We start from the raw sequence: 72,089 nt of genomic DNA, 5'->3' as shown, positions 1-72,089 counted from the left end.
TTTTGTGCCGCTGCCTGGCCGGCATCCTGCAACTGCTGCCGTTAACATCCGGCTTCCGTGTGACCTGTAGCCCGCCAGCGTCGTGCCCCAATCCGTAGTCCTATTTTGGCTCGCCCCAGTCAGACCCCAAAGGGAATTGCCGAAAACACCTAGACAACACTAATGCAATGTCTTGTCTAAAGTTACAGCGTTCCATCTGCTATCTGAAAGCAATTATTTTTCTCCTTTGTAATTGTGAGGGCGCTCTCTCTCTCTCTCTCTCTCTCTCTCTCTCTCTGTCTCTCTCTCTCTCTTTAATTCTCTCTTTATCTCTCGGTCTCTCCCGTTACGACCCGTCACATTATACCCACGTAAACAGTATCATAATTTCATGCTGACAATAAAAAACAAACTGTAAGTTCGCTAGGGTAAAGTACGTGTCCATGCACTACCGGAGATACTCTGACCCTCCGGAATATCATGTATCCAAGTGATCGATTCCACTACACCATGGATGAGTTTACCTAAAGTACAAGTCTTATCGCAAGCAAGTGACGCATGTGCACTAATTTTTTTAAAGTGAAATTTGCGACTTAAGAGCTTTCCACATATCAGCGAAATAGTATCAATGCCACGTCATATACTTGGAATAAATGGCTAAATCATGGAAATGTCTGACCAGACTTTAAACTACGGTCCTCAAGTTCGCGGAAGAGAGTGCTTTTTGTAGTTTCACGCGGAGTGGAGCTAAAATAAATTTCGGAATATAATTTATGAAGAGTTCATTCAAGTTTCGGCCAGCGGACGCCGTCGGTTCCGTCGGTTCCGTCGGTTCCGTCGTGCGATTTGATTTTGGCAGACAGCTTTGTCTGTGCCGTCGCGAATTCTTTTTGGCCATGCGCTTTTGGCCAGCAAGTTTTTTGCGTATCGTCTGTAATCCGATTGCTGTGCGGCAAAAAGTAATTTTTTGCGGCAACGATGAGTCGCAAACGGAATGGCCAGCAGCGAACCAATCGCATTTGAATCAACCGAGTCTCGAGCCGCTGATTGTCCGTTTTGATTGAAAGCGCGGCATCTGTTGCGGCGACAAATTAAAATATAGTTTCGAAATCAATAAGCAAGTTGAATAACAACATATTGGCCAGTGCACTGGCCACCCAAAAAACCAGCCAAGCTACGCTAAATGCCAAAAGTCCGCAAATCTGTTAAGGCCCCCTGCTGGCTCCTGGCTGCTGGCTGCTGTCTGCTGGCTCCTGGCTGCTGGCTCCCCTGTGACCTAACCCAATGACCTGGCATAAGACCTTTGCTTCAAAAATGTTGTTACCGTGCCTGTTATCCTCGGCCGTGTTGTCCTGCGCCTATTAATAACGTCGCGTTTTGTGGCCGCCTGAATGCCCTCCTGGATGCTGTCAGGAGGCAGCAGGATATCCGGCATTTATTTCGTTAAAGCAGCCGGCTTTTTATGTGTGTGTTGCGTCCGGGTGATAAGATGCGTCCAGCCGGCGCTACAGCCAGACCAAGGGAGAGCGAGAGCGAGACGCAGAGAGAGAGGGAGAGCGAAAAACAAACACACACCGAAAGACTAGCTACATACGCCAGCAAATTCAAATGGGAAATGAAATAGATTTTTATCGCTTTAAGGCGAGCGAAACAGCCGGAACATAATGCTTATTTGGCCTGTTGGAGCACTCGGAAATCCATTTTATCATCTTATTATATTATCATCTTCTCTCTCTCACTCTCTCTGATTTTTTGTTTGCCTTCCGAAATATTATTTGTCTGGCATAAATGCGATATAACGTAAATTGTCGGCGCGTTACGCTGAGCACCTTACAATGTTTCAACAACATGCAAGGAATTTAAAAAGATCACTTCCTGATTTATTTCCCTGTATCTAAGTCTCATTCTTATTCTCGGTATCATGCTGAATCTGCTTCTCTTTCTCACTCTCGTTCCCATTCCCATTAATTTTTATTCTTATTTTTATCTCACTGTCTTTCTCAGCTTCATTCTCTCTTTTCTACTTCCATCTTTCTCTTTTTTGCAGATATTCAAAATTAAGTATATCTAAAAGAAAACGGTGGAAATCAGTCTACATTCTGATATAGAAATATATAGAAAACCAGCTCTGATAAATAAATGATTCATAAAGCTATTGTAAACGCATTTTTAATATATTTTCTAAGCAACGTAATCATCCTCGGCAAGCCCCTGCCAATTAATCAGTATAGAAATTGTTTGTTTGCTGAATGATTTTCTTCAAATGTGATACGAGAGGAGTTCTCGGATAACTTAACGTGCGTTAACCTTGCATATGTGACTCAATCGACCGTGATTGAGTAAGTAGTAGAGCTGAAAAGGCAACAATATTTCTCCATCACTCACTCGATGGGCTGTTCTCGGTGGACACTTGAGAGTGCCTACCTCTAGACGACACTTAGCAGTCTTCCAGCTGCCTCCCACGACACACTTCCGCATGGATGGGCTCCCACATAACTTAATTTCCACTCGAGTGGATGCCAGGACGAGGCTGTGAGTAACGGTACTCGCCCCGCTCGCCTGCCCGGCCGTCTGTCCGTCTGTTTGTCGGTCTTTCTGTCTTGCTGTCTGTTTGCAATCGCTTTAGAGGAAAGTCAATTAATAAGCAGATTGAGTAAATTAAGTAGTATTTCCCATGCCTACCTTCACCCTGCATCTCTCTTTTATTTATATTCCTCTCTCGCCCCACACATACACACACTCTCCCCAGCTTGTGCCATTAATTAAGTTGTGTGTGAAAGTTTGATTTTTGCATCTGGCATTCAAATAAATACGCGCTCTCGACAACAAATAAGAGGCGCGCCAATAATGAACCAGCGGAACTTAATTTTGATTGAACAGAGACTCACTTGTGCACAAAACAAACCTATGAAAGAGTTAAATATTCTTGAGCAATCTATGAAGTTCTCAACAGAGTGAAGACGAATGAGAATCATTTATTCATTGAAAAAAACCTATTTCAATTCTTTGCAGTTTTTATGGATCAAGAACTTGTGGAATTTATTTCCTTTATACAAACAACAGCCATTCTTCTGATAAAAATGTAAAGAAATGTAACCATACTCGTAATCTCCACCCTTCTTAAAAGATAGAAACCAGCCCATATCAGTAGTCCATATGAAAGTGACTTCTGCCAATACCGCTTCAGACATGTTGATCTGCTAATCTGGCTGCCAATGAAAACAGACGTCGTTTTATCGTTGAAACTCTATGTAATGAGCATAAAATAAGTAAGTAAGAATGATCAGCACTAATAAGTCAATGACTATATATTCAACTCTTGCTAGTTAGAACTACAGATTTTTAAATTTTAATCTCAATTAAGTTTCCTTGTAATTACTAGTTTTTTAGTGATATTGGTGAATTTTAATCACCAGCTAATAGCCCTCTTCATGGCAAAAGGAACTATTCTCAGTATATATGTACGTTCCAGTAGCAATTCAGAATTTGTATTCCACCAAATAATCAACTGTAGATTTTCTAAATACGTACACACGAGGTAATAGAAATATGCTATTTATATACATTGCCACAAAATCGATTTGTGTTGAGGTAATAAACAGGTATTTATGACAATTTTAACTACATCACAATTCACACTTACCGCTGTCGTTCGATCCCATTAAAAATAATTTGTGTATTATGCTATTTACACAATTGTTTATTAGGCGAATTTCTATATTTAAATTTTGCATTCTATGCGGATTTTATACAAACATAATAAAAAGTCAATTATTTTGAATATATTATGTTTCATACTTCAATTACAAATCTGGCAGGTGTGAAATTACATGGAGAAAAAGTAATTTCGCATTCCAATATTTATTTACACACATTTACGCATCTAGTCAAAATATCCAAGTAACAATGTCTGAAGCAAACTAATACATATGTACACATGATCTTGAGTAGAAATCAGATTTTTGTATGTTCGGTTATCTTAGATTAGATAATTCACAAGATCCTAAATATATTGATGGCAACCAGAAATTTAATCGATTATTAAATTATATGATTTATTGAAGCTACGCGATCATCAATCCCAATTGATCTTGGATATGTAATCGGTTAACCAATAATCAAATGTTTTTCTTAGTATTTGTATGACGTAATACATAATACATGACATAGCAATAAATTTGAAATAGTTTGGTATAATCGATTATTATTTAAATTAATCATAACCAATTAAATTGCCAATGGAAGCAAAATAGTCGATTATTTTTTGATTAATCGTGCTATTACTACCTAAATACATTGTTATTGAAACTACCGTATATAGCTGCAATATATGTACATATTTCATACTACGAATCTATTTCAGACTTACGAATGTGCAAGTGTGACTATATTTTTATTGGAAAGCTTCCTCAATGATACATACGAAAATAATACAATATAATAAAAATAATAATATTTAAGGAACAAATTCAATCAACCAATACAAAAATAAAACAAATAAAATAAAAATAAAATAAGCTAAAATGAACATAAAAAAATATATATGCATAAAATTTCTTTAAAAATAATTCAAGCGCCAATTGGGATATGTAAAAAAATCAAAATAAACAAGTAAGCAAGCTCTAGTTGAGACTGCTCGACTACGAGAGCCCCTGAACCCATCGAGCAAATGATATTTCAACACACACACATACAGAGGCGACTGCGCTTGGGCTGCGCTGCAGTGTTGGCAATATTTTGATAATTTGTTTGTTGAATAATTTAATTTCTAGACGTACAATCTTAATGAAACGTTATCACAATGTTCATATGTATGTACATTCCGAATGGGTGGGTATAAGGGTGGGGGCTAAATTTTAACAAAAATCGAAATTGTATAAAATGCGTCTTAACATATATTTAAAATTTGATATATTAAACTTTTAGCTGTAAAGATGTGGGAGATATAATTTTATAACTGATTTTCGATAAGGTTTTTTATCGACAACAAAATAACGGGATGAGTTCGAATATTAGTGATAAACTCGACATTTTCGACATTTTGTACAGACATTTTGAAGGCTCCAGCTCATACATACGGACTGACGGACAGGACCAAATCGACTCAGCTCGTCGCCCTGATCAAGAATATATATACTTTGTGGGGTCTGCCACGCATCCTTCTGCCTGTTACATATATTTTAACAGATCCATTATACCCTGATTTTCCATATTCTATGGGTTCAGGGTATAAAAACAATTGAGACAGTGGGCTTATTGCTGTCAATCAGATAATAAAATGTGTACATAAATGAATTCAATTGTTCAGATACAAATACATATGCATATATGTACACAATTTCAGCTCCTGTACAAAGTGCGCTGTCCGCTCCATGGGCGGGCAACATATTTTAAAAATATAATATATGTGCATGCCTGGTAGAGTAATATTTATGGGCTTTATTTAACAATTAAAGCGTTTTCCCTGCTGACAAATTCCCCATCAACGATGCGCTGCGAGCATTATTTATGGACTTAAATGCACTCGCCCACCAAACGAGCGCTAAATGAGCCACTGTTAATGCGGAGTCCACGCGCGAGAGCCGCACGCCGGATTATTTGGCTCGCCTCCAGGGTCAGCCGGCCGTGCGCTATTTGCAACAAATATTTGATTTGACAATCAAGTGCAAATACAACAATTTGACACCTGACTGCAACGGCGACTGCGACTGCAACGGCGACTGTGACTGCGACTGCGACTGCGACTGCGACTGCCTGGCACCTGCGCCAGTCTGATGCGTGTCAGATGCACGCGGACGGATAATGACTGCCGCCGAATTGGCGGGCAAGTGTGAAATTCAAACACGGCCGCAGCCGAATCGCGTTACAAAATAATAATTTGCAGAGAGCAGCGACAGCCGGCGAAACGCGCTGCGCCGACTGCGGTGCAGGTGGTGCAACCACAAGGCGCAGCTTTGCGTTCAGCAACGCGACGTCGCTGCAGCTGCTAACCTGATTGAGCAACCAGGCGATACCCTCCGGACGGCGCGCTCGGCATACGGCGTATGGCTAATACTTCCAGCATGCGAATCGAAAAACCCATCATCAGACTACTTAATAGAGATTCAGTTCCGCGCTGCGACTTGTTAGTGCACTCGAAAGTGGGTTAACTTCATTATAAAGAAGGGGCCGAGTACTGTTATCGAGTCACTCTCGGAATGATCTGATCGCAGAGTATGTATGACGGCTTTGCATGACAGTCTTGTTCGAGAGATTCTATGAAACTTCTTCTGACATTACTATATACTAAGATATCGATCTTTATCCTTTTTGGGTATACTATTTCATGGTAATTAGGTATTCCACTGTCTAATATACATAGTATGATGTGGCATGAGAGATCTGCATGTCAAGCTCAATACTTAGCTACATTTTTGATAGTAGTCTTGCGCCATTGCAGGGCATCCTCTAGTCGGTCAGCTGCGCTTAGAGTGCGCTCGCTTGTTTGTTGTGGTACAGTTTACGACAACGGCGAGCATATCAACCTGTGCTGCTGTCCACTTCCAGCTCCAACAGCATCAACATTTGCAATCAGTCGTTCGCCAATGTGCAACAACAGCAACAATAGCGGCAACAACAACAGCAACAACACGAGAAATTGCAATGACAACAACGTTGACGAGGACGACCATCAACCACTAACACCGACAGAGTAGCAACCAAATGACCAATGAACCAGCCACAACTCACACACACACACACACACACACACGCACACACATACACCCACACACACACACATCGTGACTCATTCTGCATGCTGTCTGTGGGGAGCTTGTCGCATGTTGTCCTTTTTGCTGCCGTCGCTGGTCAATGTTGATGCTGATAAGTAGCAAAACATGAGGTCGCCAGTAATTATGCGAGTGTTGCAAGTTAATTGCAATTGTGTGCAACTGACGGTAGCAAGATTAATTAAATTCATACATGCACGCGCACAACTGCAACCAGCCACCAGCCACCAGCCACCAGCAACCAGCCACCAGCCAGAGAGGAACCGGCAACCAGCAACCGGCAACGTGCAACGTGCAACGTGCAACCTGCAACCTGCAAGCGGCAGGCAACAGCGTTTGAAGGACTCGTATGCAGTACATATAGATGCCATCACTCAATGCCAGGCGAGTCAATCTGTTTATTTGTTTATGCAGCACACACCCACAGACACACACTCCCACACACACACACACACATACACACACACTCACACTTACATAGGCGCATACACCAAGCGCATTGTTCAAGTTTACTAATTTCATGCGTGGCAATGTTTTTACATTCAAATCCATAAACTTGACCCACTCGCAGCCCCTCGGCCCCCAGCGCGCATTTGTATTAGTTAAGTGATTTATTGTCGCAAAATTGTCATTAAAAATTAATGATGCTGCTGCTGCTGCTGTTGGTGTTGCTGTTGCTGTTGCTGTTGCTGTTGCTGCTGTGCTTTGCATTTTATTGTAATATGATTTACATGCTGACCACGACATCGTTCGCATTGGGCGTGTCAGGCCCATAAACCGACGGCCAACGGCAGTTTGACATTTAAGCCATACAATTTATGAACTACACAAAATGTGCTCTACTTAAATCAATTGATAGCTTTTAATTAGTGTTTGCATTGTGTACACGAGCCGAAAGAGACTACAACAAAAAATAGAAATACAAATACAAGGAGAGAGGCAGAAAGGGGTCCAGAGCGAGAATCCGAAATGGAGTGTAGGTAAGCTGCAGCTGCTTGACACAAAAATCATTCTTGGCAGCTGGCCGTCAGCAAGCTCTGTCTGTGGATATACTTCATAGGGACAGGTTAACAGCTCGAGCAAGTGTGCTCTCATTTAATAAGCCCAATTATGCTTGCCTGACCTGTGTACAGCTAGTTGCCCGAAAAGCTACTCAATTATCACTTAAGTAACTCCGACTTTGCCAAGCTGTCACATAATTTAAGTGGAATACAGGGAATGCATTTACTATACCCTGTAGCCATTGACGACAATGCAGGGTATAATGGTTGGGTGGAAATTGAGTGTGGTAAGTGGAAGGAAATGCGGTAGACTCGATATACATGTATTCATGTGATCAAGGCGACCAGCTGAGTCTATACAACTAAAGCTATGTTTGGCTGTACGTCAGAGTATCTGTCCATCTGTCCATATATTTTACTGATTTATTAATATATTTTAAATATATATTTATCTACAGAAATATACTTTAATCCATATCAGCATCCGACTCTTGATGAAAATTTAAATCTTAATACTAGAGAAGACTGAATACCAGAATAGCAGGACGTTTCAAATATATAAATATAATATATTAAAATATAAATGTACTGTTTCTGGTATGAATTAATATTTTTTGGGATTTTTTTCCTCGCTCTTATAATCTGATAAATTCTCATACCTCACAACAAAACAAATTGTATCTAGAAATTCCGTCTAGAAAAGAAGTTATTCGACAATTAAGTTCCCATTATAAAGCCCAACAGCGCAGCCCAAGCGCAGTCGCTGCGCAGTCAGCAGAGCTCCTGCTTATGTATGCGTGTGAGTGTGCATGTGTGTGTGTGCAATACACATGTCCAGTTCCTACGAGTGCTCACAACCCTTCAAACTTGAGTAATTCGAGGAACTTTGGCTTTGTCAATTTGTTATTCCGTTTTCCGCTTTATTTATTCTCATGCATTTCCCAGAATGCGAGGAGACACAACTCGCACTCGTATGATACACACTCACTCCATCCCATTCATGAAGATCTCCCGAGTGACAAAGGAGAACATGAAAGCGAATGTTTGGAATAGTAGCACTGAATATGTTAACTATATTATTTTACTTAATATATATTGTCAATAATGAAAGCTTATCTAAATGAATTTGGGCTGCTATACACTATATATTTGTTATGGATCGACAACTCCCGCTCCTTTAAAAATTCAACATGAAATCGAAAATTCATGTATTTATCTAAATTTTTCAATGAATTTTTAAAATATTCGCTTATAGACCAGAGCACACGCACACACACACACAGATTGAGGGCATAATGGCCTAAATGTATTTATATGTTAATGCATATTGGGCGCAGAAATAAGTTTTAAATATGTATTAATTTAAGTCATAATTGGCAAATCCCTAGCTGCACTGGAAATTTGCTATGTTCACTAAAAAGCTTTGGCGAACCGTAACAAATATGGGAAATATGAAACAGTGACAAAACCAAAAGAAAAAAAGATGCTGTAGCAGACGGCGCAATACTCTGTAATTTGCGATAGATACGGGGCAAAGAAGCCAATCTCTATATATGTATGTAGAAAATTCTGGCCTGGTTGTATGTATATTGTATGTATCTAGCTTAAAAGTGAGTGCGATTCACAACTAAGCGAATATTGCATCTTTTCACTCGTCTCTTGCTTTAATTTGATTGTTTATTCGTTTTCATACGGGCAGCCGAACGGACACTGCACAAAGCCAATATGCTCTCGTTTCGCTTTGTGAACCTGTGTGCACATTGTAGCTTGTGAAATTAATGCAAATATTTATACAAATTATTATGTGATATGGTGGCACACACACACACACACATATATACACTCACACACTTCTACTCCTTTAACGACAACAAAAAAAAAACTTGTTTTGGTTTCGGGGCTATTTTTCATATCATATCCCAGGCGACGCTTATATACAATAATTTCCCTTTTGGCCATAAAAGTTTATTATTCATGGCAGAGTAGAACGATATGCTCGTGCTCGTGACACGCACAAGCACGACTCAACGCGTGATAGAAACATCGCTAATAGTTATAGATACTTCTATTCGACTACATTGAATATTCTAATCCATTTGGTAAACACTGTAATCAAAGGACTAGGGGTTTTTTCTATGTGGTCGAACTTCATGCTCAGATCTTTGTCTTCTCTCTTCTACTGCTCAAGCCTTTAAAATATATATTCTATCTCTTCTAATATCAGTCAAATGCAATGAAATTAATGGGGAAAAGTTTTAAAATACATTTCCAATCGATATGTTCTTAACATGCCTCGATCGAAACCGAGGATAAGAATGTATAGCTGGTTCTATAAAAAGCTACCTCAAACACTCCATTGCCAAAAATTTGTGTCCAATCTTTACACTATTCCAGTGCCCAGCGTGTAGTCAAATAGACTACTAAATATTTGCAGCAAATTATGTTTTATCGTCGTGCCGTGTCTTGGCGCAGTGGCACGACGCGGTCATCTCTATTTCGAGTATGCTATTTAAACGTGATTTAAAATAACCACAACAGATTTTGTGGTTTCATGTTGCATTTTATGTTCGATAAGCGGGGCGTCAGGATGCAAAAGAACAGACGGCAGCAGCGCAGACACGCTGGGTATCAGTTCAATGATAAGCCAGAGGATGAGTTAAAGCTGCTGCTGCTGCTGCTGCGGTCAGAATATTTTAAATCCAGACTGCACGCATCTGCGGCATTTGCTAGCAACTGTTGGCAATTCGATTGTATTGCATTAAATGTGCTTAAGCCGGCCGAGAATGCCGTGCATGGAGCTACCCTGTGGGCAGCACTCTGCATGTTTTTTTTGTTTCCCTAGAATTGCCTATGATGATTGAATTTTACAATTTTGTTAAATGAAACAGAGTGATTGTCTGCCTGCAGAGAGATGCTTTCTCTTAACTAACTTACCTCGAATTTTTGTTTTATACGCAACAGACTTCATATCAACGGCTGCAGTAGGAACTCTATCAGCATTAATCAGAGAAAATCTGCTGTCCGAGTCAAACCAATCTCTCAGGGTACGGATTTCATATAGCATGAGAACGATATTGATGCCCACCTCTGCTTCACTGTCAGACTGCATTGATCAATTTACGATCACCTCCAACGTCAAACCGATCGACTATAGGCTCATACGAAAAATAGTTTTTAGCAGCAATCAATTCCGCATTGATGTCTATAGCTCACTCATCGCAATGTAGCACAGATCACTCTGCTCAGTCATCCACAGGTCGTCACTGATGTGAATACTCTCAGTTAGCTTAAGTTTCTCTTCTCTTAAAATTCCCAATCCAATTTTGAGAGTATATATTCAATGCGACAAATATTCTTTTTGTTCTGTTCTTTATGTATTTGTTCAGTCAGTAAAAACATTCACTCCGTTCTCTATAGATGCTAATATTGAATTATATTATATTATATTATAGTGGATCTACTATATTATATCTTATTATCAAAAAGGCATAAAGGTAAAGCTTGGCTGCCCTGCACTTTCAACCAATTCTTTTTCTAGTTTACTTGAAGCTGAGTCAAAGTGCGCGGTATATTCTAGTCGAACCCTGCATGCGTGTTTAGTTAATTCCATTCTCTGCTGCATTTCGTGCACTGATTAAAGTGCTGTGCAATATACGAAATAGACATTTGATTTTGCAACAAATAATAAGCATATTTGATTTATTTTGAACTTGGTAAGATTTTTATATTGACAGATATATGTTTGTTATATAACTATGTTGAACAGATATTGAAAGGAACATGTCATTTTTTGCTATCCATTAAAATAATTGGGCGGGCGGCAGAAGAGAAAAGGATTCGAAAAAAATATATATATTTATTAAGCGTGTACAGTTTATTGAGGGGTTGGGAAGGGGGACGAGGAAACCCGTTACCATTATACGCACAGCTCGATTGGCTCTTCAGTATGTGTGGGAGGCGGGGCCGGGGGTAATCAATATTTGATCCATACAATCTATACAAATTGTTATAAGTACGTATATATATGTGTGTGTGTTTATATATATATTATATATCTACGATTTTGTATATAGTATTTATAAATACAGTATATAGCACGGGTGGGTCTTGCATAATGCGTCTACTACATTAGTAACATTCACTAGCTGACATCTGTTCGGTTGTCGTTAATTATTATTCTTCGATACTTTCTGATTATAAGTAGCTATAGATATTCAATTATGACTAAAGTTTCATTTTTACTATTCGTTTGATATTATTGTTGTTGCGACACTCTCAGGGCGTCTCTTAACTCATTATACAATATATTTATTATTACATATATGTATATATATTTATATTTATGATTAATGTCCATTTATGACTTTATCTTACTTATAAGTTACACAAAAAAAATTACAAAAAAACATTTAACAGGCGTCTTTATAGGGCTCATTAAAAAAAAATTCACCTTAAATGCTTATTTATGCTTATTTATGTATAATATATTTAAGAGGGTTCTCTTCATATGTATATGTCTCTATATGTACTATATTCGTGTATATATGTGAGTGTGTGTGTGTTTGTATGTATTTAATTGCCATTTCGTTATGCGCCGTCAATACTTCATTTCTTTTCGCACTCTCTGCCCACTCTACCTCTCGCTCTCTGTCTATCGCTCTTTTATTATTTAACTTTAAACATATATATACATACATATATGTATATTTATATATATATGTTTAGTGGAAGCTCCTTTTGCAAGCCACGCGTTTCCAACGTCTCACGCTTAGAACTGAACGCTATGGCATTGACTTTTAGTTTTGTTTCCAACTGGTAGCTGCATGTACAGAGGAGGAAAGAAGAGCAAAAAGAAGAACAAGAAAAGGAAAAAATGAGAAGATACACAAATAGGTCAATCGAAAGGTCTTATTTGGAATTTGTGTACGCTTAAAATAATCTCTGCTTAATATTTGAAGAACTAGCCCAAGCCGGGCATAGCCGACTGCATAATACTCGTTCACGGCGCACAAACAGCGACATTTCTTACAATATCAATACATATTATATCTAAGACTAACAAATATTATAAATGTGCCATCGATAATTTATATATCAATTTTAAGGATATTTGCTTCTCTCCTTGGTTGACGCCTATAAGATCTTCCGATTGGTCTCTCTTCTAAAGGTCATAAATATATGAGTTTAATTAAATCATTAGCAGTGGACAACGGAAGCCTAGTGGTTACCAACTTTTTGAAAAGTGAGGTGTGGCACATCCCAAGTATTTTCAAACTCGGAAATCTGTATAAAATGAATCGACAAGTCAAAATCAGCCGTCAGTGCATGCGGGAATCAGAATATAAATTAACCCAATAACGAATGTATGTTAATTTATTTGTAACCCTCATGCCTTCGCCAAATACACTCGGTAAACCGACAATCCAATAGAAATCAGCCCTCCCTATCGATGGTTTCGCTACGCCCCTGACTATACGCATATATATTATTTATAGTGTCGAAATGTTTGATACAAAGAGACAGGCGATAGTTGTAAAAAACCAATATGATTTTTTGACATTGTGAACGAGTATTATTTGTTTGCAAAAGTCTTATGTATTCCAAGAAATCTTGATTATTATAAAAACAATAAAAGAATTAAGGCTAAACAAACAAATTTGCATTATATTTACCAGCCTCAAATCGACTCAATAATATAATGAGCTAAATACTATAAAAATTGGTATATACGAGTGTAATATAATTATTATATATTCATATTTGAGGTCTGCGTGAGCTTACCTTTGTAATAGACCTCGCGGTACATGGTGGGGCAGGCGGCCTTTGTCTTCGCCGTCTTGAAGTCAATGTTGGTGCGAATGGGTCGGTGCAGCAGCGGCTGCGGCGGACGATAGTTGTTGCCCAGCGGAGCCTTGGGATGGTCGGGACTGCCCTGCATCAGGCGCCGCAGTGCGTGCAACTGGAAGCAAAAAGACAACAGATACAAAATGAATGAGACTCGAGTGAAAACATTTTGCAGAATGCCAGAGTCAGCCTTTCTTAGCCACGCTGGCATAAGACAATATTCTATTTTACGACGTGCTGTCCTTAAAGTGCGGATCAAAGAACTGCAATCGAGTCGTTTCGTTACTTTGTGCCACGAGCTGAGCAAAAACTTGGCCCGAGAGTACAACATTTTCACATAACTTTAAATTGTTGGATGACAGCAAAAAGGCAGACAGCGAGGGAGAGAGAGCGAGTGGGAGAGAGAGAGCAAAATGTTGTCGCACATGGACAATAATCTGCCTCGCACTGGGTAGCCGTTGGGGACCTGATAACAGTTGATGGCTGATAGTGTAGCCAATGCCAATCTGAATTACTGCTCAAGCCAAATGAAATGCTTTTGGATCGTGAACTTCTCAAATATGGAGCATACATAAATGGAATACTTATGAGACTATTCCTGCAATTAAATCTGTATATGCCAAATAGTACGTCAAGTAAGATTCTTAGATACATATAATAAAGGTAAAGGGCTGTTCTTCTTCTAGGCTTAACTACTCATAGCAGAGCATTCAATAGTCGACTATTGGTAGTTTAGCAATCTGTCAGATTCAGAGAATGATTATAACCCCTCTCTCTCTCTCTTTCTTTCTCTCGCACTCTCTCTAGTCCTACCCGTTTTTATCTCAACTTGCTTTGTCGGCATCTGTCTGCTCTCTCTCCTCTCTGCACACTCTCCAGTGGCACTCTAATTTGGTAAATTATATTTTGTTAGCAAGGTGCAGCCCCGTGCATAGAGCGGGCTTTATTGGCATACATCACTAAATTACATCGTCGCTGCACTTGCCGGTGGACCGTGCAGTGTGGACCGTGGACCGTGGCCCGTAGCACGAATCGACCTCGTGCTGCTATTGCAGGGTGTTGTTGTTGCTGTCGTCTGAGTGCTTCGGGGCTGCCACAAGTTGTAGCCATGGTCTCTCGGGTGCCATTTCGCTTGTTGAAGTTTTTATGAGTCTGACTCGGCGGCGGCAGCGGCGGCGGCAGCCTAGTCCGTCTACGACTTCGGCTCTAGCCCGGGCCGCTTCTGTATGCAGCCATGTGCAAGCGACACCCTCCTGCTGCTCCTGCTGCTTCTGCTGCTTCTGCTGCTCCTGCTGCTCCTGCTCCCACCTCTCGCCGTGGGCAGCCTCATCGCCTTCGCCTTGCCCTTTTGCCGTTTACTGTATTTACACGTACGACGGCGCGACGCCGGCTCCTGGCTGCATTCCAGCGCCGGCCTGATGGCCATGCATGTTGGCATCTTTATTACGGCGTGGCACTTAATAAACATTTGCATTACATTTTGTATGCTGTCTCCTCTTTGTTTGCTCGCAGGTACGCAGGCGAGGCGCAAAAAGTGGCCATCACTTGCAGTTACAGTCGACTGTCGACTGTCTGTTGTTGTTGTTGAGCGCCTGGCTCGAGTGGCAACTTTATTTAAAACTTTGCCGGAACAATGCCAGACGACATCAGCAAATTTAGCAATTATTATATTATGAATCTCTCTAATTGCCAGCCAGGGGAGCCATAAAGAAACAATTGCTAATGCAAATAAATAATTTCGTGCTGACATCGGAATGAAACAGAGCAGCAAGTGCGTAATAAGTTCAGCTGGACAAGCAACAAACAACTCCAAATATCGTATAATTGCAGCAAAGAATGTGTTCTGAATGCTGGGGAGACCTTAAAACTAAACCTCAACTAAGGGCAGAAGACAGAAACGAGATAGCTCCATGAATATCTAATGTCTGTAGAATCTGAATATAGAATCCATACATATGTGTTGCTGAGACACAATCTAAACTCAAGAGAACTCAAAGTGTGAACACATAGCAGCGATTAATCCTAGTGGAAGCGCAGGCAAGGAAGGAATTGAGTTCACCTTCCTCAATTGGTCAACATGCATATTCCAATTGCTGCATTCATCAGTCTTGAATCTGGAGTTGAAGGCGGAAAGAGTACGCCTGGATATGTACATATGCCCATGCTTATAGCTAAATGAATGAATAAAATTTGTCTTTTTCGTTGGTCTTTGGTTTCGTCGACAATGAAGTTTTGAAGAGAGCTGGCATCAGTTGCGGTCTGTGATCAACTGCATAGTAATTGATTCAAGTACACAATATATGTACGACAGTGTATTACATAATATTATGCGACCACGTTAAAAGTATTTTGAAAGATTACTTCAGGCGTATTCTATTGTTTTATTGCTTATGTCTTACCTGTTGTTTCGTTATGTAGATTGGCTTGTTCAGCACAACCCAGGTGACGGTCTCGTGGCAGGCCGGAGCCGTTGTCGAGCCGTCGTACGTCATGTAGTGGTCCGTGTCGGGCAGCAGTCCGCGTATGGAGAGCCGCTTCACAAAGACCTCATCGCCGCCGTAGCGAATGCGCTCCAGCTGGTCGGTCAGCATGCGCAGCTCGGGATTGGAGAGGTCGCCCAGCTAGCAGTCAGGGCAGTCGGTTAGTACACAACACAACTCTGCTTCAGGCAACAGCCAGTTCAGTTGTCAAGACTCACCTGCAGTAGAATGGAGACGCCGACGATGCCCTGGGCCCGGTTCAGTGCGTCTGAGAAATTTGCATAGAGCTGGGAGTTGTAACCGAATATTTGTATCTGCAATGCCGAACAGAAAAGGGCTTAATACGGCTTACGCTGTGTGTACGGATATTCGTAAATATTCTGCTATGAATGTCGTATAAGGATTAAGTATTCTATTTCATATTCCCCTGCTCACATTCATGCATTTGTCTGACAAATTTGATATGATTTCACATGGATACCTAATACATACATATATGCATTTAATAAGAAACATTAGCTCAAGGTTACTTTAACTTAAGGGTTCAAAAAATAGATTAGATTGATGAGCCATATTGATAACCAACGTAAGTCACAGTCGCTGAATAATTTTATGTGCTTAATAATTATGACACCCAAAAAATCTGAAAGTGTATTGCCTCGTATTGTCCCGCTGAAAGAGCTCTTCCAACACATATATGTAACTCTAAAATTGAATAATCTCTCTCCAAGAATTTTGAGCTGGTTTTCAAAACATTGTTTTAGATTTCAAATTCTAATTTGCTTTAGCTTTGCATATTTGTGGTGCAACACTACAATACGCTCTGAAATTACCAAGAGAGCCTTACATGATTCAAGCTGAGTTTTATTTGACTCTTCCGGACAACTACTACAGCTCTACAGCTAATCGATTTTACATCAGCTTGTTTTGCCCATCCGACTGGGCTTAGCCGTACATGCATTGGCTTACAACGAGAGTACACACCAGTCCATTGATCACGGCCAAATTGTGCAGGAGCCTCCCGCATTCTCTTGAGTCTGGCCCATTTAAAAGTTTGAAAGGCTCCCAAATCTTTATGTCTATGCAGGTTTGTTTTCGTTTGCAAAATGCTTGTAAGTTTCGCCAATGATACATGAGGCAGCACAATCTGGGCTGGGCAGATCCTATCCAGCTACATTCACTTGGCAGGCGGGCCATTCGCGTACCTCCTAATGGAATGTGCTTTCGGTAGGCAGCTGCACTCGCTCTTAATAGCTGGCTCTGCTCTGAAATGCTTTGTTAAATTGAATTTGCCCTCTAATTCATCTCATGGGCATTGCACTCAGAAGGCATCAATTCGCCAGAGTTCGACTATTCCGACCATGGCCTCTCTTACTTAACGTTACTTGTTTTTCCCTTTCCACATTTTCTTCTGTGCTCAAAATGCTTAAAGCCAGGTGCGTGCAGAGCAGTCAAATTCAAGTGAATGTCTGGCCTTTGCTGTAGTGGCTTTTGCTTTGTTGCTTCCAGCTCCAAGTCCTAAACAGATCTGACTATGTGCACACATACATACATATGTGAATTATGGGGTATATTCAAGTCAGGCTCTTCTCACAAAGTATATATCTTTTTGCAAACAGAAGAATGAAATTTCAAGTATGAATAAAATTAATGAATATTTGTATTGTATTTAATAATTTCTAGTAAAGCGGAGGGTGAATTTTTTTTTTCGAGATTGTCATTGATGTTGAACTTTTGCGACAGTATTTAATTGTAAACACGCCCGAGCTCAAAAACACAAAAAAGAAAACAAAGTGAGGTGAAACGTGTGAGCTAGCCGATTGTGTGATGCCCGCTCATAGAGATGAGCTCAAAATATGAATTAATACAAATATAATTTGATAATTGATGTAAGAGACAAAATGAGAGATATATTCTGTTTGGCTTTACTGTGTCTCAATTGAACTCAATAAAGTCGACAACTACAAGCCAAGACACTCTGTAGCCAGTTCTTTATTCTATAAGTCAGCTTTAATAGCATTTCATTTCTCACCTCTAAATAAATAAGTAAATAATTTGAAAATCATCTCTAGTAATGCTTATAGACAAGTTTAACATCGACTTTGACTGCCTATCAAAGTGTATATCATTCAATTTAGTTATGCAATCGATATGCATTCAGAATTTAAAGTTTTTAGGTTCAAGAGCTATAAAGCCAATATACTCTTTTCATTTGGCTAACGAGTATGAAAACAAATAAGGTACTCTAACTTGCTAATGCTCATCTAGAAGATACTCTGAGCACACAGCCCAGCCGCCGTAACAAACACTCAAACTTTCTTTCATACACGCACACACACACAGACACACATACGCTTACCAGAGATATCCCCACACACTCACACTCACGCACACACAGACTCGCAGAGCCATGGCGAATCACGCGAGAAGCTGTGTGCTTGTGTGGGTCAACAACAGTTGCGCACTTTGCACAGCGGTTCCAGTGCAGTGGAGCAGCCCCACACTATGGGAAATGAATTCTTAAAGTCGAATCCTTGTGAAATTTTCAGTCCCAGGCACTAGCACGAAAAACGTCGAGCGTTGAGGGTGGGGAGGGAGGCGAAGTTACATAGAAAGTCAAATATTATGCATTTAATTAATGCTATATGAGAAGCTGTCAAACTGTGACTAAACTCTGATATATGCCACAACAAATGTGTCTTACGCTCAATTGATGAATCACAACGGATTAGCTTGATTTCAGAGAGCTGAAATCAAATTGTATTGAAAAATGAATACATTCAAAATTTGCATTCATTTCATTTACAATTTAATAGCACGAAACCAGATAGTCTGCTGAAGTCTTAAGAATGAATACGAAATATAAATGAATATGAAGACAGAAGTTCGTAGAAGAGTTGTATAATTTCCTTTTAGCTTAGATAAAACATAGTCCATATATATGTACATCTAAATCCTACATACTCCAAGAAATATTTTCACTTTAACATATGTATTTTTTTTTTTTTTGTCGGCTTCGCCCAGTTCGTGCAAAGTTTGCAATACTTTTCGGCAAGTGTATAAATATTCATTTAAATATGAAAACTACATGCTGCAATTTTAATGTGTGCCCAGTAAGGCAAACAGAAATTAAATTAAATTAAAATTTCTAAAGTTGTTGAGTGTTGAGCTGGCTGCCACAAAGAAGCACATGCAAATAAAGGAGCCGAGGCACAAACCGTAAATGCAAATGAAATTTTGACGAGTAAATTGCAACACAAATTGTGTGAGTTAATGGCACAGACTGCTCGAGCTGTGCGAGTGCTGCCAGCAGTGCGTTCTCAAACGAATTACTTATCCCAATCACATAAAGGCTACTCAGTGCAACACGTCCTCGGCTGGTCCCCGGTCCCCGGTCCCCGGTCCCCGGACTCTTAAAGCGCTAAGCTATATGCAGCAGCATCAAATGTCGCAGCAATTGAAGCGATTATACTGAAAAGTGCTTGAGCACCTGTTGTCCTAAATGGGCAATACAATGGAGCGCAGCTAAACAAGAGACAAGAGACTGCTCGATTGGCCAATGAATGCGTAGGCTACGAGAAAATAATTAAGGAGCTTCCCTTTATTTTCTTCTCAATCGGCGATGGGAAATAACTATTGTAATATATTTATATGCATGATTTCGTGTTCCCCAAATCAATCTATATCCAACACACTTTAATTTACGCATTTTACCTTCCTCCCTTTGGCTATTTACTATGCCGTCTCTCTCTCTCTCTGTATTTAGACAATTTATGATTATTTAGAATCAATAAATATTCACAAAGTGACACTAAAACGCATTTCAATAAATATTCACAAAGTGACACTAAAACGCATTTCAATTGACAATTATGAATTGTCGAAAAAAAAAGAAATGCTTGTTGCAGGGTATACAAATGCTATGCAATATTTACCGCAAAGTAAAATGTTATACTTCCGTTTCATTAAACAGCAAAGCGTGCGGCAGCAGCAGCAACAACAAACTACAGCATTTACTAGCAAATAGCCGGACAGAGGCCGAGTGCCAGCAGGCAACAGCCACAAGGCCTAGTCCCGTCCCCTTCTCTCCACCCCTCTCTAGTTCTCGCTCTTTCTTTCTCTCTGCCCACTCAGTCTAAGCCCAATTTGTTTGTCTGTTTGCTCAAAGAGAAGGCAATATACAAAGCAAGCTCTCGGCATGCTGCCTGAACAACATAGGCATAAACACACACGCACACACATGTACATGCACATACACACAAAATAACAAATCGACAAACAATCGGACACGCAGACAGGGTAGAGAAAAGGCAACTTAATCAGATCAATTACACATGTTTTTACTGCATGGATTGCAGGCTTGTCGACTCTGTATAGTCCGAGCCAGGTCGTAGCTCAAGCCAAAGCCATGGCCAACAGGCCCAGCGACCCAACACTGCCTCCGCTACAAATGTCCTCACTTTACTCCAACAATAACAGTGGTTGGCAAACGATATAATATGCACTGTGGTATGGAGTTTGACTGAAGAGCTGAAAATAACTATTTTAAGCAACTATGATATGTGATATATGATATATGATATATGATATATGATATATGATATATGATATATGATATATGATATAAGATATAAGATATAAGATATAAGATATAAGATATAAGATATAAGATATAAGATATAAGATATAAGATATAAGATATAAGATATAAGATATAAGATATAAGATATAAGATATAAGATATAAGATATAAGATATAAGATATAAGATATAAGATATAAGATATAAGATATAAGATATAAGATATAAGATATAAGATATAAGATATAAGATATAAGATATAAGATATAAGATATAAGATATAAGATATAAGATATAAGATATAAGATATAAGATATAAGATATAAGATAATAAGATATAAGATATAAGATATAAGATATAAGATATAAGATATAAGATATAAGATATAAGATATAAGATATAAGATATAAGATATAAGATATAAGATATAAGATATAAAAAATAAGATATAAGATATAAGATATAAGATATAAGATATAAGATATAAGATATAAGATATAAGATATAAGATATAAGATATAAGATATAAGATATAAGATATAAGATATAAGATATAAGATATAAGATATAAGATATAAGATATAAGATATAAGATATAAGATATAAGATATAAGATATAAGATATAAGATATAAGATATAAGATATAAGATATAAGATATAAGATATAAGATATAAGATATAAGATATAAGATATAAGATATAAGATATAAGATATAAGATATAAGATATAAGATATAAGATATAAGATATAAGATATAAGATATAAGATATAAGATATAAGATATAAGATATAAGATATAAGATATAAGATATAAGATATAAGATATAAGATATAAGATATAAGATATAAGATATAAGATATAAGATATAAGATATAAGATATAAGATATAAGATATAAGATATAAGATATAAGATATAAGATATAAGATATAAGATATAAGATATAAGATATAAGATATAAGATATAAGATATAAGATATAAGATATAAGATATAAGATATAAGATATAAGATATAAGATATAAGATATAAGATATAAGATATAAGATATAAGATATAAGATATAAGATATAAGATATAAGATATAAGATATAAGATATAAGATTTAAGATTTAAGATATAAGATATAAGATATAAGATATAAGATATAAGATATAAGATATAAGATATAAGATATAAGATATAAGATATAAGATATAAGATATAAGATATAAGATATAAGATATAAGATATAAGATATAAGATATAAGATATAAGATATAAGATATAAGATATAAGATATAAGATATAAGATATAAGATATAAGATATAAGATATAAGATATAAGATATAAGATATAAGATATAAGATATAAGATATAAGATATAAGATATAAGATATAAGATATAAGATATAAGATATAAGATATAAGATATAAGATATAAGATATAAGATAAGATATAAGATATAAGATATAAGATATAAGATATAAGATATAAGATATAAGATATAAGATATAAGATATAAGATATAAGATATAAGATATAAGATATAAGATATAAGATATAAGATATAAGATATAAGATATAAGATATAAGATATAAGATATAAGCTCTCCCGCTCTCCGCTCTCCCTCTCCTATCTCCTCTACGCCGCTTCCGCTCTCCGCTATCCGCTTCCTACCTATCCGCTCTCCTCTCTCTGGCCTATCCGCTCTCTGCTCTCTGCTCTATGCTCTCCCTCTCTGCTTCCGCTCTCTGCTTCTTCTCTCTCTCTCCGCCTAGTCGCTATCGTTCTCTCCTCTCTTCCCTATTTCCATGGCTCAGTTTAATATTTGGACTCCACTGTGTTAGCTTTGGACGAAACTTTCGGATTTGTTGCGGGAGCAGAAGGTCCACCGTAGTTTGCTTAGATTCTTAGCCGGGTGGGAGCGGCTGTAAGAGGCGGGGCCTAAAAACACGGCCTCGTGTCAACACTTTGCCGAGGAGCCATGAATCTATTGTTGGCATATGTGCCTATGGGTGTGCATGTTGGAGGTTTGTCAGTCACTTTTCCAGACAAATGAAGCAAATTAGCTTCACAACGCACACAGGCCGACGTGGTTAGTCAGCAGCAGCAGCAGCAGCGGCGGCATTGGCCTAGACAGATGCTAGAGCGAGGACTTAGCCCGTTGACTATAGCACACAGATCCTTTCAAGTGTATGCCTGCCTGTCCTCTGCGTATGTGTATGTGTGTGTATGTGTGCGTGTGTGTGTTGGTACGCAGATGTACATTTGGCCAGCACTTGCTGCTAATTATGCGCTGCAGGAGCCACAAGTGCAGAGCAGTAAAGCAAATGTCCCGTTTTGCTGGAGTTTTAAAAAGCGCTCACACGAAAAGATGAGCACAGATATCTGACAGCGTGCAGTGTGCAGCAGCAGGCATTTTTAATGGCTCTGACCACACGCTTTTTTCTCTGCTAATTAAAGTAACCGGGTGGAACGGAGTGAAGTCCGCTTGCTCTATTGATAGTCGAGTCTGGCGGAACTTAATGCCGGCGCTCACCTAAAGGAGCAAAAATCAATCCAAATTTCACAGCAGCAGCTCATTACCAGTAAATATTTGGAAAGGAGGGGCAGAGATACGGATACATTTGTATAGTTAAGTACCTCATGGTTAGCGCGTAAATTAATGGTTAAACCGTAGGTCACGTCGGTCGCTTTGGGTTGCCAATGCTGCCACGTTGCCATGTTGCCACACTGCCACGCTGCCACGTTGCAAACGGATGGACCTGCAGATGGATGGAGACCGCAGACACCATAGACCGCTGAAAGGGGATTGAAACGTGTGCCGAAGTTCATTTGGCAGCAAGGGTGAATACATACAGCTAGGTCAAAGGGGCCAGAGCAGGTCGGGTGTGTCAAACGATTAAATTTCAGCCACAAGACAAGTGCTAAATTACCACAACCACCGGCAAAAATAAACCAAATCAAACAAGCAACAAAACCAACAATGTTCCAGAAATAAACAAAATAAAATAAAATAATGTATATATATGTATATAAATAAATATATATATTTAGGCATATATTGTATGTATATGTGTTCATGTATACACACAGTCATTGAGCCTGATTACGCCCTCGTTCTGCACTCCCCCATTTTTAGGACGCCTAACTAACTGAAATCAAAGACTTCTTTGCTTCCATCCACGGTTCGATTTTCCCTTGATTTTTAGCAAAATAAATCGAATTGCCAATTATGAATTAATTAAAATGAAACCCTCTCCGACTTGCTTATTACAAAGCTGATAAGCTAAGATATATTTAAGGCACACAAATTAAGAAGCTTATGCTGGAATTTTAATACTTCTTTAATTTCACTCAGTGTGAATAACAATTGACGTCTTAATAATATCGATTTGTTATCCTTTGTATTCTTAGATATAGCAAATCTCTATGGCAATTCGGGAATACCCTAGTTGAGCTTTTTTATCCTGTTATCAGCCAGGGCTCAGGGTATCTCTTAGTCGGAAATACTCCACCAGGACTCTCATGTTTTGTTATCAGCTCCGACAATATATATTTGAATGTACTAGACTTTCACTAAAATATTCACTTTTTATACTCATTCACGAAAGTGAAATGAGTACATTGGTTTTGTGCAATGTCCGTCTTGCTGTCCGTCCGTATGAGCGCAGTTTATTTCGGCGCTAGTGAAACTAGAAAATTGGAACACATACTCGTGTATATCTCCGATTTATAAAGTGTTAAAATTTTCCCGATTCGCCCATTCGCGTGGCAAATCGGAAAACGCATTTTCCGCTATACCAGAAATCATATTAGTTGATGAGCTAGAAAGCTGAAATTTGGAATGTAGACCCGCATCGACCACCCAAGCAAACATGTTATAGCGAATATATCAACGCCCATTAGGGGCGTGGCAAATCGGATAAAACTGTATCTCCTAGTGTTTTTAAGCTAGAATGTTAAAGTTATGCATGTGAGCTGATGTTATGATGAGATTAATGAACAAATTATATGTCTACGCAAATCGGACCTGAAGATATAGTGATTTCTCAAATTCTGCTATATTTTGGACACTATTGATCTAGCTATATTCGGACTCAAAAACGTATATCTCCAAAAGTGTAAGAGCTAGAAGCTTCAAATTTGGATAGTTAAGTTACTAGTAAGCTCCTCTATCGATTCCCTTAATAAGATTGTTACGCCTCTTTAAGGGCGTGGCATATCGAGAAATACCCTGTAATTTTTACATTTTGTAAGTATCCAAATTTTGATTGTTCCATGAGCTGGCCAATAATGTCTACGCCCAATAGGGGCGTGGCAAATCGATAAACACTGATTTTTCTACAGTATTAGAGAAAAGCTTAGCTACTAAATTGCAGATGGGGTGTGAATGAGTATTCTGCAGTCGGTAACGCCCGACTGCAACGTTGTTACATGATTAGTATTCAAAATTAAGCACTGGTAAGTGCTACATAATGTTTTTACTGACATTTTCTTACAAATAACATGGAAGCATTTTTGACATACATATATTTCAATATTAATCATAATTTTTTCACAGGCGGTGACTTTTACTACATACTGTAGCGTTTCAAGAAAAAAATTTCACGCGCTGTAAAGCATTCGTAATCGAGATGCTGTATTGCTAAGGCGGAGTATGGGACGCAATGGGGTGCCTTGCATTACGGCGCCTGATTTATCTGACCATTCACAACAATTCAAGTCATTTGGTCGCCAATCTGCTCTAGTATGCGGCATGGTAATATGAGTTAATCACCATTGGCATTTACTAATTAGACGTATACGCTGCATATGCAGCAGCAGCTTACAAATTGGCAACAGCTGCACATTATGGCCACAAGGAGTGGAGCAGGCCAATGGGCCAATGGGCCAAGTACATATAACGAAAACAGAAAAGAACAAGAACAAGCAGAAGAAGATGAGGAAGAAGCAGAGGCAGAGAGCCGGCAGACAATGACTGAGAGAAATTTGCTGTCATTTGTTGACATGCCGCTAGTGAATTCCTTGGCTCAGTTGGCTCACCCATTATCTGTTATGGACTGGGCAGTAAAATCAATAATGATCATTTAACATAGCGCCGGGCGAGCTGAGTGTGGTGGGGACAGGGCCGAGCCAGGGCCGAGCCAGGGCCAGGGCAGCAAAGGAGCAGCTGAAAGGACAATCAGTTCCAGCTGCCTGAGCACATGGCCCGACTGAATCTGCAAATGGCTCGACAAATTAGCACGCCACGAGCGCGTCTCAAGTGGCAGTACGTTTTAATCTTTAACCTTTCTCACTCTGTTTGCACTGCCCTCTTCCCCTTGGCACGCCCCACTGCAGTGGTGGATTTACATATTTTTAATAAACTGCCGGCAATTCAACTGAGCGAAACAACAAACCAGCTCGCTGAGAGTGTGTGCCTCTGGACTAGATGACATCTAAATGGAAAGCGGAGCCGAAAACATATTTGCCAAACAAGCAGCAGCACCACCACCAAGAGAAGAAGAAGAGGCGTCGGCCTCAAGGCAAGGCCAACCGAGGACATTGACTGAAACGTTCACATATGTAGCCAGCGATACAGTAAATAAATCAGGCTGCCAGACCAAGAGAAAGACCACTAAGAAAGTGAGTCCATTTCTGAAATTTGTGTTGAAGAAAAGCTTGCTCCACATCCCATACTGAAGATCAAAGTACGCCATATTTTAGGGCCAAGGCTGGGAAGTAGAAATGAGTGGAAGAGCACGACAAAGGTAAATGAATGGCTTCACTATGCATTTAAACGTAACAAAGATTTATTTGCGCTGGTTTCTCTAGAGGACTCATGGACGATCGATCCTATATCAAGTGAAACGTATTATAGAAGTTCAATGCGTTAAATGATTCTTTGTATAGTATACCCATAGGAAAATCATTGAAATTGTACAGATCTACAGACTTAACAAGGAAGCATTATTTACTTTTAACAACATTCAGAAAAACCCGCTTACGTCTTAATAATACAGAGTCGTTGCTAAAAAGTTCAAGCTGAGCTTAAAATGAAATCTCTTATAAAACATTCAGAGTCGAGATAGTTTGTTCTGCTTCCATTACCCTTTCTATGTAAACGCTGAGTAAATTCTAAAAATAAAAGGCTCAAAGAGGCGTAACTTATAGTTATAGCCGACGCGTGGGTCTGTAGTGCCATCAGCCAAATACAAATTCTGAGCTGGAAATCGTCAAAACATATAAAAAGAACATCCACCTCCCTCCCATATATCCTATTTATAAACAACGTAAATAATCAAAACCAAAAAAAAAAACAAGTAAGAAGACTCTAGTCGAGACTGCTCGACTAGGAGATACCCTGAACCCTCCAAGCTGATATTCTTATCATTCTGCACTTCTTTTATACACGCACACATACATACACATGCATCCACCCTCACGCGCCTGTGCTCTGCTAACTGCGCAGTAAGCAGCGACTGCGCTTGGGCTGCGCTGCAGTGTGGGCAATAGTATGAGAATTTATTTGATGAATAACTTTTTTTGTAGACATGCAATCTTAATGAAATTTTCAGAGCGTAATCATATGGTCAAAATGTGTGTACATTCTAAAGCACAAGTCTCTAGTACTTGAAATACGTTTTTTACGAATTGGGGGCGAAGGGGGCGTGGTATCCAAAATCTGTTGATTACAAAATGTTTGTATTTATCATATATATATACACAGTAAATCTGAAGTCTCTATGTTTATTAGTACTCCGATGAGGCTCAAAAAACAAAATCAATTTTTCGATTATTCTCGATAAAAAAGTTATCGGATGAGTTATCGAAAAAATAAAGCAAACTCGTACTGCGTATGGTATACACGAGTATGCACAAAAAATTTCAGCTCTCTAGCTCTTATATCTTCTGAGATCTCGGCGTTCATACGGACGGACGGACGGACGGACGGACGGACGGACGGACAGACGGACAGGGTTATATCGACTCAGCTCGTCGTGCTGATCAAGAATATATATACTTTATGGGGTCTGCGATGATTCCTTCTGCCTGTTACATACTTTTACACAAAAACATTATACCCTGATTTCCCATTTTCAATGGGTTCAGGGTATAAAAAAAAAAAACAATTTGGCAGTGAACTTCAAATGTTGACTTTAACCTTGATCAAATAAGCCGCTCGTTTATCGGCGTAAATATTTAAGTAGACGATTAACAAGCAACGACAAGTGAAATAAAAGAAGTGGATAGAACGAGTGAGAGAGCTAGAAAGAGAGAGTTGCGTCTGTCGGAATTTTTCCGTATACCCATTGATTTTCAAGTATGTACATACGTATGTATATTATAATGTGCGTATGTGTGGTAAACCCTCATTTAAGCTGTAACAATAATCCCTTAGTTTACATCAGCGAAACTTTGCTATATTAACCTGAATCGTGTTTAAATGAATTTAATTATAATGTAAAATGCAAATAAGTTAAAACACTGCAAAGTTTTTATTCACAAAAGATTAATACGAGTATATGTAAACTTTTTATGCACAGTTTTAACGCCGCCAAATTCCAACGAAATATTTACTTTTTTATTTATATCTCTATTTCTTTTCATTTCCAGTTATGCCCTGAACCCGTTGAAAATAGGAAATCCGCAGGTAGAAGTAAAAGCAGTAAAAGGCGTGCCAGAGCCCCTAAGGTAGGTATACATTCTTGGTCAGGCGGACGAGCCAAGTCGATATATACTGTCCGATAGTCTGTTCGTTTGTCTGTCTGTCCGTATGAACACATAGCTCTCGGAAACTGCAAAAGCTAGAGACTTGAAGTTATCAATATATGCTTATTTAAGCCATATACAGTACGAGCTCATTTATTTTCATCGATAGCTCCATCATCTTTATCATAGGGAATAATCGGTATATTAATTATCGATATTAATAATATACCCAGTTCAAATATGCAATTCTCTTAGACCCTGTGCAAACAGCAAACAAAAAGCAACAAGATATTTTGCAAAGATTCGAATCTAGTGTTCGCTAATTTTCCACTCTAACAGTTTTATTTAAATTTCGACTTACCTCTGCAGGGAACGTATAGCCGTCGACGCTGTGCTCGGAGCCAAATTGATCGTTGAGTCCGTAGTGTATGTGTATCTCATGGAATCGATAGCGATACGAGAGTGGGCCGCCAGATATATTCACTGGCGTCTGCATGCCATCGTAGTTGGCGACTGTATCGTTGCCGGCCGTAAATATTACGCTGTGCCCGGTGTTGCTTATAATTCCACTTATCTGTGTGGGAATATACATATACAATACTATAGAGATGGGATTAAGACCAATCACATTTGAGTATGCAATTGAGCTGGAGAACCAGCTTGTGCACAATACTGGGTATGAGTTAGTCGAGCACGGTTTCAATATGGCATTGTGTCTATGGTGTTTGCTTACCCTGTGCTTGTCGATATGCATCAAACGCAGATTCGGATCGAATAGTAAACGTTGCGGTTCCAGGTTCACCGGAGACTGACGACGTCCCTTGTTGCAGAGTGACCATTCTGGATTGATAAGACCCCAAAATGCAGGACCTGTAACCAGATGATGAAAAATACGCTACAGAAACTGGAAAAAATGTATAGTGTGATGAATACACCTATTCAGACAGGCCTAACAGGCCCGATGACAAGAGTAAGTAAAGTTTGTAAAAAATCTCATAGAAATTTTTGTTCTCTTCAAGTTTTTTCAATCAAGTAGCAGCATTAGAAACACTATCTTTAAACAAATTTCCAGTTAATATATATATGTCCAATATATTTGGGGATATTCTCCACATTTGGCTGGCGTTTGTGTCTGTCCTTCAATGGATGGTGTGGACTTACAGATATCACCCAGTCGAGCTCCTTAGCTGTCACTGCTGCTTGTGCCGCTAATCTCTAACGAGAAAATGTTCGCCAACTTTGCTATGCGAAATCTCATCATGCTTTCACGTTGCATGGAAACGCTTTGATGCAGCGACGAGAGACAACAGACAACAGACAACGGACAATAGGCAAGAGGTAACGCAACTGCATGCATGAGCCTGCTAATGCTGCACACATGCAGCATGTGGGTCGGACTGCTGTTTGGCTGTGGCATCGAATGCTTGATGGAATCAACACGTTCCGCCGCTTATATCGGCTGGCGCAATCGCCGCCCTCAATCATAGATACGCCACGTACACGTATTTTAGAAATTGTTGACCTCAACGGCGCCCCATTAGCTGCTAAACGGGCCCGGACTGGAGGCGGCAACGGCTGCAGCTGAAGTCCATTAAATTGGGGCTATGCCGAGTCAATGAGGCAATTGCCGAACGATTTTAGCCGCCATTAACAGCATTAGCGGCGTCTGACCGTCTTGAGCTATGCTACTCTTTGCCACTTGCTTTTATTTGGCCTGTTGCAAGTACAAATACTGTTAAAGCGCCATTTGCGCATCTCCACTATCCCTTTCGCTTCTCCCTTCTTCCAGTGCCAGCAAGCGCCGTGAAATCAAGCGAATTTTTCGGAGCATTAATTGCGCTTTAAGCACGCCCCAGCCAAATCTGCACAAGCTTCCAGCTCTGCCCGTTTCAGCCACAGCAGCAGCAGCAGCAGAAGGAAATGCCGGCGCGATGGCCCGCCAGGCACAGTGGCGCCGTCTTTTCTAACTTGCAACAACAGCACTTACGTATGTATGCAATGCTTATGCAAATTTATTCATGCCAAAGAAACACAAAGTTCGCACGGATTTGGCTGCAATTTGTTGACAACACGTGTTACAGCATCGGGGACATCGTTCCGTTGTCGTAGCCGTAGCCGTAGCCGTAGCCGTAGCCATAGCCGTAGTCGTAGCCGTAGACTTAGCCGTAGCTGCTGCCGTTAGCGTTGCACGAGCTGTGCCTATTTTACAGCACATGTACTTGCAACACTTTCACCATATCGAGAGCTCCTCAGCCATGGCTCACACATGGTCCATGGCAACGCCAGAAGCGATCTCAATGATTACAAATTTTACTTTTTGATTCACCATGGAAAAATACATTTAAAAATATTGTAGAAGACAGGATATTAAGGTCTTCTATATACAGGCATGTCTTTCTCCTTGATTCTATTCTGATATGTTCTTCTATATATAAGTGTGTTTTCTCTTCTATTCCCTTTTATTCTCTTCTGTATGCAGATGTGTATTTCCATTATCATTTCCTTTATCAAGCCAAGTAATACATATATTAGATAATGCCTACCTCTTATATTTGTTTTTGTTTTTTTCTATTCTTATATTCTTCCTGCGTTGGAAATATATAAACATATTGAGCTTGAGAGCTGATTGAAGTGTAAGACTCTTGCAGTCCCCCTTCTGTTACAATTAGACTGATATGTTAATATATTTATTAGATGCAATTGTTGAGCCATTAAGGCTTGGTATAGATGCACTTCAGAGTATCGATCGGCGAGTATGCCCGGTATGCCCAGAAGCATTTGACGCCTGCAGCAAAACTATTTGCTCTCCTCACCCCTCGCCCCTCGCCCCTCGCTTGATTTTGTAGATTCCAAACCATATTCGAAGCACTTGAAGCTCTTTATGCATTTGTCTTGTGTAAATGGCGTCGCTGTTGTCATTAATGAGATTAAGAGCAGCTGAGGACTGGGCAGCTCAGCCGGCAGACAGGTGGAACGGGCAGCAGCAGCTACGCTTATCTGGCCGGTGCTTTCTTTTTCTGCTTTGACCGGACTGACAGACGGCGTTGGCGTCTAGCTGTAATCTCTCAGGGCGCATTCACATTGCCCGGTTGACTTGAGACACATTGAAATTTTTTCTTAACCTTGAGGCAAGTGAGGCAAGTGCCTCGGGCAGGCAGGCGTTCAGCTATACGACTGCAGGGCGGAGCTAAGCTGGGACGATTGCAATGCTCTTCTATCAAGATACGGAGTCAAACAATGGACCAAGAAACAAGTAAAGTTATTTATGGCCAGATTCTGTTGGCGTATTTCGTCTGCCTTCCATTAGACAGCTGCAAATCGTCTCCATTTCCGAAGCCCCTGTCGCCGCTCTCTCTCTCTCACTCTTTCTTAGTCTGCCCCACAGCCAGACCCAACAACTCACGTGTGCAGTTCTGCTCACTGGTGAAATCGTTTTACAACAACAGCAGCAACAACAACCACTGGCAGCACGAGAGCAGTCGCTGTGACAGGTGCCAGCGTGTCTTAATGCCAAAAAGTATGCTACGTTATTTTGCGCAAACATTGTTGCGAATGCCAGATACATGAGATGAGGACGAATACACGGCAACTTTGCATACGTCTCCGTGAGGGTGGCTAAAATGTTATACGAGCCGCAGTCAGGGCCAGAGTGAAAGACGCAAAAAGCGCGCGACTCGCAATTGCACACTATGTACCCACTCAAGTAGTAAAAAGGGCTTAAGTCGAGTGTTTGCTTTAATATGTAGGAGCCAGCTGAATGGATTTGCCGCGACCCCAAGTACACCCAGGCCGACATATTTGCTGCTCCCAATGTGCATCAATATGTTTTCATATCCAACTGCCGACACTAAATTGGATTAGCCGCTTCCTGCTCTACGCCAGGACTTTAAAGCTCTGCCAGCTGAACTCTGATTTCGGCTGTGGCAATCACTTACCTGAGATGCCATCGTAGGTCCACCATTCCTCCCAGCTGACGGCTTGCAGAACTGTAACGAAAGAAAAAACACAAACAATAATAAAATATCAATTGGCTTTATTGGCAGTTATGTTGTTAGCCCCGCCCGAGTCGCACTCAAATGAACCACACGTAATCCAAACACAATTTATACTCTTGAAAGTTCCGATGCATGCCCCTGCTGTGGCCCTTCAGCTGAAACACACGACTCGCAGATACCCTGGCTGTCCTGCAGCCAGCCACAAGAGCTTACGTCAAAATGCCACGACTCAAATACACCCTATTTGTCCTCCACTCATTTTAGTGAGCTTCCTTTTCAGTTCCTTGCATCCAGCTCTGATGAGCATAATAAGTCAAACATAATAAGTCAGACTGCAAGGGCAAAATGCACAACTTAATGATACCCTGCCAGTCCTACAGCGAGCCCGAAACGTTTGGTGTACCTCAGGTGGAAGTGCACGACTCAATAATACCCTGCCTCTCTGCTGCCTAAAGGCAGTCAGAGCTTTGAAGCATGCAGCATATAAGTTAACCTGCCACGACTCAGATATGCCCTGCTTGACTTTGTCTCATTCTCTGGAGTTTCCCTTTGGCACCTCGCATCCAGCACTTCAGTTAACTTAATAAGTCAGATTTGTCTAGCCTTGCAGTTGCCCTATCGCAACATTTATACGCATTTTCCCCTTGACACACTCACACACACTCACGCACCCATACACACTCATGGCACTTAAATAGGGTAAAGGGATGGGAAGCACTGCCAATGCATAAAGTGAGCAGTTTGTAAAGTGTGTGTGTGCGTGTGTGCCTGCGTGTATGCGTTTCAGGGTTTATATCAAAGAAATCTGGAATACCAGCGCGGTAACTGGGCTCTGCGTATAACGCATCGCTCAACTGGGCACTTACGACTAGAGCACTCTTATGCGCAGGACTTTCAGTATTCCATATGAAGCTAATTTCGAGACAAAAGGCATGCAGAATATAACTGTTAGTTTCAATAAATACCGAAATAGTTTAATCCAATTCTTTATGCCATACAAAGTTAATTTCAAGACAAAAGAGTAGCTGAAAGCATTGCGATATGAATACAAGTATATTTAGGCAGGAATTACAAGGAATAACAGATTCAACAACATTGTAAGCCAGAACTTAACTGATTTCACCTGGACTCAATTCAAAGCAGTTCAGCAAGTAAAATCCATATTGCTTATTGCTTAATGTATACAATTTTCGATCTGAAAATATCAAAGATATTTTATCTAATGACCAAGTATTATTTCATAATAATAACTATATATCAATCTCTAATATACAGAGTTGATATTCTCAGACTCAAAAGATCAAGCTGTAGCACTTCCCATATACCTGTACTTATCAGTAAATTAGAGTATTTAATGGTTTACGTGTCAAAGTAGACTTGGTTTTCTTGATTTGTTCTCTCCTTCTTCTCTTCACTCCTGCTTTTTTTTTTTTTTTTTTTGTTGACAACGGCTTCTCAGCGTGAGTTAAAGCCCACTCTTTGCTTAGCGTAAGCCTGGCACGCCTTTGTCGCCCTGGTAGGGTCGCAGCCGAATAAATAAAAGAAGAAGAAGAAAAACCCAGAAAACTCTTGAAATGATTTTTGCTTACTTGAGTTTTAATTTCTATGCGCTGTAATTTCACTTCCGTCACTTGTTGGCTTTAACATACATCGACAGCCCTGGCTTCGGTGCGCGGCACCTGCTGCAGAAGGCCCAAAGCACTTTGTTATTTGAGAGCCAGCGTTAGAGCGGGCCAGCGGGCCAGCGGGCAAAAGCAGCGCTTTGCGCTCTTTGCTCAGACCCGTGTCAGGATTCACGAAAAAATGACGAAATGTCGAGTCATTAAAAAGTACTGCTCATTTTGTAACCCGACGTTTCGCAAAGTGCAATGTAATTGAATAGCCCGCCCAGGGGCACATCAGCTATGCCATTGGTCGTAACAGCTCAAACAATTGAGGTAGTGCTCCCAGGCAAAAGTAATTGCATTGCTAAAAGTCTTCCCATGAACATAGAACCCCGTTTTCTCAGTTCAATACCAAATGCACATCTTGTATATAAGTAGTATATGCATAAAAAAATTAATAGACATAAATTCCTCTAATCGGAATAACCCATTTTCGAGTCTACTTCAAAAATATCAATGAAGCACAACTCAAATTTTTCGACCAAGCCAAAAATAGTTCATATTTTTCTTTTAAGTATATTTTTTTCATATCACTGATGATTTCTTCTCTCTCAGGATATCCATTGAAGTAATATACCTATACCAAAAGAACTTAGAGCCCAAAAGCTGTAGATTTACAGCTCAGTCTCTGACTAGGTCTGTCCCTTTCTGTCTCTAGTCCTCCTAGACTCTCTTAACATATCCATATATTTCTGTTATGAAAGGGATGTACCTATACCAAAACATCTCACCTCAGTCTAGCTCCGTTCGGTCCGTGCGTTTGCCTCTGCCTTTCGGTATAGCTCAGCTTTGATTGTCTTGTCAGGAATGTTTGGCAAGTCTTCGACTTTCCAGTTACGTGTAGAACGAGTCGTTATCGGTATATTTATAAGTTATGGGGTCGATTAAGTTTCCCTCAACATATTTCATATTAAAAATTGTAACATTTGGTGCGAAATAATAAAAACCAAATTCGCTGCAGTCGAGTTGCAAACCTCGTTTCAAGTCACGAAAAGGCAAGAGTTTAAAAGCTGTCGGGCTTTCAACAGTAATAAAATGATGACAAGAGCTGTCTGAGCTGTTCAGCTGACATATACCCTGTAGCAGAGGTTAGGCCAGTCAAATTCAGTCGCAGAGCACTAAGTAAAGTCTACATCAAGTAGACATATAGATAATAGTTCCTTAGTTCACTCAGCTGACATAAGTGTGAATTGTATAAGGAAGAGAATGCAGCTAGTTGGTGGGCGTGGCTAGTCTAGAGTTTCAAGCAAGCTGGCATGCCTGTCGTCGCCGCGTCAGATACAGGGTATGCGAAACATTGTTGCAAAGTCATGGGTAATGATGGATATTAATGGATTTGAAAATGTTCGCGTCATTGCAACGCCAAGTGTTTGGGCTCTTGACCTCACCGACAAATTGTTGCTCCTTGCATCGAAATATGTTCGACTGGCTTCTGGCTGACTCGGTGGGTGGTTCGGTGGTGCCCCCAGTTGGCGCCTTTGGCGCGTATTTGGCCAAATGCTTCGTGTTTAATTTTGGCTTAATGTTATTGTGCAAATGCAGCGCGCGCTTTTTCCATTTTCAATTCCAGTTCGACATTTAATTTTTCATCCTGTTTCCGGTTTCCATCCCTGGCCTGCATTTCTGCCCCGCCAGCCCACCTTCCGGCACCTTTAACTGGGATATGTATGTATGTATGTATGTATATGTGTGTGTGTTTTCTTTTCGTATTAAATGGATGCCTTTTTTTTGCGTTTTGTTTCGTTTGCATTATTGTGCGCTTGTGTATGTGTGTGGCTGTTGCCAGCTCCAACATCTGCGCTTTTATTTCCTTCACATTGCACGGCAAAAGTTTTTGAATTTGGTTGTGCGCCATTCGAAAGCTATTGGCCAGCACTGCTGCACCTAACGGTATTTAGTTTTTTCTGTTTAATATTTCAACATCAATTAATGACCACGCCCTGGGTGCAGCTATGCGCAGATAGTGGACAGCTAGTTTCCTAGAAGCGTTGGTTGCAAAACATTGAGCACTGATGACTCTTTTCAGAGTGGGGCTATACAGCATGGAATGGCGTCGATTTGGTTACTTTACATTATAATTTTATAATATGACCTCTGGGACAGCAAAGCTGAATTCCTGTTATCCTTCACAATAACTTTGAGACCAGTCGAGAATGGTTTAGCGGAGGCTGCTGGACATGCAGATCCCCTGAATCGTGCAAGGAACGGATATTCCAATCATTCGACGATTCTTTTATACACTTTTACAAAAACACATTCACACATACATGCACATGAACCCACTCACACATAGCACGCGCTCTGCCAACTGCGCAGTTGACGCAGCGTTAGCGCTTTAGCTGATATTCGAGCTTTGTAGTGGGAACTAACTTGATGAATAAATTCCATGGTAGAGGAATTATCTACATGTGTATATCAAATTGACAGAATATTATAATGGCATCCAATTTATGAATTTTCCAAAGCAAAAATCGTTAATAATGGAACTACGTTGCTATACCCTGAACGCATTGAATATGTCAAATTGGTTTTGTCCACTATGTGGGGAAGAGCGCTTGGTAAAAAAATCTGAGAGCCGCATATGAATATCATACCCTAAACAACATTGTCAATGGGAAATCAGATCATTATGATTTTAATAAAATTATATAATATGGAAGGAAGGGAATAGGAATACATGTTATTAAGTCAAACCTAATTATTTTCCTGAACTACTTCAAGTCTTTTTCCAAAATATATCACATGGCTAGGACAATTTGTCCGTTACCAGCCTTAAGAGTAACCTTAGCAGCTCGCTTCGGCCTAAGCATTGATTTTTGACATTCCTTTATTCCACATAGATACCCTATTTATAGCTCGTCCTACGCGTATTCAAATTTGTAGGCGTGCGTAAGGCATAAATATTTCATTTGAAGAGCTCGCTTTTTAAACGGCTTAGATCTCCGGGCATGATTATTATAGCCTTCCACTCATTAAATGCAAACAGGGCACAATAAAAGGTGGCAATGGAGGCAAAGACAATTGAGCGCCAATAAAGTGTCACCATTAATTTCCGGCGTTGTTAACAAGTGTTCCTGTGCTTCTCGGAATGAAATGGAAGCGCGGCATTGAAATTGAAAGCTATTAGCAGCCGGCAGCCGGCAGCCGGCGGAAGGCAGTGGACAGCGATCGGGACGGCTGGAGCGCCTGGCACGCCAGCCCAATAACAATAATAGGCCAGAAACAATTAACGGCAAATAACGCAGTTTATTAGCTTTTCGCTGAAGAGCCAGCAGAGCGGCGCATCCAGAGCAGACAAAATGTAGACAAAAAGTTGTCACGACGCGTCGTCAGCGGCAACAAATGATAATGATAAGTATTATTTGTAATCAATAGTAAAAGGCGCGACGGCCACAACAAGTCGGCTCAGCCGGACAAGCCCCGGACCGGCACGAACTACCAGCCCAACCCAAATGGCGGGCTTTGAAGTGAAAAGTGGCTCCTCGGTTGCCCTGGCAGCCATTCAAAGGGGCAGACGACAATGCGAGCCCCTCCTCCAGCAATATTTTATGCATTTTGTTAGCCTTCGTTATTGTGCTCTGCTAGAGCTGACCATTTGCGCCTTTGCCTTTGCCCTTGCCTTTGCCCGTCGGAGGTGGATAGAGGCCGCCGTAGGCAGTGGATTCCTAAATATCTTGGCTATTTCTAATTTCAGCGCAATTGGGTCAAGTCCAACTTGTTTATACGCTACGCATAAATTTGTATATCGAGTTGCTTGTGTTGCTTGAGTTGAATGTGGCCAAGACCTGTGATCCTACTAAATGAATTTCTACTGCAAAATGGTTGACATAGTTTCTATCAAGTAGTCAAAATAACTCAAATAATACCTGGAGTAGAGTTTGAAATGAGCAAATATAATCATATACATCGCAAGCGCGTGTCTGTTTGAAGAGGTTGAATTAGATGTGTAGACACATAGATTTCGATATATATGTATTTCCATCATGCATGCTCAAAGTCCCCAAACATTTCTTGGCTCACATTTCCAAATAGACGAAGGATACTCAAAATATTGAATATAAATTCCCAGAGGTATAACTTGATATGAATGGCTGGAATCATATTCATTCGAAAAGCTGACCTAGATATGTAAACAGGTGGATTCAGATTTTAACAATTGATAACAATTACAGTTAGATTTTCAACAAAACTATAAATATGGAGAGTACACAACATATATGTTTTTGCAGCTTGAAATGAATGGCTAGAGTTGTATGCAAATTAACTTAAAAGGATTTAGCTTGGTACTCTTAGATAGATTTCGATATGCTATATTAAGTATACGCCCGATGGACTAGCATTCTCCTAAAGGAAACAAGACGCTTCACTGTTGCCGGACTCGTAGATAAAACATCGCGTGGATAGCAGAACAGCGGAGCCATTTAGTTGTTGAGCTGCTAGGGTTTCACTCCATTTGGCCGAGTTTTACTATCGCCTGCAATTCATTTGCTTAGTTTATTAGTTTTCATTACGCGCCTTTCGCCTCAATCGCTCCGGGGCAAAGTTGGGCAAAGCTATATGCAAATTGGCTGGGGGTGGTGCGAGCGGAGTTCGTGGTCTAAAATACACAAAAGCCGAGTGCGCCATGCCTTAAAAACCCAAACAAGTGAAAGCTTTCAATCATGTAGTTTGGTCGCCTATTATTTGCCCCCTGTCCATCATGTCTCTCTCTCTCTCTCTCTCTCTCTCTCGCATTCTCGCTCACGCCCCAACTTGCTCTCCCTTTCGGCAGGGCACTGGCTTGGTTTCAACTTCCATTGCTACGCTTTGCCAAGTGACCAGCAGCCATAGCCACTGACTGACTGCCCCGCGACATTGCCACACCTTGCTCTTTGATTTTTATTGAGTTTCTGTTTCGTATGGTTGGATGCCTGGGCCACGCCTTTGTTTAGCAGCCATCACATCCTACTCAGCAAGCTATTCAGTTCAGCGCACAGTTCATGTGCTGAGCCCCGGGACCACCCCCAGTCCTCCGGCTCCTCCAGCTCCTCCAGTCAACCCCATGCCCCTGGCCAGGCCAAGACCCAGCCCCCGGCTGACTAATGGTAAATGCCATTTCAATTACGTACACAGTACTAACATTTTATGCGGCCTGTCGCCATTTTTTGCTTTTCGATTTCCATTTGCGCTTTAAGTGCATTTGGAAATGGCTAAAAATGTGCCAGCAACAATGCAAACACTCTCCGGGCCGGGCTGGACTCTGGCGAAGTTGGTGCGAATTCAAGCAACTTTAACGGAATGTATAATCTTTATGTGAGCATGTGTGCGAGGATAGAGACAGAGACAGAGGCAGATAAACAGAGAGAGAGAGAGAGAGAGAGAGAGAGAGAGAGAGAGAGAGAGAGAGAGAATGGGTGTGCTCCTTCCTAACTACTTTTTTTGTTTTCTGCTCTTTATATACAATGCATATGCCATGTACCCATCATATTAAAAAACTGCGTAATTGAAAACTTTGCATGCGTATGTAAGAGAACTGTTTGCATGTAGCAACTGGTTTTCCAACACTATTGTGCATACTGAGCTAGATCCACTAAATTTCAGTATTGGATTTTTTTGCATGCCAACTGGCAGAAAAGTTTGTAATGCCAAACAAAACACCCGGCGTTGCCCGTCAAGAGATTCTGTTTGAGCTAAAGCTTAGGCGAAGACGGAAAATATGACATGGAGGCTAGAAGATGGAAAATAGTGCTGTGGATAGATGATAGAAGAACAGATGGCATAATTGTAGAGTATATAGAATATATGTGTACAAGTCCGCAGTCCAGTCCAGCTATTAATGAAGCCATCTTAAGATCACGCCACTTCCCCTAACAAGGGCAAGTCCTAAACAGCAGCAAATGCTGCATGTTTTAGTGCGGCTTGACAAGTAATGGACGTTGGTTAGCTCGCTCTTTAGCTGACTGCAGACTGCATAGCTGCATTCGCAACTAGTTAATTTCGCATCACTCTGAAAAGCTGCAGCAACTTCTTGTTGATTGTTAGGGCTGTTGCTGTGGATGCCAAGTGACCAACGGTGCAATCAGTGAAAAGTTAAGCGAGAATATTTTGGGGATGATATTGCTTTATAGTAACCCCCGCTCTCCATCTCCCACCCACTCGCATTTCGTGGCTGTTTCCATACTCCGTCCCGCTCCCATTCCCGTCCCGCTCGTTCCCCACAAGTCAGCAAAGAGTTTTAATGATGCTGCTCGACTGTCTGCGGTCTTGCTTCTGTCGGCGAGTGACCGGATGACCGGATGACCGTATGGCCACAACAACAACAGCCAAGAACCACTGCAACAATCCACTAACGGCTTTGCTGCACTCAGCTGCTCGGCCCAACTGCGGCTCCTGGGCGTCCACGACATGGATAACAGAGTCAAGTGACGGCGGAGTTAATTAGTCTAAGTGGAAATGGGGCACAAACTTTAAGCATGCTGCACATTGTTGCCTTCTCTGATACTGCACTTTCACTCGCTCTTCTTTTCGGTGTTCCTTTTGAAATTTTTGAAGGACCTGGCCGCCTATCCCGATGCCAGCGGCTCCCATGCCCTGGCTATTTAAAATGCGCATTGAGCGTGCTCCTGCAGCTCTGAATTCGTCCAGTCCAAAGTTAAGTACGCCCTACAACAGGCCAGGCATCCAAATGGGAACACTTAACGGCTGCAGCGGCAAAAGTGCAATGTGACAAGGCTTTCAAGCCAAGGGGAATGTAAAACAATCTCTAGTGCTCCAAGTGCCCTCCCTAACTGAACAATTTGTACTCTTCCCTGCCGGCAAGAGATGCCAGAGCACTCCAGATATGTTCCAGGTCTCTTGCTATTAGCAATGAAATTTACTAGCCTCTAACTATACGAGCCTCGCACTAATCGGCTCTTAGAAACCCAACGTAAATAGCTTTAGTCACTTCTAGGTATATCACTTGCCGCTCCAGCACTTTCTCAGATGTCTCTCTCGCTCTCGTGAACGCAAAGACCAACAGTCCTTGTGTTATTTAATTTGAGCAACGAAGCATAACTATCCAGGTCCCCAGCTTCTCAGCTTCTCAGCTTTCCGGCTGACCCGTTCACCGGCTTGACTGTTGTCCAGCTGGCTAGTTTAGCCAGAGCGAACGAAGGCACGTTCTGCTCTTCCTTAAGGCATAATAAGAAATAAAATCGAACGTTTTGGCCAGTTGATGGCGTTTCTCCAATTTTACACATGTTTTGCATGCAAAACTCACCTCAGTCAAACAAACATAAAAACAACTAGAAGGAGCTCTCTAGACTGCTGGTGGACCGACTAGGAGATACCCTGCAAGTTGCACTCTTATTAAAGCTCTCTCATGAGGTAATGCTCTCGACTCTCTATGCCATGAATAAGGCTGCCATCACTTGAATATCAGAAAGCTGAACTTATTCACACTCCCTAAAAATCAATTCTTATATATTCTACATATCAGCATTCCGATCGAAAAACTAAAACCTCCGATTGAGTTTTTCTTCCGACCAAGTTAACTTAAGCTGCCCGTTTCCTGCCGAGGCTTAATCGGGGCAGAGTATAACAACACGAACAGGCGCATAAGAACGACTCGTCGCTCGCTCAGCTCGGCTAGCTCGTGCCGGAAGTTGAACGTTTTCTCAAACAACATTTTTGGCATTTTGACAAAACGTACTTGACAATTTTATTAGCAAAATCAAAAGGCAGAAGCCAAGATGGAAACTGGAGCCGGTTTTTCGGGTCGCACGCAAAGCAACTCGGCAACTCGGCAGCTCGACAACAACTGCAGCAACTGCAGCATCGTAGGGCTGTAGAGTCAAAACTTGCAATTTTAATTTAGCTTCTAACTGCATTGCAAAGTTTAGATAAAGCTACTGCGGAGCCGAGCCGAGCCGAGCCGGGCCGTTAAAAAGCCGCAAAAGTTATGCAAGTTCAAAGGAATAGACCAATGCACAAATTGTTGCACGTGCTCCCGACAAAATGCAGATGAAACCGAGAGGGCGGCCTGAGGGCAGCCCCTAGGCTGGGTAAAGGACAATCCTGACACGTGGAAGCTTCGTGCTTTATTTCTGGTTACGCACGGACCCTTTGATGTGCTGAACGTCTCAACTGAAAGTAGGAATAATTTATCTACCTTATTTAAGAGGAGTTCGTGCCAGACAAGGTAAGTAGATAACTGGTGCTAATAATCGGCGTCAAATGTATTTCTAGTAATACTAATTATCATATTAATTTTTATATTTCTAATAATATTATTAGCAGACTCCATCTAGCAATTTTATACTTTTAAGATAACAAAAGCTAAACACCAGCACTAGGGTTAAGTGGCAACCTCATTAAAAGCGAAGTCAGGTATTGAGAAGGCGTTGATGGAACAAGACGTATGAGAAAACATTACACGCTGGTGATTAGAAGTCAAGTAGTCACAGTGCTCAAAAGTTGTTTAAGTTCTATTAATCTCAACACAATACTCAATCTAATTAATAAATACACAATTAGGATTTCGCTTAGTCGGCTTTCGATCATTGTAGATACATTCTATAAAAGCGTTATAAAAGCGAATGATTCAGTCAGTCGAATAATTCGCTAATTCTTCTTTATTGTTTTAAATCGAGTGTTTTAAGTATTTCAGGAATGAGTTGGGTGTTAGTTGCGTAGAGTTGAGAGTAGTCGATGGTGCAGTTTTATTCCTTCCCAAATCAAGTACCTTTTTTGATTATCTCCTCTGTTTCGTATTATAGGATACTTTTAATTTCTGTCTTTCTTATCATTATGACTATTAGAGTTCTTTTAACTAATGGTATCGAGTTGAGGAGTTATCTCTTCAAGGTGACCTAGTTCTTCTATTACTTTTTTCCAGCGAGCTCACATTTCCTTATTGGCCTGAAACTCCAAACGAGTAAACAACTTGTTGTTGGATCTGGCTAAGCATTCGACCAGTTGTAAACACAGTCGGATTTTCATTCATCTAAATATTATTGTTTTTGCGTTTACATAAAATTGTGTGCAGTAGATATTTTACTGTTGGCTGGTTATAAATTCCGATAGGTGACAAATTTGAAATTCATTTTATCATTTTATTTGACAATCAACTGATTTTTTCTGTCTATTTTTTTTTGGATTTTGATTTTGTTTTTGTTACAAACAATTTAAGGTGTTGCCACATTTGCATATGTAAATTAATTCGTTGCAAATTGACAATACGGAAACACAAATATCTGGCGCCGCCAATCAAATTAAATCATTGGCAAGTTTTCCCAGGCAGATTCTAGTGTCAGCAACGAGAGCAAACTAAAATCAAATGAAAATATATGTAAAGGCGCCTGTAAGCGGCACAATATGCAGATTTTTCTACAGTGTTCGCAAAGCGTATGAAAAGAGCTTATGTGCAAATTGCGTTTGTCTTTGAGAACTTGTGTATTTTTTCTGTCCAAGCTCTCAAACATTCCATCTACATGGGCTTACATCCCACTTGGGCAGTATGTGAGCGCTGCTCCGTTTAGGTTTAGTTTAACTAATCAACATTCAAACACGCAATGTCACAAATAGCAAGAACCTTTTTATGAAAAATCTATATATAAACACATCGAATTGTGCGGTAGGTTAGACAATGCCAAGCTCAAGCCAAAACCAACTCAAGTCTATTTTAAATGATTGTCAATGCCGAAGCGTCTATAGAGAGGCGGCTCATCTCGACAACTAACCTTTTTTTTGCAGCGTCAATAAGTTCTTACTGAGAACTGGGAACTGAAGGCGGCTTCTTCATATAGCCGCTCGTCTTAAGGCTGACGAGAGGTAATAATACCTTGGCAAGTACACAGATACTATACGCAACTTTCATTGCGATGTTATATGTTATCTGTGCTGCCTGCTGCATGAAACTAATTCCCTTAGTACGGTCACTCACAGTATTCCTTTCCAGAATAAGAATTTCTAGTCGCCTTCTCTTTGTCAATCTTTAATCCCAGCCGGCAACAACTATCTTCTCTCTCTCTCTCTCTCTCAAATGGAATATTAGAGTATACAAACGAACTCTGATAATATTTGTAGAGCAAATCATATTTGTAAATCATATATAGTAAATCATATTTGGTTGGCGATACGACATACATAAGTCAACCCACTCACAGTTCGTCTATCAATGAGGCCACAACTGCCATCCGCAAGGACAGATCAAAAATACTGCCTTCGTTTCCTTCCCCACCTCTTGGAACAAGAGCAGAGCTCATCGCAGTTTTTGAAGCCTATAAATTATGCAAATAGACCTTGGCAACTATCTAAAATAGGAACTCACACTGCAAGCAAGCAGAACGCAATCCCAATGGATACTAAAGTATGTACAATATTAGCTTTAGATGAGCATAATAATATATATTTATATATTATTTATATTTTCAAATTTCCACGCCCAGTATCTCTTTCATTTCTCAACTACGTTTAAGCTTCTAAGAACTGTAATCGCTTCTAGCCGGAGTTTATAGTGCACTTTACTCCAAATCTAAAGTCTAGCTTATAAAAAAACAATGAATTAATTAGGTCTATTTTGTATTGTTCTGTGTATTCCAACAAATACTTAAATATTTATTAGCGATCAAAGCAGATGACCAAAAATCTCTCTTTATTTTAGTTTGGGGTTAACTTTTTCACGTGGGGCCAACTCGACAGTTGCAGTTGTGTCATTGCCGGCTCTGTGTAACACTATTAGCAAACGCTCTCTGCCTGCGGGGGTCACGGGGCAAGTAGTTTAGCAATGTTAAACATTAGCTGCAGGAATGTCAACCCGTATGCGGAGTGACAAGCGTCGAGTATACGCCATGTCGGCCACTGGGCAAGGTCGCAGCAGGAATGGAATGTGGGCGTTGTGGCACTCGCAGTCGCAGTCACAGTCGCAGTCGCAGTCCCATTCACAGTGACAGTCGCAGTGACAATCACAGTCAGAACTAAAGTTCAAGTTACAGTCACAGCTTGCAGTTAATATGTGTGTGTGTGTGTGTGTGTGTGTGTGTGTGTGTGTATGTGTATGAACTGGCGTGTATTGTCAGGTTAATCACTCGTTTTGTTGGCAATTACCGTTACGACAAGGCCAGCAAACGGGCCAGTTTAGGCTGTGGGTCAGCTGGGAGCTGCGGGCTGCGGGCTACGGGCTGCGGACTGCGGACTGTCGACTGTGAGAACGGCAGCCGATGTAAAAGTCAGAGCCACTTGGCCTTTGTTGTTTTGTAACTGCCTTTGTTGCTTTCTGCGAATATCAATGAGTCCATTATGTATGAACGGCAATGATTATGGCCGTCTGACATGAGAGGACGTGAGAACTCGGCGGTTGGGGGTGGACATGGGGCTTTTAGGTGGCAGAAGTCAAGCGATGACATTTGACAGGGCTTGGCTTTTTGGCACCAAAGCCACAACAACAACAACAACAACAGCGGCAGCAACAGCAAGAACAACAACAATAGCAGCAGCAATAGCTATGTATGTCAGAAACAAAGCAGGACACCTACACGCCGTGAGGCGCAAACGGAGACGCCTGACAATAACAGCATCAATTTGCCATCACCTGTGCGGCACATTCAGCGATGCACGCAAATGGATGCTGGAGCCCATGGCCATAACATTTTAGCAGCACGCATCGCTCTGGATCTCGGGATCTTGCCAGCACAGTGGCTAGTTCGCGAAGCCAATTCCATTTGCGATTTCGGAAATAGAAATATATGTCTGACTGAAGATATATGATTGGGATCAAGCGATATACTGATGTATGGGGACAGCCGCATATCAGTCCAACTATTTTGGCTGCACTCTTTGCTGTTTGTCCCACTGTGCCTCCCAGTTCTTTCAACCTCAATGGCTTCTTGAGCCATTTTAGGGGCTGCCTCACCTTTTGACGTTCACATTTTGTTATGATTATTTATATTCGTGTTATTGTTGTTGCTGTTGTTGTTGTTGTTGTTGGGTGTGCCTGAAGTGCTTAGTGCTGTATTGTCAGATAAAAAAAAAAAAAAGAAAAAGAAAAAAAGCGTTGCCCTCTTTTAGGCAAGGGCCACATAATGTTGGCCAGATGTTGGTGCTGCTGTTGATATTTGAAGCGTACGCATTGACAGTGATATAGGCATCGCAATCGATTCTGAATTGGTTGCGTATGCATAATGTTGCCACTGCTAAATTAAGCGTAAAATTCAGCCACGCTTTAAAGGCACTTTTTGCTTTTATTTTGCTGTTGTTGTTGTTGTTGTTGTTGCTGTTGTTGTTCATGGTCTGCCACAAATGATCCGGAAATAATGCGCACACGATGATGACCCCTAACTTTGATTTTGACTCAAGCAACAAATTTGAAATTATACTTCAGTACAACAAAGAATTAAGGAATGTAAAAACTGGGGTGTTCCTGACTACGTGACACGCGCTCACGTTGAAGTCAACACGATCTCAAAATACTCTGTAAGACTACTTATGACTACGAAAACCTAGAGGTAAACATCAGCTATCCACTTTAGCTGGACAGACTAAGAGATACTCTGTAACACGTTAGCAGTTATCATAAAATACAGTTTATGATGGCCCTGAAGGGAAGACCTAAAGAACATTTGAATTTGCTCACATATGTATATTTGTGTGGGGACCAATAACCGTACGGACGCTAAAGACGGAGTAATTAAAGCCGGATGCCGACTAAAAGATACTCTGTAATGCTTAAGTAGTTATCATAAAACATCAGTTATCCCATTTTAATGAACATACTAAAAGATATTACACAGTATCTAGCTAGGCTAAAAGGCCAAAACGTATTCGATAACTGCTATAAGGCAAGTAAAAGCAATCGATTACTTCAGTTCAATTCACTTCTTTAAATATGTATATCTGCTTGGATCGTCTCAATCATCATTGATTGACTAATAACAACCAGAAAGATATCTCTAGATCTTTTACAATAATAATATGGTTGTCCTTAGTCTCTAAATATGCTCTAGAAACATACCTTAGATTAGTTGATTCAACATCAATTCAGCAGCTAGTGGACAATCTAGGACCTAGAGTCTAAAGATGCTTACTAGAAATCTCCATAGCCATGTCTTATACATGTCCATGTAATACTTAAGCTTACACCAATTTAGTTGTGTTTTTTTTTTCTTCTTTTGTATCTATCGAAAAAGGGTATTTAATTGTGTGCATTGTTAAATGTTAAATGTTCAATCTAGTTCTGTTCTTTTCATGGCATTCAGCGACCGGCTGACCAGCCTTTGGGCCATTGTTTTCAGCTCGAAGCCGACAATTAAGACAGATTAAAACTGAACTCAACTGCCAATCGGCGCAACCATTCAATAAAATTTTAGCCTCGAACACCCGGCCAAATATTTGTAACCACAAACGGGAGCCAGCGCCAAAAGAATAGTCCACAAAACACAAGGCAAGCACAGCACCAGAACCAGGAGCAAGAGCAGGAGCAGTAGCAGGAGTTGGAGCAGGAGCAGGGGTAGAGCCTGGCGCTGGGTCTGAGAGACCCCAGCGAGACTTTGTCCGTGCTCCTCTTTGTTTTCAATTTTTCGCTGATAGCATTGTGAAAATGAAAGCTGCACTTGATTATTTGAGCTGCTAATTATCATTGTTCTCCGCGAGCCCAAAAACAAAAAAACAAAAATGAACAAAAATTAAGAAAGTTTTACGACAGGTGCAACCGACTGCCAAATACTCTGAGCCTAATCCAAAAAAAAAAAAAAAATGGAAAATAATGAAAGCTCTAAGCGAACTGTGATACTGTTACTAGATATACAGGTAGGAGATAAATTAATCAATTTTCCTGTCAGGTGATCATCAGCTAATAGGCGTGACAGCACATATAACTATGTGTATGTATATATCCTTTCAGTATTCATTTTAATGCATCCCTTTTGCCTCAGCTGAGATTCTAGTTATGCAACTATTAATTGATAAGCATGTATATATTTGGGGGTTTTTTAAATTTTTTATTATCAGCCTCTGGAATATTTTCCACATTCAAATAACGATTCAAATATTTCAGCAACTCGAAAAGCAGCTTATATTGCCAATCAGTCAGGACACTCTCTTTTAATATACAAATTGCAAAGTTTACTCTCCCTATAAATATACATACATATATAGGAATATGAATATATATGTGTATATATAAAAATGTCAGAATATTGTTCTATGCATACAGTTCCGAGCCGCATAAAAAGTCTGTTCAGTTATCCCTGTTGCATTTTTTATTTGCAAATGAGAGAGGCGACAATTGAAATTTTAAATGTTTCAAATAACGCAAAAATAAAGTAACAATTGAAATTGGATTATGGTTCAGTGTCATAAGCAAATGAAGTCTCTGCCGCCCTTCATTATCGTGGAAAGAAAAAACAATACGCAATTGCTTTTAAATCATTTCCTTTTATATTTGATATTTCCATGTTACCTGATTATGAAAAGCGAATCCAATGAAAGCAAATAAATTGAAAAGGTAACTTCGAGTTGGAAACTGGCTTTAGTAGACATTTGTATATATGGGATACATACATACTTATTATGTGTATATATATATATGTATATATATATTCATATTCGGTATATTGGGATATAATTATAATAATTGGTTCATTGAATGAGCAGCTCATTACATATGATATAAGATATAATAATGGTTTAATCAATACAAAAATATCTATATGTATGTATATAGCTCACATATACATATGCATACGTAAAACATATGTAAGTTGTGACATTTGAGTGGACTTGTAAATATAATATATATATACATCGAAATAAATAAAAATCCGTGACCACGCCGAATTCATGAGCATTTGAATGGGTTACACGACGAGGGCCAATATAGGTATATCGTATATTATATTATTTACACTCGGAAGTGTCTGCAAATTAGTCTGATACCTTATACTATGTGGCTTAGGTGCAGTATCTAATTGTTAAAATGGAATTATTATTATTAGCTAATGCATTTAACAGGGGGAGGCAAATATCTTTATCTCAGTCAACAACTCTTCGATTTTATGGCAACAAGTCATGAAAAGAATCGTCACACAAGGCTAAGAAATGCAATTGAGTAATATCATCAGTAACTTGTATTTATAGTTATTATTGAGTTATTATTATTTTTAAGAGTCTTTCTTTTTTTTTTTTTCAAGTAAGCTAGGCACTCGATGCCCTCCGTCAACTCCTTTCTCGCTGCATACACTTGCAGGGTATACGATATTCGAGTAGTTTTCTGCTGTAGTTTTACATATATATATTTTTTTTCTGAATCCTCGGTCGCAAATTAATGGCAAAATGCCAATAATGATGATGACCGGTAGGGTAGGCGACAAAAACGGGAATGGCACGAGCAGATGGAACAATAACGCAGACTTTTGGCAACAATGACACAAAAGTCAAGTAACCGAAGGTTGCGACAGAATGAGAGGACAGAAAAAACAGATTAAAATCAGTTTGAAAACAAGCGAAGCATAAAAATGCAGCCACCATCCAAATGGAACGCCGCGGACTTAGATATGCAGACGCGCCCAGCTGCGGCGGGAGTAGCGACAGCAGCAGCGACTCCGCCGTATTGCACCGGACAGCGAGTCGAGCTCTGCAGCTTTTTGCTGCGACTTCACAATTTGCAAATGTTAAATGTTGAGCAGTTATTCTCATTATGTGTCTCTTCGCGAGTTTCGTCATTTCGATTTGCATCCGATCAAAGTGCGCTAGCCGAAGCTCAAATCAGAAGGAGTGCAGAATAATAGGCGACACATTTGATTCATAATAAAATGATAATTTAAAATAATAAAACCAACTTACATTAAAAAGATATATATTGAAAAATATAATATTGTAAAGTATGGACGACTCTAAAAGAAAAATCAAATATAATAGATTACCAGAAAAGAAGATTGAGTTGAACATTACATAATGCAAGCTTTGGCATCATTCATCTTCAAAAATAAAAAAAGAGCCTCAAATGAAATCAATTTTAATCAATTTAATAGAAAGTATTTTAGTCAACTATCAATTAGAGTAATGAGAGAGGGATTTGAATTCGAAGCGAATCCATTGTCCTTTCTCATTATGGGCTCTTCAGTCATGTCACAAATTATCACAATAATTACAAATGGAATTTGTGGCCCGTTTTGAATTCAAATACAAGCAATCTATTTGACGGGCATATCATCCGTTAAGTCATTATGAAATTGTAAATTATTTATTTTTAAGCGCTAGTACATAAATCAATCAACTCCAGGATTTGCAAATAGATCTTTCCCTATATAAATCTGGCTATCATAAATAACAGACGATAGCTGCCAATCTGGATCAGGAAGAACTAATCGAATATATATGACTGACCATAGAAATAAAGCCACAACAAATTGAAAATTGAAAAAAGACTTTGTGTAAATTTATACAGCTCGAACTGAAAAATTATTTTTTACAGCAATTATGATGTTTACTATTTATCCTAACAAGTAAGGTGATTATGAGTAATCCGTAATCCTAACAAATCTTTTATGCTCCCTAGCTTCTATCTATGCTTATATACACATAATAATAGCTCACGCATATTTAGATTTTTAGTCAACCAAAATAATACTAAGCCTATTCAATATTTTGTTCGTGGTAGCTCGACTCAACTCGTCGTGATGATCAAGAATTTGAATATAGCTCCTTCTGTCTGTTACATAAATTTTAGGAAACTCATATACCCTGGCATGAGCCAGGGTTGAGTGAGTAGAATCAAAGTTTTACAATTTAGATAAACATTATTCGAACTTTATGGAGTCTATAAAATTGCACTTAATCTACAACAAAATATACTTATATGCAGCTGAAACAAACTCTTTCTGACATACGTTGCTAATATATAAAAATAAAATAAAATAAAAATAATAAATAAATTAAATTAAGTTGTTCATGCCCAAGGGTATTAAATATTCGGCGCGATGACAACAAAAAGCATTCCATCTTGTTGACATTGGTTTTAGTATTGTCTACCGCTTGCGTGGCTGCACCGGAGAAGAACTTTGGATGCGTTGCTGCTAGCTGGATGCATACACATATATGTGGACGAGGATGTGGATGGGGATGGAGATGGGGCTGGGGATGTTGGGGATGCGAGCTTGGAGTTTGGAGGTTGCACCTGCTGTTGTTCAGCTCTCAACGCTCTCAGCTGATTTATCGTCTGTAAAATTTATGTTTTGTTTAATCGGGAGGCGCACTTAAAATGGGGCACAAACAAGAGCGTGGCGTGCTTATCGGCAGGACTGGAGGGTTTGGCACGCCGTCGACGCGTCGTCTACGGCTGGCGATTTTCTTTATAATGCGCACGCTCTCTTTCTTTCTCTCAGACTCCCTCTCTCTTTCTCACTCTCTGTCTCACTCTTTGCCTCTCTCTTTCTCTGTTGCCTTGATGGCTTGCTCTAATACGAATACTAAGAGTTAGGCGGACATTTAGCGTGCAGAGCTAACCCAGGCGATGTTACCTGTTTTATTTCTAAATGCTTTTGCGACGTCAAATCGGATCCCAGACGCCGACTATTGCGCAATTTTAACGTGAATTTATTGCATTTACTTTCCTTCCATACTTATATATCTATATTTATTTGTTTTAGCTTTAATCTAACAAAAGTGCTCTTACTTCTATAACTTAAATTTCCATTCAAAGACTTAAAGACCTAATTAATGTTGGCCAATATTTGACACATCACACATACATATCTACATATATACAGACATGTATATATAGGTATTTCTTATACCACGCCCACTTCTGTTGGACACTCCGCAAATAACATATTTATATCTCCCACACGTTACGGTCGTCGCTCGAGTGACCAACTGTTTAAAATGTATATTGCTCTCGCCCACAAAGTGCGACACTGAACTCTTACATGGCGCTCGTAGGGCTGGAGCGGGGGCGCACTGGGCAACCCGAGTGGTGGGCGGTGCGAGGTAGCCCTTGAGATGTTATTTGGTCGATGGTGTCGCGGTTGCTGGTACTGTTGCGCTAGCTCCTGGCCTCCCACTAACGCATGCCTAATGGCTAAGGTCATGGCACAGCGGTACTGGGCCATTTGTCTTCCAGCCTTAGCTTCTATTTCTATTTTTGGATCTAGCAGACAACTTTCGATTCCCGTCCATTATTTATACTTATTCATGTGCTTGGCTGGCTTTGTTCCTGAACTATTTCATTGATCTAGGGAAGAATGTTTATTTAAGTCAAATGCAAACTTTTCAAATGTAACTCGAATTGCGTTCGAGAAAGCTACTTGACTTCAACTCGCTATGCCTTTATATTTAAATTTTCCGTATGTCTCTCTATTGTTCTTACTTTTATTGCACACATTTTACCTACCTATGCGCATATACATACTTCGATCTCTCTTTATCTCTTTCTCTCTCTCTCTCTCTCTCTCTCTCTCTCTCTCTCTCTCTCTCTCTCTCTCTCTCTCTCTCAAAGTTTAAATACTTCCCCTTTTTCCACTTTTGTTAACGCTTCACTTTTGCTTTGATCCGCTTTGTATCTTCCCCACCTGTCTTTTCTATTACTTTTCATCTTCTTCTTTCTAGTTCGGATACATGTTTTTTCCTGCCCACGTACCTAACATACGCTATTTATTTCACGTTTCAATAGTATTCCAAATTTGCTCTCGTTCTCTCTCACACATTTTTCTCTCTCTCTCTCTCTTTCACTTTCTTCTTTATCAAAGGCATTTCTCACTATCTTTTATTTTTCATTGAGTGAGTGAGTGAGTGACAACACTTTCTATATCTGAATCCTTCTCTCTCTCTCTCTCTCTCTCTCTTTCTTTTTATTTAACTTTCTCTTTCACTCTTATTTTGCAACTACAGTCGAGTCACAATAATTCGAAATGGCAAGGAGATCATTTCTATTTCGATTTACACTGAAATTCAAATTATCGAGATCGTATTTTATTCAAGGGGAGACAGAATGTTTTCGATTTATCGAGACTTGACTGTATTTATTTCCTATATCTATCTAGCACTATGTCCCCTCTTCTACATATTATACATAATATAAATGCTTATTCAATTTTTGTGTTTTCGTTTTTTTACATATTTAAGCAACTGCCGAACGTAAAAGTTCTTCCTATATAAACTCAAAAAGATTGTACACAATCTAGATAAGGATAGTGTAGAGCACCCAGTCTGGTCTTTGCGCCAAGCTCCTTTATTTGTTTACAATGTTATTTGCAGAGAATGCTTGCAACATTTTCAGCTCAGAGCGTGCCAAATCTATGACGCTGGTGTAGTCGAGCAACAGCAACAATTTGCTGTAGAGAACGTGGCTTGGAACATGACCTCTTTTTGTTATTGCCTAGTTATGCAGGCGCTCGTCAGCTGGTGCTCATAATTTCCACTTTGCATATCGTTTACACGGCTGGCACTGACCCCGGGCTTGTCCAATTCCAGCGCTCAACGAATTATTCAGCTCTGAAAAGGGGAGACGTGTTCTCGGCTCCAGATGTACTCACCCAGCATCCTCGACAGTAGCAGCAGGAATGTGTAGCACAGCAACTGCAGCAGCTCCATGTTTCATTAGCTTGTGGTATGCGACGAATATTGTGACTTTAACCGGCTCGTTCTCTAAGACTTCGGGGCAGAAGCAGCTACAATGCGGCCCATGGACTTAATGATTAACAAAATTCCGGCGTGATTGAGCTCGCAGCACTATAAAGACATAACATGGAATGCAAAAGCTAATTAGTAAAAATCCAAAGCTTAAATATAACAGAGGTCAACTTGAGTGACCCCCACTGTAGACCTCCAATCAGAATTAACATGCAGCTAAACTCATTTCGCGACAGTAAGAGATCTCCCACCTATGCAATGATGACCTTCATTCGATTGCATTCGCCGTGGTGGTCAGCCACAAGCATTTTTACAATCCTGAAAGTCTTCCCGCTGGGAGCAGGAGCTGCTCTCTGTCCCCCTCGGGTGGGTAAGAAAACGCTAAAAGCAAGCAAAATGAGTTATGCTTTTACTTTTTATACCACGTAGACGCTGAGCACACTCAAAGAGGTATCTTGAGTGGGGGCCAAGGTATACGGCATAGCATAGAAGCAACCAACTTTTCTGAGTGAGTAGCCTTAAAATCAGGGAAGCTATAAGCAGGAAAGATTACAGAGCTAGTTTTTTTTTTATTTTGCACAGGGCAACTCTCAGTCATGTACTCCCAGCAAGCGCACTCTAACTTATTGTAATTAGCTTGGCTGCAATTCCCTGCGCTAAAGCTGGACCCGAACGGATGGCGACTTGGCGTGTTTATGGCCATGAGATAGTATTTTGTCTTCCACAGTAGCAAACAAGTAAGAACGTTGCAGTCGGGCGCTACCGACTGCGGAATACTCATTCACAGTCCCTTTGTAAATTTAATTTAATTTGGCTTTTAAAAAAAAATTAGTACAAAACAATTATGCTTTTTGATTGTATTGTAGCTTTTGGTAATTTTTATCGAGTAATCGATAATTATTATATTGATCGTGCACTTTTTGAGCACAAATGTATGGTAATTTTCGTTTATAGCTTTCGGTCACACCTATTGCAGATTCTTTAGCGTTTGCTTACATTACAAAAGCGCGCTCTTTAGCATTCTAAGAATTGCGATGATTTCTGGATTTTCTAGCTGTTGTTGTAGTTTTGTCAGATGACGCTCTGTTATTAGCTTATTGTATTTTAGCTACCAGTCTGTAAAGCAAAGCGATAGCGTGGGCGCTAAAGGCATCGCAAGTTATGTTACAGCGGCGGAGGTTCAAGTCCCCATTAAGGATGTTTTTTTTTCATACATATTTCGTTTTTTATAAAATAGATATTTTATTCTTTTTTCTAATTGAACAATTTTATAAGTTTAAATTTGTTTCTTCTTAAAAAGCTTTCATATATGTATGTACGCATTTTTTAATTGCGTTTGTTGACAGTAGGCGGTAGCGTTGTCGGCAAAGGCGCCGGCTAAATTTGTTTTTGTTATTTTGACAAACATGGCTTGGGTGCGAGTTCAAATCCCGCGGAAAACTCTTTTTTGTAAATTGCAAATTTTGTTATTTTAGCTTCTTTTATATTTTTTAAATATTTAAATTTTATTTTTAAATTTTATAAAAATGTTTCCTTCCGTGTTATCAATGCCTATTAAGCCTATTTGTATATACATGTACATACATAGATAGCTCAAGCATATAAATGTCGCAATTTGATACTACAAATGCCGATTGCCACGCCCCTAGTGGCCGTAGACACCTCATTTTTGGCCAGTTCTTAGAAAGAGCTAACGGTAACGTAAATGCAAAATTTGAATGCTTACGCTCAAAAAATGTGAAAATTACAGGGTATTTTTCGATATGCCACGCCCCCAAAGAGGCGTGACAATTATTTTTGGGGCATCGATAGAGGACGTTACCAGTAACTCAACTATCTAAATTTGAAGCTTTTAGCTCTTAAACTGTCGGAGATATAAAGTTTTGCGGTTTGCCACGCCCCCTTTGGGCGCACATATATCCACTATAGCTTGTTGGACTTGGGAGGTCAACTCGCGTATATATACCAAATTTCAAGTCTCTGGCTTCAATAGTGCCTAAAATATAGCCAAATTTGAAAAATCACTATATCTTCAGGTCCGATTTGCCACGCCCCCAGTAGGCGTAGACATATAATTTTTTAATCAGTCATTATAGAATTATAGCATTAGCTCACGTGCGAAATTTCAACGTTCTAGCTTTAGAACTTTATGAGATACAGTTTTATCTGATTTGCCACGCCCCCAATGGGCGTAGATATATCCACCATAGCTTTTTGGACTTGGGGGGTCAACGCGGATCTACATACCAAACTTCAACTTTCTAGCTCTTCAACTAACAGGATTTCTGGTAAATCGGAAAATGCATTTTCCGATTTGCCACGCCCCTAGTGGGCGGATCGGGAAAATTTTAACACTTTATAAATCGGAGTTATACACGAGTATGTGTTCCAAATTTCAAGTCTCTAGCTTCAATAGCGGCGAAATGAACTGCGTTCATACGGACAGACGGACAGACGGACAGACGGACAGACGGACAGACGGACGGACGGACGGACGGACAGACGGACGGACAGCAAGACGGACATTGCACAAAACCAATATACTAATTCACTTCGTGAATGAGTATAAAAAAGTGAGCCCGATTAAATCATGGGCAAGTACACGTACAAGAAAAGCTAAATTAAGAGAGCTAATTTACTATTGTATATGTATGAGTAGCATAAGCTTGCCGGAATGTCTAGCGTCCCTCTGGCTACAACTGTCTCCCACCCAACTCGCTTTGTGCTTATAAATTAATTTTTAGTTTGTCTGTGTGGGTGCTACATTTTAAATATGAGCACGCAGCTTTGATGTTAATACCCACACACACACACACACACACAGAGAGAGGGAACCATTTACCTCCATGCAGAAGCCATGAATATAAAAATCTAACTTCGGCGCCCCAGGCGAAGGCCCTTGTCAGCCACAGCAGTCGAAGGAGTGAATTTAATTTACCAATTGGTAGCCAAATCGAATCTTTGATCGATTTACGGTAGTTATTTACTTAAATTTAAGATTTCAGCCAATAATCGAATTGGAAGACTAGGAGATACCCTGAACGCTGCGATAATATGATGGAGCGGCGGACATACAGATGGACATACGGATGGACATACGGACAGATAGACGGATTGACGGACTAAGAGAAGGACAGACATAAGGACGACCAGTAGGACGAAGAGGGCAGCTAAATGGACGGGCAGACGGTAGACGATTAGAGCGACGGATTGTAAGATGGACAGTCGGATGAGCAGATGGAAGGAAGAATAAAAGGACGGACATAAAGACGATCAGCAAGACGGACGTAAGAATGGACACAAAGACGAACGGAAAGATAGACGGTCAGACATAGATAAATGAACTCGTATAGTTCTCCTGTGGTCCTCCACGTTGGCTTCGGTGTGTTACATACATTTTCATATAGCCAATATACCCTAAATTCCTATTTAAAATGGATTCAGCATACAATTAGTTATGAATAAACTAAACAGGATCTATAAGTCAGTCTCTTCTTATCCTTTTGCATGTGAGTCGCTGCATAGTCATCAACCCCCAACAGCTCTAAGTTGTAGCGAGTCTTAAGTTAAGCTCATCTTTATGCATCGCTCTAATACATAACAAATTCAGAAATCCTAGTCTAAAAGCCTTATCATCCTAACTAGCTTTATATGAGCCAAATTTAACGATATCTCAAATATTTACATTGCATTCCAGATGCTGAACTGAGTTCAGTGCCTCTATACTGGGCCTAAATATATATTGCTGTTAATACACCAAACGCTATCATATAAAAAATCGAAATGCTCACGGAGCTCAGGAGCAACTGTTGATGGCAGCTTTTGTGGGCTTAAGAGAAGAAAGCCTTTAAATTTTCAATTACGCTTATGGCAGGGCGTAAAACATAATTTGAGGCAAATGTCTAAGCGTATGGCGGATGCCTGGAGGCCGCAGGCCGACCGCACCTTGGAACCGAAGGACTACTTCTACGACTACTCCGCCTACTCCGACCACTCCGACTTTGCACGGCGTTGTGAACTCTGAGCGGCGGGCTGATGTCAAGAGTAACGCTTGATTTGGCCTGACATAAGTGGCGGCGACTTTACGCAGCTTTGTTTTCCTGTGGCCGTCGTCCTTGTTACGTCACCGTCCTCATCATCATCATGTCCTGCCTGCCTGCCCGCCATCCACCACCACCCGCCGCGCCCACACTCCCACTACACCCACTACACCCACCAGCCAAGAGCCAACAGCCAACAGGCAACAACGGCATTTGCAGTTTTGTATTTTTGTATTTTGCTGGCCTCGTCCCATTGTGTTGGCCAACAGATGGAGCAGTGGGGCATCGGTAGCAATGGCGACAGCAACGGCAACGGCAACGGCAACGGTGATGGCGAAGAGTGCATGTTAAGTGCCTTATTATCCTGTTTATGTAACTGTGCAGTTGTTAAAGGACACACGCGCGGACACATGTCTTCGCTGACAGTTTGTTGCTGCGCGGCCTTTTTATCAGCGCCAAAGTGTTTTTCACTTCATGTTTTATTCATCTTTAGTTTACAAATTGTCGCAATGGCTTTTTCATCCATTCTGAGCACAATGTGTTAACTTTAAGTTCGTCCAAATAACGAGACCACAAAACTGCAATCGCCACGCTGCACGAAAATCCAGCAAGATGTGCCACACACAGCCCAGCAAGCACTCGCCTCCTACGTTTGAGCAACCCATGCATATTAATGCTCCATCCGTCCACTTCCTGGCTGCATCCAGAAGTCAACAAATTAGACTACGGCCCCAGCATAGAGAATCGAATAAATAATTCAGATTTCTGAAACAATATATTTTCATTTTCCCGGGATATCTTGATCAAACTTTGCTATGCGTCCAATATTTAGGCGAAAACTTTTTCCGCTTGACAATGAGTTTACTTACTTTGTCACTTGCCATTTCTCTCGCTTCATTTGCATAGCAAAATAGAACTTGAAATGTTCTTGCAGAAAGTATTTGTTAAAATGCGGCAAACGTAGCAGCGTTTTCGAAAACTTTATAGACATGGTACAGTTGTCATCTTCAATCCCACCGAGTTGCTATTCTATTGACCAAGTAGCTCCAACTTAGCCAACTCTCCAAACCAACACTTGTTAGTTATATATGAGTCTTAGTGCGGTGCGATTATTCTGTATGATGTTACAGGGTGATCAAATAGGGACTATAGATAAAGAATTCCTAACTGAGCTACATTTCTTATTACATTTCTATCCGATATAAAAATTATTCATAATCAAAAGGCACACATCAAATATTTTAGCCCCTGAGTATTTATCGAAATATTTGTATCGAAATTTGTAATACTCTTACTTGGCCACACATATTGTTCAACAACTTAACGGTCCAACTTTTCCCCTAATGAGGAATGCTTTCGTTTTACTTGCAGCAAGAATTGAAATAAGCTAAATATGCATATATACATATGTTATATACCTAGGCTTACTCTATGTAGTTCACATTATTATTGCTCCCCTTTTTGATACAGTCAAAAAGATTTCTGCCAGCCAATGTACTTAAATATTTATTTAGAATTTGTCCAACTGAAGCTTCGCAGCATTGACATGGATGGAGAAGAAATTAGCAAGCATATAAAAGTTATTGATAGTCAAACTTAGTTTCATTATTTATGTTATGTCCTTGCAGGGTGTTTCTGGTGCATGAAACATCTCGGGAAGCGAAGCTATATAAATTTAAGAAATACTGAGCTACATGGGACATTTTCAAGATGCGAATTTTTCAGAGTATTTATATTTTCATTTAAAAATACCATTAATACTATATGGCTTCTTCTCTCTGGACCACCCTTGGTTTAAATTGCCAAAGTGTTCTAATGGAGAGGGCATGGTGACTGTGTCCAGTCTGACTATTCACAATTCACGCAAATTCCTTTAAGGATAGCACTCTTTATCGACAGATCAATAATTATCATTCTAAGAGACTCTTCTAAAGGAAAGAAGATATCAGCACTGTGTACAGTATTCATCCGATATGAACTGTTTGGATGCGTTTTTCGGCTCGGTACTTATAGAGCATACAATAGACGACCGAGAGACAATAGATAATTGCTGAATCGACCAGTTAAGCAGAAACTGATGATTTAAGCAGCTGCAAAAGTATTAATTTTATTTATTTCTGCTCATAATATTTATATATATATAGATTGTATCCAAAAAGTATTTAATAATGAATATGCAAAAGTAAATGTGTGTTTTTTAACATTTTAATATGCATGGCAGGGCTGACATATGCAAAAAGCAAAAATAAAAACAAAAATAAAAAAGAATAAAAATTGTGTAAAAAATATAACGAAAAAGAGAAAAAGCCGACCAAAAAGAAAAAACCGCTAACGGGAACGAAATAAATTTTGTCAGCCATTGCAATATTCTTCTTTTCCCTGACGACGAGCTGTAACCAACTGGACCTGGCCCATCGGCTGGCTATGGCCACGTAAATAAATAAATGCACACAAGTAAAATGCATATACAAATACGTATATATAAATACGTATACATATATATGCATTTGTGTATATATCTGTACGTGTGTGTGTCTGAAACGAGAAGCGAGCCCGTGACTGAGGCAAAGGATGGAGACGAACTTCCATTTCCATTGGCCGCTGCGAACCCCTTCCTGAAATTGTGCATGAAAAATATGGAAAGACATTTGGCCAGAGACAGATTTTTGCAGCTGTAGCTGCATCCGCATCGTCCTGATCCAAAAACTGACAATAAATGTCATTTAGTTTGCCAACGTACAGCTGCAAACAAACAATATTTATTTAAAACAAATTATGAAAACGACGGCCAATTGGGCTTTCTTGATTGTTTTGCCTTTCACTGCAGCGAGCACCGGGCAGGAGGCAGCAGACTACACACAGGCAGAGGCAGGGGGGCAAAACCAGGACCTAACAATCAAGTTGAAATACCCGTTGTATATCCATCCACTCACTGACACTGACAACACTCTAGGCCACTTTATAGCGCCATAGCGCTCTCGCAATCAAGCGAAAACAATATTAATCATCGAAATACCGCAACAGCAACAAAAATTTATAATTGTGTGAACAGAATGTGAACTGCAATTAAATAGACACCTTCACAGGAAGTTTTATACACACACACACACACACACATACATACACATGATGATGAATATGTAATACAAGTTAATGTATATTCATATGAAATGAGCAGCTTATTTTAATTGTATTATACAATATTATGTGATTATAGCCACAGAGAAACACGATTATTCACACTCTATTGATATGGGCTTCAAGTTTTTTGAGTCATTTTTTGTATAAGTCAAATCTCAAGTATTGTCCGTTGTTTTTATCAGTGCAAAAATACACTTAAATTATTTATACATAAATTATTTAAAATTATTATTTAGTTCTAAGAAATTGAGGTGGATTGGTAATAGTCTAAATATCGTTCCCAATCTTACTCTCTATCCTTCGCTTTCCTCTATTTCCTCTATTTCCTCTTTCTCTCTCTACCTGTTTTTGTGTGCTCTCTCTCTGTCTCTTTCGCTTTTTCTGGGTATGCTTTCGCTCCTCTCTTTTTACTCTCTTTCTCCCTCCTTCTTTTGTTCTCTGTGCAGGTGAGCAAATAAGGGGAAAATGCATTGTTAAATTAAATCCAAAGGCGAGCTGTTGTGCTTTACGTTGATGATTCCGCGAAATCGAATATTTCGGACAGGACAAGAATAGTTTTATATATTTAAATGGAAGGTCTCGAATCAGCATAGAAATGAAATGTATTTACTATGATCAATTTAGCCAATCCAAAATATTTTATTTATGTTGCAAATGTAAAATGCATTAAATTCAAGTAATGCAAAGCAAAATTTTGGGAATTATAATTAATCTACGCTGGCTTAACTGAGCTAGCTTTATGAATACTTCTACTACACATATTCAGATGTCTGTGCAAGCCCGCAATGAATAAAAGCCTCGTTTTTAGGTAGTAATTTTTAAACACGTCAGGAATGTAACGTATTCTTGGACGCATGTTCATGCTGAAAATTCTTGCAAATCAACTTCTCTTCTACGCATAACACATGTCTAGGAAAATGTAATTGGCCAATAAGATTAAAGAGAATAGCTCTCGATATGCATCTATCGAAACCATATCGATGGCCATATGGCTGTTGATAGTTGGTGATGATCGTACATTGCTTAAGCAAAAGAAGAAAAAGATTAATTTAAAAAAAAAAAGTGTTTTTTGCATAGGAATGTGACAAATTCGTTTTCATTAATTCTCTATTCTATTGGCAACATTTCATTTGAAGCACAAAATATTTGAGCTTTCTGCAATGATGCAGTCGATCTCAACTTTGAGTAGGTTCCGAAGAGTTGAAAAAATCCCAAATATACCATGCTCAAACCGAAATTCTGAATAAACAGACGAAGGTACAAGACAAACAAAGGATATCTACTTTTTGCAACAGAATCGAGCAGAGAAACAAAAATAGAAGCTGGATAAACAATCCAATTCAATTGAGCGGAACTGCATCAATGCATTCGTGCTTAACTTTGTCTTTTTGTACTTTAACTTTTATATACGATTCATGTGAAATAGAGAAACAATAGGCACAGGGATTGCTCCCACTGTGAAGTTCATTTTATTTTTTTGTCAATCACTCTTTAATAATTTAAATTGAGATTTAGCTGGAGTAAGCATTAAATGAATCTTCAACTCCTATGTCATCAAGCGGATTCTATTCTATGGTAAATGAATAGTAAGCCGATCCCAAATCCTATGTAGTATGAATATACTCTTGATCAGGGCGAAGAGCTGAGACGATTTAACACCATCCCCCCTGCTCCTTCCCTGTGAGCACGTCGATTTCAGAAGATCAGTTACAAAATATATCTAAGTTTTCAATTTTAATGTAATTTATACAATATTGATATTTTTAGATACTGACTCCACCACATTCGAAAGCGTATTACAATTGAGATTGAATTAAGACAGAACTCTCAGCTTTTGCCTTTTTAAAGTGAAGTAGCGCTGTGACATTACGAATAATCGCAGAGGCTAACTCGCCAAAATATGCAATGATCAAGCCTCGCTCTGGAGAGACCGTCTTCATGATCACGACTTACCTCTGAGTCTGGTAGGTATTGTCAATATGAAGGGTCGGTGTTAATAAAAGTGTTGGGTTTTAGAGAGCACATGCACTTTGGTTTGTGTACAAGTGCGGTACTTTCTCTTTTTGTCATTACTCATTTCATTATTATTTACTTCATTACCTATTTACATTTGACAAATATGTCATTTGAAAATCCAATTTAATTTTATATGGATTCAAGATCAGTCGGGGCTCAGGGGATTTCCTAGTCGGTCACCCCCGACTAGAGCTTTCTTGCTTGTATTTTATTTTATTTAGTTATTTATTTTTTTTCAGCTTTTAACTATAATTTGTTCGTTCAAGGCAACAATTAAAATTATTTATTTACCCGCCGGAAGAATCATTTAGCATTTGCCACATAGCCACACAGGCAGCCTGCCAACCTGCCAGCCAGCGCGCATTGAGTGAGTGCTGAACACTCCAACACTCGAACACTCATACTCACACTCACACTCACGCATAGCCATTATGCCTTGGCTGCGAGTAACAGTTGCGTGAAGCATTACATGAGGGTTTTTTCGCTACATAAACGACTACTAATTGAAATATTAACACCTGTAAGCGATGGCCATAACGAAGGTGACCCAAACGCAAAATGTCGCCGCAACTAACAAACACGGCCCCGATATCTCGTCCGGGCTGGATGTGAGTGTGTGTGCGTGTGTGGGTGCATGTGCGTGTGCATGTGTGCAATAAAACAAAATGGGCATAACAATTGGCTTACCACGATATGAGACCTCAAAAACATAAACAACCGCAAATGTTGCGTCAAGAACACGCAAGCCAGGGACTACAAATAATATAAGAGCGAGCGGAACACGGTGTTCGTGCGGCAGCCGTCGCAACATTTCCAAATTGCGCTCTACCCATTGCCACAATAAGTTATAAAATTGAAAATTGTTCTCGGTGCGGCGAGGCGCACTTTCTCGATGTTCGCCTAAACTGGAGATTACATAAAATGCACACACACACACAGAGACACACTCATATCTATATACATATATATACGTTCCATTTTAGAAAAAACAAATGTAAAGCTTTGCTAGTTCTGTTTACTCAACGCTCGGCTAAACACATTTCGATAAATAGCCAGCGCCAAGAGTCTGCCGAGCGAATGTCAGTTTTGTTTTACTTCTCCTTCCCTCCCCTAGCTCTGGGCAAAAACAGAAAAAAATTAGAAAACAGTTTCACGTGCAATGTCCTTTCAGCTCTTAGTCTGCGTTGTATTGGGAATACGTATATATGTGTATGCATACGTACACACATATATGTATGTATGCGTATATCCTCTATCCTTTTCCTTGGATTTAAAACTTGAAATCAAACAAAGTGGTTTTATAGTATTAAGATATATTATCCACATAACAGAAAATATTTTACCAACATAAAAATGCCTCAATTTTAACTAAGGCCAAGCATTAAGAAAAGAAAACTGTCGCATGGACGAGCCACATACGTATGTGCTTCACATTCATAGTTGAGATCATAGCACTAATACAATAAACCTAGCTTAGTCACAAGAAATAAATTTATTGATATGCACAAAACGGAATTGATTAGATCGAGGAAAATGAGAGCCGCATATGAACCGAATAAGTTAGGTGCATTTGATGGCCTTGCTGCACAGGCCATTTTTATCAATAGATGGTAATCATTGACACTGCCAAGTAGACAGGATCGTTAAGAAATTTACGGGAAATTCTACAAACCGAACGACTATGGGGAAATACAAAAACCTCTTTTTCACAACACTTAAATTAAAAGCTTCGTTCCTTGGAGCGACAAGAGCATAAAGCTATATACCTATATACAAATGTCGTAATATTATTCGCACCTTCCACTATAGCTATGCACAATATGGAGTTCCCGGTCATCCAACAGTCTTTTCTGTCTTTTTCTGAGCTTTTCTCTACAGCTACAGTTGTTTCTCTCTCTTAGTGAGAATTCATGTTTTAATTGTCAAGAATGCACACTTATAGTCCGAGCTGATAAAACATTACAAAAAAAAAAAAAAAAAAATTAATAGAAAACAACTGTTAAAAATAAGATAAAATAAATCAAAATTAAAATATAATTTAAAAATATTTTTATTTTAAATAAATAAATTAAATATGATACTCTTGTAAATTTGATTAAATAAATGAATTGATTTCTAATTTAGTTTAACTTAACCTCACTTTATGTCTAATACAAACTATATTCATATGTATATAGTCTGTTGAATATTTAATATTAATTTAATTAATTATCCTTCCGTTTCTAATTTAAATTCATCAACTCATCAAATTATATGACAACAAATAAAAACTAAAATATGACAGATCAAAATGTTTTAATTAAATTTATTTCAATTTAATTATTTTTTTTTTTTACGTAAAAAAACACGATGCATTTAGATTTTATATTTATTTTATAAATTCGAAAATTTTCGTTATGCATTTCGTTATAAAACTTAATTCCGTTTGCCTACATTATGAAAGTCATATTCTCGAATATATTTACTTTATCACAAGCTAAATTCAGATGAAATGCAATTTTTCATGGCTCAGCTTAGTTGAATGAAAGAATTCTCCTCCAACAAAATTATTTCTGATTCAACCTAAGGTTAGTAAATGAAATTTCTTATTAAATTCAGTTTGGCAAATCTTATGCTTGCAGTGCTGCAGCTTGGTGAATCACATTTCTCACTCAATTTAATTTCCTAGGCTAAAATCGAGGCTTATTAAGAGCTTGCTTTAAGGATCAGCTCGTTATGGAGAACGTACGAATCTGGGTTGACTCCTGATTTGTAACAGTTTTGAGCTGTTTTCCCCTCAAGGCAGAACTTATTTTGTTTTTCATTCTCAGAAAATGTTTTCCATCCAATTTGAGTGAATGTGAAATTGGCCTAGTTCCATTTGGTAAACACTTGAAAATCAATTCACTCGCAATATGTTTCTGTTCGAAATGAAAATGTTTTAATTTCATTCAATTTTCATTCATTTGAATCTGAATTGCTTTGCATTGCACTTCCGCCTGCCGCATTCGAATGGCCAGCGATTAGTCAAATATTTCTCAGTTTGCCTTTTGTCCTGTGTTTTTTTTTTTTTTTTCTAACTTGTTAAGGCTCCTCCTTGCCATAACAATGCCAGCTGCCGTTGAAGCACTCATGTGTGTGTGTGTTAGTGTGTGGGTTTGTGTAATGAATGCAAATTAGTATAAATTAGCTTTTGATTTTTCGCTAATTCCGAGACTCATTTCGCTTGGCCTCAAGTCTTCGTTTCACATACCGAATATCATCAGCTGAACTAAGCCTATATTTGGTCGAGTCGGGCCTCTCGTCATCTGCTGAGCGTCTTAGTGTCTGTTATATCTATGCAGTTTCATTTGCCGTTTTCAGTTGCAATTATAAATCACTAGAAAAAAAAGGAATTCTTTTTCTATTCTATTTGGATGCAGGCAACGTCAGAGCGCGAGCTGCACACACACTTCACTTGCAACAGGAGCCGCAGCGAAACTCACGTAGAAATTCACACGCGACGTAAAGTTTGCCGCGACGGAGGAGAAGCGCGCTGGGCCATGGCGACCGCCTGTGTTGACGTTTCGAGCAAAACTGTTGCTTGATTTGGCCACGGAGGCGACTCGGGGCCGAGTCCTCGCTAATCGTGAGGCTCGTGTGCTTCGTGTGCCTTGTGCGCTTCGTGCCTGCTGGCAGGCGAACGAGTCCTTGTGCCTCGCTCGGCCCGTCACCGTGGTCCATGACTAGTTCCCGTTGGCTGTGTGCCAATTATTGCGACCATTGGCTATGCTTCCGGCTTCGGAAAGTTGCCATCGGCGCCTGTTTCTATGCAACAGTTTTGTGCTCTTCACGCAGCCAAAGCCGCCGAAGCTGAGTCGCCGAACTTCCACCTCGCTCCCGCTGCTCTTCAACTCGTGGTGAGTTTCGCACGGAAGCCGGCCAAACGTGGCGCACGTTTGTTTACATTTTCTGTTTACCTTCCAGTCGCCCAAGCCGCGCACTCACACACGCACAAACACTCTGGAAGCACGCCACGCGATGCCGCATTTAACGGCGGCATCGATGCAGCTCGGTAAACAAATGACAGTGAAAGCCAAACGTATCATTTATGTATAGTGCTTTGATTGGAAATCTAAATTATTCTACTATTGTCATGCATGTGTGAAGTCAATGACATCCCCACCAAAACCATCAAAGCGGTGTATGACTCAAGCTTAATCTGAAATAATCCGTATGCTCTCCTGAATAATCATCTCAATAGAAGATAAAAATACTCTGTTAGCTGTAAGAGGCCGCTCTCTTGTTTGGTAAAATCACTGAAATTACTCGAGATAAAACGTCGCATGCACATACAAAAGATTATCTCAATATATAAATTGTCTTATTCAAGGTTTTCCAGGAATGGAATATAAGGGCATTACCAATAAAAGAGTCATATATGGCCTTATCTCGCTTAGCAAATTAATTTCAACGCCAGATTTGATATTGAGTGGATATGACATACATACATATCTGCTTAGACCCCTATAATTCTACTCGAACTCTTATAATCGTGTAAAAACAGCTGTTCTTCAACATTCAACAATCGATCAACACATTTCGATCTCCTCGCTAATTCTTTGCCCCCAATCCATGCAAATAATATTTAAAGTCTTGTCAAATAAAATTGAAATCTAGATGAATTGTAAAAACTATCACCCTATCGGAGTTCCATATTTTGATATCTAATCTGGTACAAATCGAAGCTACGACTTTCAATATTCTCAGTCTATTAGCAGCAATATTCAAGCTAAAATTGCCAGCTATAGTCAGCTCACTTAAACGCCTTGTGGCTTTTACTGCCTGTCGCATACGCCTTTGGCAAAACAATATACCCTCTTCAGCCCTTTCCAGTTTTAGGAAATGGATTATTTACCTAATGGCCAGAAAGTGCTCATTTGAAAATTGCGCAATTTAGTGAGTTTTTTTTTTTTTTTTTGTATTTGTATTTGTATTGACGCTGTCCCAAGACGTGATTCTGAATGATTGAATAGGGGAGTTTTTATGGGCGAGTGGCACGACATAGGGCATATGGCACATGGCACAAGGCACATGGCATATGGCATATGGCTAGTTGTGGGCGTGTTTGTTAGGCAGCGTATGAGTGTTTGAGCTGCTGTTTGCTCAACGCAATTTTAATTAAATTGTTAGCATATCTTTTTGTGGTAGCATTAAATGGAACGAATCGAGTATGCGCCAAGAGTTGCACAAACAACAGGTGCATAGAATGTCGATGGTTTTGCTGATTTAATACAAGCCGGTGAGTTATTTTAATTAATTTGATGCCGAGCTCTCTCAATTAAAATTGGAATTACAATCAAATCGAAATCGCTTCGCAGCTGAAAAGCGTGACAAGCTTTCAAGAGGCAAACAACGGGGAGCAGTGTGGGTGTTCACGTGGGCGTGGGCGTGGCCGTTGGAGGAGAGAGTGCATTGCAGCACCATCAGGTGTCAGATGTACAGCCACTGCCGACTGCCAAAGCTGATTTCGATTATAAATTCATACAAATATCGATTTTAATATCTAATTGCTGAAATTTAATGCACTGCCAATGGCAATTGACTTTTGACTTCGATATATTTGCATGTATATGCATCGCCAGTTGAATTATGCAGCCAACTGAACTGAGCAGTCGACCCGCTCAACGCCCTAACCACATGACAGCTAATCTCTGTCAAGTCGTTCTTCTCATATGCAAACAAATATTACGTTAGCTTATATCAAATGTATTTCCCTCTCATTGGCATAGAGAGACGACCCCCATTACTCCGAGGGAGACGACTTCCACTCGAACTGCTCCTCGCCAGGGTATCTGAGCTTCGGCGTGCTGCCCGATTTCGTTTGTTTACGTAGCCGAAACGAGGTTACAATTACAAATAATTAACCCAGCTTAAAAATGAATTGCACGAGGCTGTGCGCACGGCCAGCGGGCAGGAGTCGGAGTAATTGCATATTGCACATTGTTTTCAGCTATTTGGAATGTTATCTGAATCGCACACATTTGTAGCTGGCTGCAACTGTTATCCGCATGTGAAATATGTAAAATTAAATCGCCTGTGCGGCGCTGGGCGATTGCTTTCATTCCGAGTATTTTATGATTTGCCCAGTGTTGTTTTTCGATCGACTGGCGAAGGAAGGCGTGTGAGGTCACTGAGGCCACTGCTGGGCCGTAACCTTGGCCAGTCCCAATCGGAGGCTGGCTTATCCCAGCAGGGCGCTTCGAGTTCACTGTTGTTGTTTGCTTGGCTTCGTGTTTGCTTAAGGATATTAGTTAATGTTCGACAAGTGTTGTTCGATTGGGAGCAACTAGCTGGGTATTGTTTGGCTCTATTTTGATCCAAGTGACACATAGCCGAGTGCAACAACAATGATTATCCGCATCAAATGCGATAACAAGCATCTGCCGGACAGCCCCTGTCTCCTGGTCCTCTCCGGGTCCTCTCCTGGTCCTCTCATGTTTCACTATTTGACTTGTCGCCGAGTGCACTTCACATGCCTCTGCCTCCTACTCGCTAACACTATTAGGGCTTCGAAGATGCCTCGCAGCTGATAATTATGACTGCTGCAATATAGAAGCGAAACTTTTTTGATTACTTCGTGCCAGCGGCAGCTGCGCAGCTTTCACATTCATTCAGCAAGCCATAAAGTTCTCTCGGACCCCCACTTGCCCAGACACAACAAGCTAGCCCCCCCTCCCAAAAAAAGAAGAAAAAACACAGAAGATAGGGGCTATCCTTATCGTCCTGTAGGTTATATATCCTTCGCAGCGTTGAGCTTACTCATTCACGGCGTGAAAACAGAATTTGGGCTTTGTGCAGCAGTTGGGCCGGAGAGCGCCAGTGTGAACTGGAATTACAGATACTCGTGTGTACCGTTATTCCTTGAATGCGCTGTAAGTAAGAAAAGAAATATTTATGAATGTTGCAGTCGACCAATGCAGAGCGCATAACAGTCGAACAATTTTTGGTCAGTCTCCATCCATAAAATATTTAAAGTATTCTTTGTTATTTTTTTCAATTCGCCACGCCCACAAGAGGCGTATATGGAAGATATTTGATAGCTCAGTCAAGATGTCAATAGTAAAACTGGTATCGCACTTAAATTCCTGTGGTATATACTGCTTTAACCGATGTGATATTGCCCCCGTTGCCGTAAATGTTTCCACTATATATTTTGAGTGGTCCCTGCTACCTCTTAGCAGATATATTCAAAGCCTCAAGTCTCAAGCATCTTAGATAAAAGTGACGCTGTTACATTACATACATATGTATATAATTTCTCTAATAGCCACGCCGCTGTTAGACATACTTATAGAGCAACTATAAATGCCTATAAGACGGGAATGTCAAGTCATTAACATCAATGCTATTACCGACAGCTTCTTATTAAATAAAAAAAAAAAATTTTAACCAACAGAAATTTAACTACATCATCTAGAATTGTCGATTTATTTAATACAAATTTAACATGGCAAAAATTCTAAGTCGTGAAGGAGAAATTGAACGCCTCTGTCATCACTCAGCTCCAAGCTAACATTAAAAGCTCAAAGTTATCTATAAATCAGTGAAACATCTAATATTAAACAATACTTTTTCAAATTTTGTTCATTATTGCTGCAAATTTTTTCTCTCTCTCTCTCTCTCTCTCTCTCTCTCTCTCTCTCCTCTCTCTCTCTCTCTCTCTCTCTCTCTCTCTCTTTCTTTCTATTGGGAATATAATATTTAAAATCCTGTCTAAAGCTATTTCATTCGTTCGATTCTGTTATTTATTAATATTTTCTCACGAGCTTACTTTCCCTTTACTTTTTGACTTACTTTACTTTTGACTTATTCAAGTCAAGTATAACAACGAAGCTCTCCTCAAGCAAGCAACGACTTATAATTTATGGAATTAATCCATTAACAATTCCCAACAAATACATATAACATATGTATACATATCCCTTGACAGCAATCAAGTTAATCTATGCATCTTGAAATCAATTACACTAGATTTGACCAGACCTTAGCTAAATAACCTGGGGAAGCCTTTAAATATCGGCGAAATTAAATATTGTCATCTAGTTTTGTAATCACCAATTAAATACATATTATCTCCCCCAGGCAAGTCCCGCAGCGTTTAAATAATTAACAATTTAAATGGATGTGTAAATATTTAAATGGAAATGGGATATCTATTTAGTTAGCTGTAACATTTATAGCTTACAGTGCCTGCAATAGTTTTACAATTTTTCAATTAAGCACGTAAGGCGGCTGTCGATGGAAATGCCCGACCTGGAGATACCCTGTGTGACCCTGAGATACCATGAACGCAGCGCAAGGCTGATCTGCTAATCATGTTATCCTCGGCTAATTGAAGAAATATATATATTTTTTTAAACGGATATATTCAGAGCAAATGTTTGTATTGAATACTCGATTCTTTAAAGTACATTTATGATTCCTAGCTTATTCACTTTGTATTCTTTGAATATCAATTTCAATATTCAATATACTATGTTTTAATAATGACTGTGTTACCATAGTGATGAGATGAAGAGGAAGAGAAGTAAATACATACATATGTGCAAGGAGAGCTAAATATTTTGTAGTTCAATATATCATTGCATCCATGCAGACCACTAGACGGATGACGGACTGGTTGATAAACAGCAAACAACAAACATATAGTACATAAAAGATTTTCCATGCTTCCTTCTGTCTGTCACATACAGTTGCATTAAACTCGTATACCCAATTTGATAATGGGCTTGGGATATTAATACGCATATACACATACATATACTATATATATTTACATATGTACATAAATGCCAGCCGTAGTGGACAAAAATATTTTATTTTTAGATTAAAATATAAATTATAGAATGATCGTTGTGTTTAAATTTTATTATTTCGAGTTGAAAACTAATGGAAACTATCAACATACAAATGGTGTTGAAGCAGCTCTATTTCCATCCCTCTCTCTCTCCCTCTCTCTCTCTCTCTCTCTCTCTCTCTCTCTCTCTCTCTCTCTCTCTCTCCCTCTCTTTTGTAGAATAATTGTTGCCAGAAATATAGTTGTACATTTTCAGTTTGCAAATATGCATAAATATTAATGCTTGTGTGTGTGTGTGTGTGTGTGTGTGAGTGTGTACTTTCAGATATGTGTACAAATTGAGTATGCTTGAAAAAATACGAGAATTCAACTGTCTGGCTTGGCTGGCTGCTGGTAAGGCAGAAAGGCCGAAAAATGTGTTTGCTCTTGCACCAGCTCTAGGCCGAGCTCCAGCTGCAGCTGAAGTTGCTGCTGCTCCTACTCCCACTGCAGGC

At 39.7% G+C, this 72,089-nt stretch overlaps 1 protein-coding gene across 1 annotated transcript; it reads right to left on the bottom strand.

Annotated features, from left to right (window-relative positions):
* Nucleotides 1-11,980: 11,980 nt before the first annotated feature.
* CARPB (Carbonic anhydrase-related protein B) lies at nt 11,981-66,350 on the bottom strand. The gene is made up of 9 exons (XM_030387272.2): nt 66,010-66,350; nt 53,484-53,679; nt 32,273-32,323; nt 29,071-29,207; nt 28,699-28,911; nt 16,293-16,388; nt 15,994-16,215; nt 13,532-13,709; nt 11,981-12,569 (listed from the first exon to the last, which is right to left on the bottom strand). The coding sequence occupies exons 2-9, from the start codon at nt 53,539-53,541 to the stop codon at nt 12,547-12,549; spliced, it is 978 nt and encodes a 325-aa protein (XP_030243132.1). The 5' UTR covers nt 53,542-53,679; nt 66,010-66,350; the 3' UTR covers nt 11,981-12,546.
* Nucleotides 66,351-72,089: the final 5,739 nt, after the last annotated feature.

This window comes from Drosophila navojoa, chromosome X (assembly GCF_054131105.1).
Source record: "Drosophila navojoa isolate 15081-1374.11 chromosome X, UAZ_NAV_1.0, whole genome shotgun sequence".
NCBI lineage: Eukaryota > Metazoa > Arthropoda > Insecta > Diptera > Drosophilidae > Drosophila > Drosophila navojoa.
This window is presented reverse-complemented; position numbering and strand designations above follow the sequence as displayed.

Excerpts from the sequence above, each read along its gene's own strand:
- CARPB (XM_030387272.2), bottom strand. The coding sequence starts at position 53,541 with ATGGAGCTGCTGCAGTTGCTGTGCTACACATTCCTGCTGCTACTGTCG. Across the intron at positions 28,912-29,070 it reads TGCATATCGACAAGCACAGG|ATAAGTGGAATTATAAGCAA; the intron begins GTAAGCAAACAC and ends ATTCCCACACAG. Across the intron at positions 16,216-16,292 it reads GCGTCTCCATTCTACTGCAG|CTGGGCGACCTCTCCAATCC; the intron begins GTGAGTCTTGAC and ends CCTGACTGCTAG.